The 64,406-nt window shown below is 47.0% G+C and overlaps 9 protein-coding genes and 2 non-coding genes across 15 annotated transcripts; 3 read left to right on the top strand and 8 right to left on the bottom strand.

Annotated features, from left to right (window-relative positions):
- Positions 1–16,138: 16,138 nt before the first annotated feature.
- LOC100824968 lies at positions 16,139–20,356 on the bottom strand. Its single transcript, XM_003563318.4, has 4 exons — positions 19,885–20,356; positions 17,434–17,508; positions 17,200–17,340; positions 16,139–17,028 (listed from the first exon to the last, which is right to left on the bottom strand). Exons 1-4 carry the CDS (start codon positions 20,071–20,073, stop codon positions 16,657–16,659), a joined length of 777 nt encoding a protein of 258 aa, XP_003563366.2. The 5' UTR covers positions 20,074–20,356; the 3' UTR covers positions 16,139–16,656.
- Positions 20,357–26,191: 5,835 nt separating this feature from the next.
- Positions 26,192–32,124, bottom strand: LOC104585439. Of its 3 annotated transcripts, none has more exons than XM_024456605.1 (3): positions 30,991–32,124; positions 27,115–29,479; positions 26,192–26,962 (listed from the first exon to the last, which is right to left on the bottom strand). In XM_024456605.1, the coding sequence occupies exons 2-3, from the start codon at positions 29,353–29,355 to the stop codon at positions 26,567–26,569; spliced, it is 2,637 nt and encodes an 878-aa protein (XP_024312373.1). In that variant the 5' UTR covers positions 29,356–29,479; positions 30,991–32,124; the 3' UTR covers positions 26,192–26,566. The 3 variants fall into 3 exon arrangements, with proteins under 3 accessions (XP_024312373.1, XP_010240475.1, XP_010240483.1); XM_010242173.3 differs by having other exon boundaries at positions 31,021–32,124; XM_010242181.3 differs by having other exon boundaries at positions 31,510–32,124.
- Positions 32,125–33,649: 1,525 nt separating this feature from the next.
- LOC100823442 (thioredoxin O, mitochondrial) lies at positions 33,650–36,453 on the bottom strand. Of its 2 annotated transcripts, XM_003563313.3 has the most exons (7): positions 36,231–36,452; positions 36,086–36,151; positions 35,902–35,952; positions 35,745–35,824; positions 34,890–34,934; positions 34,340–34,434; positions 33,650–33,974 (listed from the first exon to the last, which is right to left on the bottom strand). In XM_003563313.3, exons 1-7 carry the CDS (start codon positions 36,412–36,414, stop codon positions 33,965–33,967), a joined length of 531 nt encoding a protein of 176 aa, XP_003563361.1. In that variant the 5' UTR covers positions 36,415–36,452; the 3' UTR covers positions 33,650–33,964. The 2 variants fall into 2 exon arrangements, with proteins under 2 accessions (XP_003563361.1, XP_024312385.1); XM_024456617.1 differs by lacking the exon at positions 33,650–33,974 and having other exon boundaries at positions 34,336–34,434; positions 36,231–36,453.
- A 389-nt stretch (positions 36,454–36,842) lies between these two features.
- Positions 36,843–39,707, bottom strand: LOC100846789 (probable mediator of RNA polymerase II transcription subunit 36b). The gene is made up of 7 exons (XM_003563304.4): positions 39,689–39,707; positions 39,300–39,595; positions 38,976–39,071; positions 38,790–38,867; positions 38,533–38,709; positions 37,310–37,378; positions 36,843–37,218 (listed from the first exon to the last, which is right to left on the bottom strand). The coding sequence occupies exons 1-7, from the start codon at positions 39,705–39,707 to the stop codon at positions 37,045–37,047; spliced, it is 909 nt and encodes a 302-aa protein (XP_003563352.1). The 3' UTR covers positions 36,843–37,044.
- Positions 38,022–38,096, bottom strand: LOC112270280. The gene has a single exon (XR_002962675.1). It is a non-coding gene; the product is annotated as a small nucleolar RNA snoR60 (small nucleolar RNA).
- Positions 38,334–38,408, bottom strand: LOC112270279. The gene has a single exon (XR_002962674.1). It is a non-coding gene; the product is annotated as a small nucleolar RNA snoR60 (small nucleolar RNA).
- A 399-nt stretch (positions 39,708–40,106) lies between the features above and the next one.
- Positions 40,107–41,855, bottom strand: LOC100838047. The gene has a single exon (XM_003560373.4). It carries the CDS (start codon positions 41,773–41,775, stop codon positions 40,267–40,269), a length of 1,509 nt encoding a protein of 502 aa, XP_003560421.1. The 5' UTR covers positions 41,776–41,855; the 3' UTR covers positions 40,107–40,266.
- Positions 41,856–46,752: 4,897 nt separating this feature from the next.
- Positions 46,753–53,532, top strand: LOC100843747 (cation-transporting ATPase HMA5). The gene is made up of 9 exons (XM_003563294.4): positions 46,753–47,125; positions 48,916–49,530; positions 50,176–50,605; positions 50,695–51,020; positions 51,571–51,629; positions 51,705–52,047; positions 52,290–52,490; positions 52,618–52,875; positions 52,990–53,532. Exons 1-9 carry the CDS (start codon positions 46,796–46,798, stop codon positions 53,464–53,466), a joined length of 3,039 nt encoding a protein of 1,012 aa, XP_003563342.1. The 5' UTR covers positions 46,753–46,795; the 3' UTR covers positions 53,467–53,532.
- A 102-nt stretch (positions 53,533–53,634) lies between these two features.
- LOC100837740 lies at positions 53,635–54,071 on the top strand (the record flags this gene model as incomplete). Its single annotated transcript, XM_024457491.1, has 1 exon — positions 53,635–54,071. A coding segment is annotated over one exon (414 nt), but the record flags the coding sequence as incomplete, so codon positions are not given.
- An 82-nt stretch (positions 54,072–54,153) lies between these two features.
- LOC112269791 lies at positions 54,154–54,932 on the top strand. Its single transcript, XM_024456955.1, has one exon. The coding sequence runs from the start codon at positions 54,182–54,184 to the stop codon at positions 54,608–54,610; it is 429 nt and encodes a 142-aa protein (XP_024312723.1). The 5' UTR covers positions 54,154–54,181; the 3' UTR covers positions 54,611–54,932.
- A 1,877-nt stretch (positions 54,933–56,809) lies between these two features.
- On the bottom strand, positions 56,810–58,475 carry LOC100828972 (F-box protein At5g07610). Of its 2 annotated transcripts, none has more exons than XM_010242149.3 (2): positions 58,325–58,475; positions 56,810–58,245 (listed from the first exon to the last, which is right to left on the bottom strand). In XM_010242149.3, the coding sequence occupies exon 2, from the start codon at positions 58,225–58,227 to the stop codon at positions 57,076–57,078; it is 1,152 nt and encodes a 383-aa protein (XP_010240451.1). In that variant the 5' UTR covers positions 58,228–58,245; positions 58,325–58,475; the 3' UTR covers positions 56,810–57,075. The 2 variants fall into 2 exon arrangements, with proteins under 2 accessions (XP_010240451.1, XP_003563379.1); XM_003563331.4 differs by having other exon boundaries at positions 58,332–58,475.
- Between the last annotated feature and the right edge of the window lie 5,931 nt (positions 58,476–64,406).

The raw sequence follows: 64,406 nt of genomic DNA, 5'->3' as shown, positions 1-64,406 counted from the left end.
GCACATATAAATGACACACACATGTCATTTATTTCATGTTCTTAAATAATACAACAATACACATATATATCTGTATGGTTCAAAATGTTTAAAGCGTATAAAGAATTACGCGGGACATTATGCGAGCACCATCCTAAAATGTCTGATGGGTTAGGAACGAAGCACCAAACAGGTTGGAGCCCTCATAGGCCCAAGCACAATGAGGGGGTACTAAGTGGAGACATTGTGCTGATCCACATCATATGAATTATTTAGACTATTAGATCTTATATTTAATGAGAAGGTATGCTGATGGGCTAAAAACGAAACACCAAAGAGGTTTGGGGCCCATATAGGCCTAATACGCTACATAAACCAAACAAAAAAATTATGGTGCCATTAGACGATAATTAAGTTACGACATGAAAATTTTGTTTATGACAGGTGGGGCCCAAGCGTTTTATCCTTGCCACGTCATCATCCTAGATAGGCAAACGGGTTTACAAGAAAAAAAAACCGATGGGATTGTAAGGTCTGGGTTCAAAAATCAGGGATTAAGAAGATGTTGTTGTTTTCAGACTCCGTCTACGAGTTTGAGGTTTGAAATAGACTTTTCTCTTCTATGTAAGTGTAGAATTTTAAGTCCAAACTCAATTGCATTTGGTAGTAGCGAAAAAAAAACAAATTCAGCATGAATAGTGGCCCTTCACTCTTTGACACTATTCATTTGTATATTTCTCATTTTAACTCCTTCCAAACACATTCAATTTTCAACTTTGAATTTTGCACGTTTGTAGAGCATCACATGCCCGACATATGGTATTTATTATTATTATTTTATAATTTTCATATATGATTTTATGGAGTTTCCACAGAAGAGGGGTTTTCACCAGATACACCGCCTCTAAAATAAATGCTCCCTCCGGTCCAAATTTATTGTCACAGCTTTGATAAAAAAAAATTGGTCTATCTACGTATGTATCTAGACGTGTTTCAGTTTGTAGGTTCGATCATTTGAAAAAAAATTGTGACACTTAATTTGGATGAGAGGGAACACAACAATGGTAATCGCTATGAATTAAAACTTTAAGAAAATATAAAGATGGTTTCCGGGACACCGTGCTGCTAGTTACTCCACAAATATTAGCACGGTTCAGTTGCCAAAAGAAGATGCAACATTTTAATACTATATCATATCCCTAGGGCCGGGTTTAGAGAATACAACGTGGTGCAATGTTGTGGCTGCTGCTTTTTTTTTAAGAGGTTGCGGCTGCTGCTGTGCTGCAAATATAGGTGTCAGTGGGCTCGTTTTGATAGCAGCGAAGTGGCCTGGCCCACGCAGGCAGCAGCCGCAGATAGATGTTGTTGTTGGGCCACAACCCACAACGGTACGTATAGTAGTCCTCGATAGAAACTGCGTGTACAGTGCAATTGTGCCAAGCCCTGAGCATGATAAGGAAGATGGTTAATCTCATGATACGTACGTGTATTGTCCTTCCATTCTTTGTCCATGCCTTGTATATCTAGCAACCAGCATGGTCAGGCAAGTAGGCAACGTTCATATGCATGCTCGTTTAGCGATCGAATCGCATTTGGATTTGGCTCGACGGCACACAGATATGGATGCTCGTGCATACACGCACCGGCCGGGACCATGCATGCATGTCTTAAAACTGCTCCAGGATCGTAGCTGGTCATGGTGGCATACGGTTCGTGGTCCATCACCCTGAACCGAATCGAATCGATGGATCGCGCGCCTCTTTCACCCTTCACGTGCGCCCGCTCTGGCTCGCTAGCTTAATTAGCCTGGCTCGACCGTACGTCCCCAGTCAAACATATGTTTGACCGTCCATGGCAGAGCGAAGATTATCACGTGGAGAGAAAAAGATTGACCGGGCCCCTGCTGTTGCACCTACAGCCCACTCCTACCTCCGGAATGACAAATCGATGGTCGTAGCCCTCGTTAAGTTAAGCATGCAGCATGGCGCCGTTATCTCTTCTCGATCCACCATCCATCATAATTCACAAGCCAGTAGTACGTTCGGTTCTGTTCAACACACACGCCCCAGCACTGCATGCATGCCGGTACTACTATAGTATACACTTATGCTGCTATACACGTTTCAATTCATACACGTACGTACGCATTGTACACTGTACGTCGTCTCTACGCTCGATAGGTATACGTACGATAACATTCATGCATGTCAATAACTAACCGGCGGGGCCGTGCCGTGAAAAGACTTGACATGCATGCCCCAAACAGTGGGTGTCACGGTCACGGCGGAGGCCATGTCCATGGACACTGTTTGCCGAGCCATGCCATGCCATGTATAGAGCTAATTAGCTAGCTCTAGCCGGTGCGTGGCTACTACTGGGTAGCAGAGCTAGCAGGAGTGCGCGTCTTGTCTTGCTTCTCTGCTCCGCCGATGGATCGATCTCGGCATGTTGCAGGCGCAGCAGGAGCAGCGGCTGATGGGCTACAAGAGCCTACACATGGCCGGGCTTAATTTCAAGCATCAATATGCATGATGCGAATGAAGGATGTGGCATGTGTGTGTGTGTGTGCAGAGATCGCACCATCCTCGTCGAGTCTCGTCAGCCGTCACTCCAGTAGTGTCTCGTTAATATCGAATCCTTGACTAGGTGTTTCTTAGAGTTTTATATCCTTGACTATTTTTTGTGCTTTCTAGTGGAGTACTCTTTCACCGCATGGTTACTTGCTGCATCTAGAAATGTTTTTTTTCTCCGTTTTGCTGCCGTTCAGTCGCCTGAGAGATGATTCACGGAGGCATCGATTTCGGATGAACAGTCGCACAATTGGTTAGCGATCTGCTTGCGTTGACCTACTACTCAGTACTCCTTCTGCTTCTAAATTGTTGTCGAAATATTACATGTATTTGGACGTTTTTTTAGAATAGATACATCCATATTTAGGCAAACTTAGATAAGAATTTAGAATCGGATGGAGTATTTACATTCGTCGCTCCTGGACTGGGCTGGCCGTCCCGTTGGTTTGTACCGGGCTGCCAAACGAAGTGGGTGCTCGTGGACCTGATTTTATTAGTTTTGTGGGCTGATAGATTAGATTGGGAGTATGTTTTCTTGTGCTTTTGGACTTTTTATTTGTTCTTTTTATCTGTTCACACTTGCCGAACATGGGCTGTGTGGTATTGTGTAATTTGAAGCCCTCTAATTTTAGGTGTCAAATTTTTTTTGCTGGATTTCGCAACAACAAAAAATTACTGGCAGCTTTGGTTTTTGTAGTTTTAAATTTATGTACTCCTTCCAGCTGGAATTACTTGTCTTAGATTTAGTGCAAAGTTGTATTAAATCAACGACAAATAATTCCGCCCGGAGGAAGTACGTATATTTTTGGGCGCGGGCTAGTTGGGATCGTTTTCCCCCCGGCCGTTGGACTATTTGATTTTTGTGTTTTAAGTTGTCGGAGCGGGGGTGGTTTTGAACCTCTTTGTTTCTTTTCGTGGTTTTTCGAGTTTTTCGTCTCGTCCCATGTATGCGATGGTTTGATATTTGCTATTTTTGTTTTTTTGGGTCCGAGTGCAATTTTTTGTTTGAATTTTGATCTATCTCTAGGTTGTAATTACAAGTGTTTTTTATGCTTGTGTGCGAATTTGGATTTTGAAATGTATAATTGGATATCACACCTTCGGATGGATAAAATTGCACATGTTTTTTGTGGGTAAATTTGGATTTTGAAATGTACAATTGGATATTGCAGCTTCGGACGGCTAAAATTGCACGTGAAATTTTGTGTGCAATTGAAAGAGATCGGACTGCGTACGTCGACTGAGAAATTTTGTTTCTCAGTCACAGCCACTACCAAAGAATAACTATCAAATCTTAAAAATTGCACCTGAAATTTTAGGTGTAGTTTTAAAAATTGCAAGCGAAATCTTGCACGTGAAATTTTGTGCGCAAATTTGAAAATTGCATGTGAAATTGTATCTGCAAAATTATAGGCATGGATTGTTTACCGTATGTATTCAATTGTCCTGCATGCACACGATGGCTCGCGTATGTATTCAATCTCATGCATATACAAATGTTGTACTGAGATTTTCTTAATCTCAGTCGCCTGACACTTTTTTTTGCTAGCTTGCTGATTGCCTGCCGCCTATGTCGAAATACAAAATTTATTTTTTAAGAAACAAAAACAAAAGAGTACATAGCTACTCTTACATGTTACTACATGCTTGCATAAATATATTTCATTAACTACGTATCCTCCTGTGCATGCATCCATGCATGCATGCAATGCATGGTTTATAGCAATATAAAAATGAGTTCCATGCGTCCCAAAGATGGTCGAACTGAGAAAAGCAGCTGCTAGCTGGGACAGGAATATGTTCGACCGGATGGTATACAAACGGAGGGAATTATACATGGACGACAGGGAGTTGTGCAGTTTGGTCCATGTACCCAGGTTCCCCACAGATAAGGTCAATAAGTTTTTTATTTGTGTTTCCACTTAACAAGAGGCATGCGTATTAATCGTTATACATGCATGTACAGGAGTTAAGTATGGAATAATCGGTTTGCAATGCAATGCACGGCTCCGGTTTCATAGGACAGGGCAGCATGACAAAGAGCATATGGAGGGCCCTGTCCAGTTATCCCCATACCCGGCCATAACAGAACAGAACCCCGTTGCAGTAGTGTACAACTACAACTGCCCCTTCTTGGCTAGCCAGTTTCCCTTTCTTTTCTCTCTCGGACAAACAAAAAACAAAGAGGAGCACGACATGATGGCTTTTGTTTAATTTTGTCCTTGCGTATATGCCCCTCGTCCAGCTCTCGATCCGATCTTCACTCTAGCCTGGTCCTGAGCGGCTACCTGAGTAGCTTAACTAGCTGTCTAGCTATTTCAGCTGCTGCATGCCTCTCGCCGGGTCATCTCATGCGTGTCACTTCAGGTTTCGAACATAGCGTGGCATGGCCAGTTGCATGCCAGAGAAAAGGTTCGATCAACGCCATCCAATAAGCATCTCAGCGTGAGCCATCAGGTATATAGTGTCTGTGTCAGTTCGTTAATAGGAGCTGATCAGGATATATGGATGAGGTAGCAGCAGCAGCAACAGTCTCTAGATGCGTAGTTCCAGGTCTGTGCCACTCCTTCCTGCCTGCTAGCTATTTAGTGAAATGGAAGCGTGATATTGTAACAATTGATTCTTTAGCTACTTAGTGAAATGGAAATACTTCAGTAAAAGGAATTTTTGCACCTGAATTTGGGAGCAATAATTTTTTTTTTGAAACGGAGTTTGGGAGCAATAATCAGCGTGACAAAAAGGAGAGCTATTTCCCCCTACTTTCTTACTGCAAATCTATGATTTACCCGTAATTAAGTTTCTGAAGGATAAATTAAACTTTCTGCACCAGGTAATTTTCTTTCTTCTTTTGAGCTCGATCGTCAGTGCGGCAGTGGGCCAACAATGACACAGCACATGGGCTACAGTTACACACACAAACAGGTTCATGTTCGTACGGGGTACGGCGCACATTAAAATATCAGGTACGGACACAGAAAGCTGAAATTTTTGCTCACCTAACCCCTTGCAAAGTTTAATCGATAAAAATGGCTTTCGGACCGAATGACAAAACTGGTCCGGCCCCAAAAGGCAACCTTTTATCAATTGAGTTGGCGGAAATATCTTTTTACCAATTGAGTTGCCGGAAAACAACTTTTGTCAATTGTGTTGGCGGAAGGCGTGAGTTGGCTGCTCGGGCCACATGGTCCACAAAGTGTAAATGAAGGTTTTTCATAAGTCAAAAAAGTGCTTTCTGCCATCTCAATTGATAAGAAGTGCTTTCTGCCATCTCAATTGTCAATATGTGCTTTTCACCGTTTCAATTGGCAACAAGTGCATTCCGTCAAACCATTTTTGACATTTCACTTAAAAGGAGGCCATTTTGATCAATAAAAATGACTAGGGAGCTAGAGGAACAAAAACTTCCAGAAAGCTCTGGTGTCTGGCCCAACTGTTTTCCTCTCCATCGTCGTCAGAGATTCGGAGTACCGGTGACTAGCTGGTTTTGGAACATGACCAATCTTAAACGCTTTCTGTTGAGAGCTACTAGCTCGATCGTAATTGAAACGGTTTAGAAACAGTGCTGCGGTACACATGGCACATAGCACCATCTTGTCGTATATATGCTCGACGAACTATATACGTACTCGGCCGATTTCTTTTTCTTTTGCTCGAACAAGTAAGCTTTTTTATTTTGGACACCAGGTCGGGACCCCATCGATCGCTAATCATGGGAACTGTATCACAGTCCCGTTGATAAGATGTTCGTTTAGGGGACTATTGATCCGGGACGCTTTTGTCCGGTTGACCCAAAAAACCACCTTTAATTAATTAATTCCCCTGTGGGTCGATCATTGGATCAACTCTAGTGTGTTAGTGCACTATGTACATTCACTGTTTGATAAGGGACGCAAATAAAAGATGGCGGCAACTAACTAAACTGTACTAACGCTTTATAACTAAAAAGTAATGCAATGCATGGCCCGAGCTGTCCGATGAGCTAGCACATCAAATCAAATCACCGAGCTATTTAATCCGCATCAAGTTCTCCATCTTCTTCTTTTTGTATACAGCGACTGCTCCGAACGAAAGCCTGATCAAGCGTGACAAGACAGGCAGAGAGGGAAGCAAATAAGATCGATCATACACAGGGAAGCTAGGATGATTAATTTTGTTGGTTAATTTTGCTGTTTGCAGACGCTAGGATGATTAATTAGGTTCTTATTTCAGCCTGCCCGGACGTCCCATCGTTGGGCGTGTGCATGGTTCACGAACGTACAGGGGAGGCACCGCAAGCCAAAATTGGTCGATAGGTTACACGCAGCGCCGTTCATTTCGGCTTTGGGCCACGCCGACATGACCCGGCCGCCGCTTCCTGAGCTAGTAAGCTAGTAGACCTTGTTTTTCACACCGTTGTTCGATGGGACATTAAGATTGATAAAACTTCAGTGCTGTGTTTTTATTTCAGGGAGATAGCGCGGCCTTTGGGAGCCGATCGAGTAGGCGAATAAACCACAGTTCTTCCAAAATACTCCTATTTGTGGCTGAGAAAACGATCTCTTTATGCTGCACTTACTGTCTCTTCACGCAAACAAGATAAAAATATTATTCCGTTTTTTCCCACAAAAATACAATATTGAATAACACGACTCATATTTCACCTCAGTTTGCGTACTCTCCTTCATACTCCATTTCAGTAGCTTTCAGTACCTCCCGTCTCATTACGATGTCAAATCATACTACTCTAAGTAAATGTTAACAACAATCAGGGAAGCTCAATAATTTTGGACGGTTCTAGAGGGAGAACTTCTCTCGCGACCAGGTAGGCGACTAGGGCTTCCACGCCGCCGGCGCCAGCGTCCACTTCCCCGACGAAGGACACTCCGGCCCCGTCGGCCACCTCCCTTCCTTCCGCGCTTCCTCCCTGCCTCCGTTTCTCCCGCTCCGTTCTCCCCTCTCGGCTCCCCGTGCTCTCAGTGCGCGATGGAGGCCACCCCGACGGCGAGCCCTCGCCCCTCCACCATGGAGCGGCGCTGGAGGGAGGTGAGCCCGTCTTCGGACAACAGCGACTCCGGCCGGTCGTACTGTGAGGTGCTGCGCAGTGGAAGCCCGCCGGTCGGGAACTCGGTGGAGAGGCAGGTGGAGCGCGCGCCACCTGTTCGACAAATTGCTTCTGTGGAGGTGCAGCCAGCGACGGCGCTGACTGGTGTGGATTCGGTCGAGGCGGGCGGTGCCTGGAACCGCGTGGGCAAGAAGAAGAAGAGGCGTCGCCCCCTGGCGATGTCGGTCCGGCAGGAGTTGCCGCAGGAGCTCTTCGGGCGATGCTTCAACTGCTTGGGGGAGGATCATGTAGCGGCCCTTTGCCCGAACCCCACGGTGTGCCTTCGCTGCAAGGGGGAGGGGCATGTCGCCCGCCTCTGTCCGGAGCGTCGCAGCTCCTCAGGCTCGCCATCAGCGAGACGGGTCAGGGGACACCCGTCGCCCGCTGGGGAGCATTCCTTGATACCTGGTGGCCGTCGGCCTGGCTCGGCCCTGTTGGCGCGACTCGGGCCGGCGGTGAGGCTGTCACAGGCGGCGGCGGCAAGGACGGCCGCGGTTGCTCCTTCTCGGCATGTGGCGCGTTCTTCGGCTGCGGGCCTGCGGCCGGCAGCACCTGTGCCGGCGGTCACCGCGGTGGTTCCGACGCGGGAGGCAGGGGGGGCGCCCGTGGCAGAGGTGGCTGGGGCAACCGCCGGGGTCTCGGCGCGGACGCGGCCTCCGGCACCCGCTGTCCAGTCGCAGGATGTCGTGGCGCCGGCGGCTGTCCTGCCCCAGACGTTGCCTTCCTCAATTGCGCTGCCCTGGGGTGCGGCGTCGGCGCGTCCGAGGCTGGAGACCTGCATCGTCCAGCAACCCGCGCCATTGACGATGAGGAGGGGACTTTGCAGTGGAGCCCTGTGGTTTGGGTCATCGGCAACCGGCCTCGCGTCTCACTCTCTTCTGTCTCTTCGGTCATCGGCAACCGTTTCCCGGCGCTGGAGGGCTCGTTCTCCACCCACCGCTTCTGGCCGGATGATTTTCTGGTGGTTTTCTGGTCCCGTGAGGGCCGGGATGCGGTGCTGGACGCAGAGGTGATTGGAGGCCGTGGCTTCAATCTCAGCTTCGCGCCATGGAACAGGCTTCGTCAGGCGGTGGGACGATCGCAGCTGTTTCGGGTTCACCTTGAACTTGAAGGCATTCCGCCCCATACTTGGAGCGTGGAAGCTGTTGCCTCTGTGTTGGGGTCGGCATGTTCGATTGAGAGGTTGGGGACGGACACTGTGAACCGGGTGGATATGGGTCGGTTTCGGGTCTTCGCGTGGACGGTGAATCCGAACATTATCCCAAAGGAGAAACTCTACCAGGTCGTCGAGCCGCCGGCACGGGTGGAGGAAGATGAGGATGACGACTTGAGGGTGCCTCCGGAGCAGATGGTTCCGCAGGTGGTGGACCTGCTCGAGTACAACGTCCTCATTCACTTGCTTCTAGTGGAGGAGGTGGGGGAGTCGACGGACCGCTCGTCGCACGGCGATTGGGCGTCGGACGACGACTGCGATGGTGGTGCTCCGGGGTACTACCCGGGGATGGGTCGGGAGGCGCGTCGGCCGTGGTAGAACTCTTTTGAGTGCTCGCGCGGGCGTGTCGACAGTGACGATGTCGACGACCACCTGGAGCCACGCGTGGATGCTGGCCGCAGGGTGCAGGTGGGGGCAAACATGGTGGTCGGCCGGTCCCGCCTCTCGAAGACGGCACCGGCGTTTGTTCCGCGGCGGGCCTCTCCTCTGGAGACGGAGGCCTGCTTTCTTCTCCCGGAGCGTGGGGATGTGGAGGCCGGGGGGGATTGGGACCTGATGCACCTTGAGGCGTCCCTTTCTCCTCTTTCGGCGGTGATTGACGTCGGTCTGGAGGGGTCCTCCTCCCCTGCTGGGGACGCCGGGCTGGAGGGATCTTCCTCCCCTGCGGTGGACGCAGGACCCGAGGGGTCCTCTTCACCGGCTGCGAGCTCGGCCTGGAGGCTGGAGAGGTCGGCAGGGTGCTGGACCTTAGATGAGACGGAGTTCTCTTCTCCGCGGGTGGTGGGCACGCTTTCTCCGCCTCGATCTGCTCAGCCGAGCTAGAGCATGTTCGAGGTCAGCGTGTCGCCAGCGCCGGCAACACCGGGAGAGGATTCGCGGTTGGTGGAGGATGGGCAGGCGGTTGAGCTCTTTCGAACTGCCGTCTGACGCTCGAAGACTCAGATACTGCCCAGGCCTCCGGCGAGACGTGCGAGGCGACGGGTGACGACGTCGTCATCTCGTCGGCGTAGCCGCCGGCTTGCGGCCAAGTGCGCGCCGTCGGCTGGTGTTAAGAGGCAGCAACATGTGTTAATTCGGCGTCTTGGGCTGGCACGGGAGGGGGAGCACATTGGCGATGAGGTCCTGCAAGCCTACCTGCGCCTCTTCGAGCAGCCCCTGAGCTCAAAGCACCTGGGGGCCATCATGGCACTTTTCGGATGGGAGTTCCAGGCCCTTCCTCTGGAGGAGGGTGAAAGGGTGGTGGCTGCGAGCGGATAGCTCGCGAGGAGCCGTTTTGGGCCTTAGGCCGGTGGTGGGTGGGCTTGTATATGGCTTCTACGACTTTGAATTTACTGGTGTGGAATGTACGTGGCTTAAACTCTAGAGCTAAGCGTACGGCGGTTCGCCAAGTGGTGGCCTCGTCGGGGGCCAATGTTGTAGGGATTCAGGAATCAAAATTAAACATGGTTACTCGTTACATGGTGGAGAAGTGTTTGGGTCCAGGGTTTGATTCTTTTTTCTTTCTCCCGGCGGATGGCACTTGTGGAGGGATTGTTGTGGCTTGGAAGAGTGGTGAGGTCACTATTTCGAACCCACACCTCTCCCAGAATGCGGTCACGGCTTTTGTCCAAGATGGACAGAGGCCGGGTTGGTGGTTCATGGTGGTCTAAGGGCCGCAGAGTGATGAGGACAAGGTGCTCTTCTTGCAAGAGCTTAGGGATATTCGTGATCTTCATGCCGGGCCGTGGATCTTGGCTGGGGACTTCAATCTTATTGTCGACCCTAGTGACAAGAATAACTCTCTCATCAATCGTCGGATGATGGGCCGGTTTAGATGGGTGGTGTTGAGGGATCTTGACCTCAAGGAGCTTTACTTGAATGGCCGGAGGTTCATGTGGTCGAATGAGAGGGAGCATGCGACCTTGGAGAAATTGGACAGGGTCTTCGCCTCCGTGGATTGCGAGTCTAGCTACCCGGACTCCTTCCTCTCTGCTCTTAGCACTGCGACTTCGGATCACAGCCCACTACTCCTCTCGTTGGAGGCCCAATTGTTGAGGGGCCGTAGATTCATCTTCGAGAGCTCTTGGCCCAAAATGGATGGATTCATGGATGTGGTTCAGGAGGCTTGGAATGCTGGGCCGGCGATTGGCAACCCCTTCAAGAGGGTGGATGCGAGACCACGGGCGGTGGCAAAACGGGTCCAAAGTTGGAGCGATCGTTTCGTGGGGAATACGGAACTACAGATCCTTGGCACGAAGGTCATTTTCCGCTTCAATGTGGCGATGGAGAGCCGTTCACCGTCTACGAAGGAGAGGGCGTTGAGACAGGCCTTCAAGAAGAAGCTCCTTGGCCTAGCTTCTTTGGAGAGGACGATGGCGAGGCAGAGGTCGCTGCTGCATTGGTTGAAGGAGGGGGATGCCTGTACTAGATTTTTTTTCACCTACAGGCTAGCCACCGCCGGAGAAAGAACTTCATTTCGCAGCTTCTAGTGGATGGGGTGGTGGTGTCGAACCAGGAGGCCAAAGCGATGGCGGTGGATGAGTTTTTCTCCTCCCTTCTTGGTGCCGCCCCGCACCGTGGTTTCACGCTGGACCTCGAGGCTCTTGGTGTTCCCAGCTGTGATCTAACAGGCCTCGAGGCCGACTTTACGGAGGAAGAGATTTGGGCCGTGGCAAGTCCATGGAGCCCGACAAGGCGTCGGGGCTAGATGGCTTCTCTGGGCGCTTCTATGTGGTCTGCTGGGATATTATCAAGCAGGATGTGGTCGATGTGTTTCGGGCTATGGCTAGGCTCAATGTCGGGGGGATGGAGGCCATTAACAGGGCGTTCATCACCCTCCTTCCGAAGCGGCCAGATGCGAAGGAGGTTCGGGATTTTCGTCCGGTGAGCCTCATTCATAGCATGGCGAAGCTGTTCGCCAAGGTGGTGGTGACGAGGGTGGCGGCCCACCTGCCGCGCTTGGTGGGCCCTCATCAGAGCGCTTTCGTTAAGGGCAGGTGCCTGCATGATAACTTCATGCTGGTCCAAGGCACGGCGAGGCGGCTGCACAGTGCAAGGATTGATGCCGTCTTTCTCAAGCTTGACATCACGAAGGCGTTCGACACTGTGGATTGGGGGTTCCTCCTTGAGACTCTTGAGAGGAGGGGCTTTGGACCTCGGTTCAGGTCATGGATCTATGGGCTTCTCTCGACGGCCACCACTCGAGTGCTCATGAATGGGATCCCCTGCGAGCCTATTGATCATAGGCGTGGACTTCGGTAGGGGGACCCCCTGTCGTCGATGTTGTTCATCCTGGTGATGGACATCCTCCACGGCTTTTTCGAGAAGCCGGCGGCGGAGGGTGTGCTCTCCCGTTTGGCGGAGCGTGGGTTTCGCCATCGTACCTCCATCTTTGCGGATGATGTGGTCACCTTCCTGCGACCCACTCGGAAGGACCGTTTGGCCTGCTCAGCCATCATTAGTGACTTCGGCATGGCGTTGGGGCTACGCACGAACTTTTCTAAGTGCTCGGCTCACCTCATTCGTTGTTCCCAGGAACAAGGTGAGCTTGTTGCCTCCTTGCTCCATTGCGAAGTGGGCAGCTTTCCTTGCACATACGTGGGGCTTCCGCTTGGGGTCCGCAAGGTCACAGCTAACCAGTTGAGCTCCATGGTGGACAAGGTGGGGAGTAAGGTGACGGCGTGGAAGGCTCCTCTTCTTTGGAAGTGTGGCCGAATGGTGCTCGTGAAATCAACCTTGGCGGCCATTCCGGTCTATTCGATGATGTCCTTGGATCTTCCCGGGAAGGTTTTGAAGGGCGTGGAAAAGCTTTGTAGGGGTTTCTTGTGGAAGGGTCATAAGGAGGCACACGGTGGGCATTGCCTTGTTGCTTGGGACAAGGTATGCAAGCCGAAGGAGTTAGGTGGATTGGGAATTCCCAATCTCGGCTATCTCAATGCCGCATTGAGGGTTAGGTGGCTGTGGTTGGACAAGGTGGATGATTCGAAACCTTGGAAGGAGTTCGCCGTCACGACCACGGGGCTGGTCAATGACATCTTCGAGGCGGCAACTTCTTCCTGGGTGGGTGAAGGCCGTGGGACCCTCTTCTGGACCGATAGGTGGCTCGATGGTTGCCGGATCCGGGACGAGTTTCCGTCTCTGGCGGCTGTGGTGCGCCCCCGAATGTTACGCACGAGGACCGTTCGCGATGGTGTTCATGGCGCTTGGCTCATGGATGTAGGGCCGGATCTGGGGGAGGAAGCGATCAGCGAGTTCCTTGTTCTCTGGACTCGGCTTCAGGGGTTTCATTTGGAGGAGAATGTGGAGGATTCCCTGGTGTGGAACTGGTCGAAGGATGGGGTCTATTCGGCGAGGTCCGCATACCGGAATCTGTTCGCGGGCAAAACGGTGGAGCCCCTGGCGAGGCAGATCTGGGGCTCTCGGGCGCCGGGCAAGTGCAAATTCTTTGCCTGGCTGGCGGCAAATGACCAATGTTGGACGGCGGATTGGCTTGAAAGGCGAGGGCTTCCCCACCTTCCCCACCCCTCGCGTTGCCCCCTCTGCGATTAGGAGCCGGAGACCTTGACCCACCTTCTGTTGGGGTACGTTTTCACCCGACAGGGGTGGGAGGTGGTGCCTGTCGCGTGGAACCGGGAGGCGTGGACGCCGAGGGCGGATGTGGACATCCGGGCTTGGTGGGCTGGCATCACCGGGCCGCATGGTGTGGCCAAGGACTTGAGGACGGCGGTCACGTTGGTGTTTTGGACTATTTGACGACACCGCAATGACGTGGTCTTGAACGGGGGCTTCTCCGGAGGTCCGCAGGGTGGTCGCGTGCATTCGGGAGGAGGTGGTGTGTTGGGAGAATGCCGGGCTTCTCAGAGGAGGGGTTGCGTTCTCGGCCGCTTTGGCGAGTGGATGTCACGTAGTTTCTCTTGTTGTCTTAGCCACTCCGTGGCGTTATAACCGCTCCGCGGTGTTGTAATTGGCACTCTGTCCAACTCCTTATTTAATTGATGATGCGCCCGCTGGGTCAAATTCTTGAAAAAAAACAACCAATTCCAATCATGAGATTTGTGCAAGATTGATGTAAATATACATGATTAGAAAATCTTCAATGGATGGCTATAATTTTTGACCGAGAAATAACTATTTGTAACACTCTTCTCGTTTTTTCCGTGCGCGATCCAAATTGATATCGGAGGAGTTTTTACTACTAGAAGAAAATAAATTACGTAAAATTCATTGTTAGAACTAGTAGCTTGTAAAAAATCTACTGTGGTTACAATTACAGTGCCACTTCGATTGTATATTCGATCGTACGTACGAGTCGATTTGATCACGGCTCCCCTGTCGATGAAGTACGTTTATTGTCTAGCTATCTCGAAGCTAGCCATTGGTCTCCCACCTTCACGTGAAGAACACCAACTTGTCACTGCGTTCTCGGGCCACGAGCTGGCCGGCCGGCTTCATGTCCATCCAAGCCAGCTAGCTATACCAGATGCTATCTAGTCGCAGCCCTCGCAGGGCAAGCATGCATGCAGTGCAGAGAGTGCCAACTTGCGGGTCAAAGAAAACCATTGTCAAATACCCCGTGTACATATGAGGCATGGAACAACCTATAAACAAAGTGTTTAAGCTACTGCTAGTACCGTAAATCAGGTCGTCTCAGTCGTGATGTCCCAATGAATTTTGGTACGGCCGGAAGCAGTGTAAAGATGGATTTATAGCTAGAGCTTTGTGTTTCTTCTCTTTAAGCTCGGATGCTCACGTACGGGGTTTGTTCTTCCCATGCATGCATGGTTAATTAGTTGATGGAAGAGAGCAGGATGGATCTGAGGAGGAAGCCGACACTTCTCTAGTCCCCAAAAAAATCAATGCTTTCGGCCACACGCAAAAAGGTGGCAGAACGAACAGCTGGCAACCTCGCCTTGGAGGCTGCTGCCGAATATATAAACGTACATACGTACGCTGGCTCACAGGCAGCTCGAATTATTCGAGTTACGGCCAGAGTCACAATTGTAGCCGACATGACGGAGGCAAAGCCGGCATTGTTATATATGCCGGCATCGTAAAGTCAAACTGACACTAAGTCGGCATCCCGGACGTATGTCGGCATGACGATTTTGTCTTATGAATTTGCAGGATAAGGAGGAGCACCTTGATCTCGGCTCGCCGAGATCTCTCAACGGTCTTATTCTGACCACGCGATGCAAAGTAAAGCAGAGCCATCATCATCTCAGAAAATCAGTCAGTGCCTGCGTACCGGCGTCAGGCAACTGTAGAGAGGAATCACCGAAAAAGAATCTCTGACGGAAACCGGCAGAGGATAGCGGTATTTTCTGCCAGGTGACAGGGAGAAGTAAAGTTGTCTTGTCCCCTGCGGTGCTACCGGGAGGGAATCAAGCCGTGTGCCGACGAAGCCCAAGAAAGATGGTGTTAGACTTGGCCCACATGTCAGTGTGACATGGGCGGCTTATAAATAGAACCTTACCCCTCTGTAAGAAAAGAGGACGGTGCACTTAGACAACTAGGGTTTCTCCTTCTTCCTCAAGAATACAGCTCAACGAGCGCCATTGTTAAACTTGCCTATCTCGGCTAATACAACAAAGTAGGAGTAGAAATCTTACCTCGGCAAGAGGGCTCTGAACCTGAATAGATCCGTGTGTGCTTGTGTGATTTGTGCGTGTTTCCCTTCTCGTCCTCTCTCCTCCGGTTCCTCCTTTGTCCATCGGCCCCAAATTAAGCCACCATATGGCATCTGCCGTGACACCATCACGACAAGTTACTATCATGAATTCATGAGTCGATTTGTTAGCTACGGCCATAGTCCTACAGTGCATAATTAAGCCGAGATTACGAAGTTATGAGCTTGCCATGCATAGGATCGATCGAACATCTCTTCTTGAGGGGCCTGTTTGGTTTTGAGCCAACTCTAGCCATGCCAAAATATTGGCAACTAATTAAAATTTGGTGATTGTTTGCTTTGTTGCCAAAAATTTAGTTGCCAATGACCTTCTAGCCATCCTTCTCACAGATATTTGCCAAATCTTTGACCATGTGTCGGTTCAAAAGTTGTTGACCAAATAATTGGCAAGCCAAATTTTGCCAAAATTTGACAGGGCTGCATTGTTGATAAACCAAACATGCCCGAGATCTGTCTGCAGCTGGCCCCGTCCATGCCGGTCAAACCGTAATCATGCAAATGCAAATATAAGGGGGACACGCATGCATGCATGGGCGGGCGGGAGCAAAGCACTCTCTACCTCTATGATCTCTACCTGCATGGATGATTAATTAATTCACAATGGACGTGCATGCAAATGCAAATAACCCAAGTACATAATCATCGTTATACACATCACAAAAATTCACAACACTGTTTATATATATAAGGGGGACGAGCGATATATATAGTCATGGAAGTGCCTGCCTGCGATCGAGCAACCTACCTATAACCCCGTTACATCAAGTACAAAATTGGTAAGCCAGGCCAGCAGCCAAACAACCTGTTGGGACCCTTGCATGCAACGATCAGTGGACCCACAAAGCAGTCTGTGCCTAAGCTACCTAGTGTTGTAACAGGGGGGGAGTTGCAAGAGCTAGCAAGCTAATCTCTCTCTCTCTCTAGATCTCCTCTCAAGTCTCGTCAAAACACTGCCCTAACGATGGCCCTGGGAGCTAGGAAATGGGCCATCAACCAACCAACACCTTCTCTCCTTCTCTCTCTACACGGCTAATCAAAGGATTACAATTAAGACAGCACTCTACTAGCTTAGCGGTAATGAACAACATAGCAACACATAGTATATAGGGGGGGAGTTCGATCTGTACTAGGATTTCATGCATGGATTTGATCAGGCGAAGGGAGACCTATGGGGCTCGCCCTTCCTCCTGTTGTTGAGCGAGAGGACGATCTTAGGGAAGAACCCCCCTCCTCCTCCCCCGCCTTTCTTCTTCTTCGGGGCGCCGCTGCCGGTGCTGGAGCCACTGCCACCACCATTGATCCCGTAATGGTGGTACTGGTGATGGTGCATCGCCAGGGTGTCCTCAAGGATGGAGTTCGGGGTGACTTGCCCGCCATTGTCAACATGAAGGTACGCTGATGAGCCGCTGCCACCGCCACCGACTCTGAGGTCCTCGAAGCGCGGGAAGCATGCCACGTCCGGCTCGCCGGACATGTACAGGATGTTTGACAGATCGCCTCCCTGCATCATCACATGATCCACCTGCATGCATGCATCAGTCATGATTCATGAATTAACCGTGCATGTTTTTTCTTAGCAAGAAGAACTCGATCATCGATCGTCGTCTCATGCATGACAACCATCAATTAATCATCATATAGGATTTGCATGCATGTAGAAATAGGAGTAGCAGTTAAAAGAAGAGTGCTATACTTTGCAAGAGAGGCAGCAGAAGTGGAAGGGCTCCTGGAGGATCCTGTCACAGGTCAAGCAGATGTTGCCGGAGCCCTTGAAGGGCCTGGACTGCGGCCTCGGCTTCAGAAAGATCACCTTCGCACTGTTGATCGTGTAGGGCTGCATGCATGCATGCATGCATTCGCATAAGTTCACATATAGACACCAAAAGCGATTAGATTTACTCCATGCATGCATGTTACTAATTTTTACCTGAACGAATGAGCAGTCGATGAGCTTCTCCAGATCGTCCAGGCGCACCACGTCGTTGTACACATACCTCCGCACCTACAAAAGTCAATTACAATAATCTATCACCTCTTCTAAGAATTTACTTTACTACCACGAAAGTGTAAATCTGTGACGAGAGGTAAAAAAGAAGAAGAAGAGAAAGCAATGTGATGAGGCAATAATAATGCATGCCCCCTCCCTTCCTACCGTGTGGACGCTAAAGGGCAGGTGAGTCAGCAGTAATAATTGGCTGGCTTTGACCGGCGGCTCGTCGTTATCCCCATCGTGGGAGACCAAGGGAAAGAGGGTGCACACTCACACTCCATCGTGCCTAGCAGGAAGGCCCAGCAATCTCAGAACCCCCTGACCCATGGCCAATTGACCAGATCGCCCCTGTACTCAGCACCCGTCTACGCGAAGTACCCGAGGGCAGGAAGGTAAAAAAGGGCAAAACCAGCAGATGCCACTGCCAGCTGCCTGGACCGAGGTAAAAAAAAGAAAAACTGTGACCGTCCGTCACTGTGTGCTGAATGAATGAACAGCGTCGTCACCAAGGTGAATTTGGACGGTAGCCAAAGCACGCAGGACTTGCACAAAGGGGAGCCTCGGCCAACAGTGTGGATCGAGGCCGGCCTTGTTTGGAAACAGGGCAGGCTCTTTTACCATGCACACTTATGGTAAAAAGAAGAAAAGAAGAAAAGAAAAAAAACTGTTGCCCCCTCTGGCCTCTCTGTCTCTGATGCCACGCTTGACAGCGGCTGGCTGGCTGGGCAGGGCTAGCCAGTAGCCAGTGCCCAGTAGCCACAGAACAATGAGAGATGAAGTGGATTGGATGGACGGACGGATGGCCAACGGAACGATCCATTTATTCGCCAACCGGCCGGGCGCCTGCGTCTCGTTGCATTGCAGTGCAGGCAGGGGGTCAGCATTCACTGAGCAGGGGACGGAGGTTGGGAGTGATTTGCTTTGGGTTTGCTTGGTTTTGCTATGCATGGCAAAACAATCCGGATAACCCTGCCCATTTGCGGCAACGAATTGGGCTGGAATTTGCGCTGGTTCTGCAGTTGCAGAAGGGGAAGAAATGATGATGATGATGATCGCTTGGTGATGACTGATGAATGAATGCTGATGGCATCAGGGGCGTACTACAGTGAAATCACTATTACCACCGTTAAAAATGGAGGCCAGAGCGCTCTCTCGCTTGTGAGAGAAATCGAGGGAGAACGGGAAGCTGAGAAGATGAGCCTAGCTAGCCTAGATAGCCTAGAGAGAGGCCGATGAGATGAGTAACTTTTCTTGCAGGTGGTGGGCGAGTGGGAGAGGGTGCATGCAGGGGCAGCCGTGGTTGAATTCACGGCCAGAGCCAGGACCCTTTAATTATAAGACTATGCTCGTTTCGGGGGTGCGGCCAAGGCGCGGTGAAAATCTGTCCAAATTTCTTTTCTACTTCCTCCAACTGTAACTGACTTCACTGTTTTCTTTTTTTTTCCTCGTTTCTCACGTACACTCCTCTCTCTGATCTGATAGACCAAACGAGAAAATGTGGAGTAGAAGAGTATGGGTAGAATTGACAAGCACAAGAGGGGAATTGGGAGAGGTAAAAAAGATCTGGGCGAAGCTATTAGCTGCAGTAATTGGGGTGGAACACGGAAGGTTTAATTAAGGAGGACGGAGGGGCACGGCACAAAGCACAAGGAAGCAAGGGCCTGGAGAAACGACAAGCGGAAGCCGAAAGACGTGCACGGGGACCGAGGACACACAGCCACAACGCTTGGGAACTCTCACACGCCGCGATTAGGCCCAACCAATTAACCAAGCCTGTAATTAGCGTATTACTATGCATGATGCTTTATTACTTCTGGAAATCGCCCCTATAGATAAGAAGCACACGCTCAGCTCCTTCTCTCTGGTCAGCAAGGGAATGGGAGTGTATAATCAAGCACGAGGAAGATGTAGTGACGATGGAGTATTTCTAGCTGTAGTTCAGCAGCTACTGCTTCAAAATTGTTTTAGTACGAGACAACGACAGACCAGAAAAGGCTACTAATTGATTCTTAGATAGGCCAAGTACTACGTATACAAAGCCATCCCTTCACACCAACAAGCATGCATGTAAAGGAGAATTACTTGCAAGCTAGGTTGAACCGAACCGAACGGAACTGAAGTAGCAAATCAAGAACAGAAAACTAATTAAGCATGCACACAACAATCAACTACTTCTCCCCAACATGTTGTAAGCCGAAAGGATATGGCTGTCGTCTCAGAGCACAATTAACTGCTCCTCTGGCGCCCAGCAAGCAAGAGACCCAGGAATCAATCAAGAGGTCGAATTTGCCGGTGTTTGTTGGCTGGCGCATGCGTGCGTGCATTTAATTGAAAGCTAGCTAGGGAGAGGAATGAAGAAGAATTGAATTTGATGGCGTTACTGGTTACCTGGAGGAGCGGAGGGTGGTGGCGGTGCGCGGGTGCGCAGTGCGGGCAGATGCTGGTGCGGCAGGCGAGGCAGAAGATGTTCTTCTCGTTCTTCTTCCGGCTCTCGTGCGCCTCGCAACCCACGAAGAAGCTCTCCTCCACCAGCCCCCCCACCCATCCTGGCCGATTATTCATCATCCCCATCTCCATCCTTCAATTCGATCTCCCTGATGATGGATCCCTTCTCGCCGGCCAATTCTCGATCTCTCGAGCTACAATTCTCGATCTTTCTCTCTCGCCAAAGCGTATGTGCGCTTGTATGTATGTACGCAAGCTATATTGGTGGCTTAATTTGTAGAGGATGATGTTTAGTGGAGTGAGCAGTCTATGGCGTCTATATAGAGAGAGAGTGAAGGAGAAGGCTAAGCTAAAGCGGATGATGGGCGTCAAGGGAAGGGAAGGGGGGGGACACATGACATGGGGGTTGGGTGGTCAAAGGAAGGAACACCTGGGGATCACGGTCCAAGTGTCGGGGACCGGCCCTGCGAATCCCCCACCCATCCGGGGGCTTCTCGCAGATTTTACCGGGTAACACTAACAACGCGCGGCCCACAGAAACTGGGTTGGGTTGTGAGTTTTGCCGGACTGCGAGGGTCGTGGATGCAAAATTGTGTTTGCTTCCTGGGATTTAGGATTAGATTACCATTTGATCTGAGCTCTGACAGATTATTACTACTAGTACTCCAGTACTACTCCACTCGATCACCATTTGGGGACTGGGATGGTAACAAGAGGTCCATGTCAGATCGGATCATACATGCGCCGCGTCGGGGCTGAAATTAATTGGAGAATTCTGCTAGTACCACGCTCGACTGATTAAAGAAAGAATTCTGCTAGACTGAATTGTTGTTGGCTAGGGATGCGGTTTCTACACCGCTCGTGCTGTTTTCAGTTCACAGTTTGATTCTTTTTGAGTGACACATCCGAGCGGGGAACAATTTTGCTGCTAATTTGCACAGGTGATTAACTAGGGATGGGATGGGATAGTGCATTTTCTTCGCCGTTTTGGTTGCTGCTGTTTTCAGTTATAGTTGTTTTTTGAGTGACATCCAGATGTAGGACAATTTTTTTGTACCAAGAGAGGAAAAAAAAACGGCAACAGCAGAAGCTAGTAAGCTTATTCATACAGTTCAGGTTTCTCGGGGACAGATTCGCTCCAGTTATGTTTGAAAAGGAAAAAAAAAAACTTGCTGTATTTTGGCAATTGAGTTGATGGTGCTCGTCTCTCGGACAGCAAGTAGCTAGCAACTGCACGCAAAGCCTGATTCAACGAGAATAGCCATATCCACTCTCTTTTTTTCTCTCAAAACAAATCCCCTGCCCAACCTGGTATAGCGGACAAGACTTGCCTCGATCTGGAATTAAATCCGGGGCACTAATCGGGTAATTCGGCATGTGAATATGTGATTCTTCCGCCTGCCCACGCAAAACGATTAAGCCATCTCCCTGCCGCTACAGCACTGTCGTTTCAGGTAAATTCCCTCTCTAGCTGAGTTTTACTGACGTTTAGGATGGATCAGCGAGAAGAGTAATACTAGATCGATTTGCCAAAATGCTGCCGGGTTTGGTGTCGAGAGGGCGGGTGGTAGCTAGGAGGAGAGTGGAGTGTACTGGCGTCACTGCCTTTACGGTTGCTGCTGACTGCTTTTTTCAGCTCTCTTGTTTTTATGTGGCCGTCCCACAAAATTTTGGACGTCTTTTTTGCATTTTCCTGGTTGCTTGGACTGTAGCGGCGCCTCTAGCCTAGCCTAGCCTAACCTAGGGTAGTGCACTAGCTAGGCTAGCTAGCTCTAGCTTTGCCCCGTACGTGCCACAGTACCAATGCCACTACGTTTTTACAGCTGTGTGCCCATTCGGTTCGGCCATTCCTCGATCCACGGAAGCAGAAAGGAAAAATGTACTCCTTACGTTTTTACAGAGAAACGTGGTTCGCCAACACAAAGAAGATTTCAATTTAGTTTGGGTCAATCATCGATCTCAGGATTTCATGTACCGAACGCTGCCTGTTTATATACGTAAGCAGCTGCATGCAAGCTAGCGACAATGGACGTTCCCGTTGCTTGGAGAGGCGGGGAACTCATATGCATATGGACGATCGAGAAGGAAGGAATCGAAGAAGTGAATTCGACGGGAATTCGAGTCGATGCATGGGCACTGTGCGCGAGAAACGGAGGAGGCCCTTGTCGAAGACGAGAGTACCTTTGCTAGCTGCTCCAACGGCGCCAATGCATGCATGATTAAATTGTCCTGGGGAGCCGAAGGAACCGAACGACACGCTAGCAGGGCATGCCACACATTGCAACGGCATCGAAGACACACCTGATGGACGACGACCTAACGTACGTACGACGCTGTTGGACTGGATATCAGTAATCCCCACAATGATTAATCTGTACCCCGTCCAAATCCAACAACCGGTGACACGCCACGCATGCACGTTTTCGCACTGCATGCACGCATGCATGCAGTACTAGCTACTAGAGCACAGCGTATAGTGCATTGCATGCATGAGATCCACCAAGCAAAGCAGGCACCTGGGCCGATTGATGGTCTCGATCCACAAGCCAGACGGATCCATCCATACATTGATCCATCGAGTAGTCCTAGTACGATCGACGCATGTGATGTATCGACGGATGGACGGACGATGGCCAATAAGTGCGACCTAGCTAGGTATAGCAACTGCATGCATATATACTGATAGTCTGAAAAGCATGTGACCGGGGGGGTGATGTTTTATGGCGCCCCTTGTCCTGGAGCCCCGTTTCGTGGCAAGGCCTGGCTAGGGCCGCTATAGGGGTCACCATTTCGGGCTTACATACACGTGATGGGGCACGTACTTGGCTATGTAGCCCTTTAACCTCATCCAGATTTCGAGTCAAAAAAGAGAAAAACGCCCATGTGAATTCAATTCCATCGATCCATACGTGGGAAGAACAGAATTGGTCGAATTATTGTTGTGCCATGTGATGTGAGGGTCGGAGCTCACATGAGCTTTTTCATGCATGCTAGGCAAGGATGATATATAGGGCTTATTGGAGTAATGTACCTCTCCCACCTGGCTTGCTGAATTGCATTGCTTGACTACATGAGGTGGTTAATTGAAGACCAAGAATGATCCATCCATCCATCCCTTGGACCGTGCACAACACATGGGATCGTACGTACTTGGACGTGATCCGCGAGCACATTCGTTACCGATCGAGGTAATTCGATAGGATCGATGGATGGATGTTGCTGAGATATATTTTCCCACTTTGTTTCAAGAAAGCATTTGGACCTCGCAACGTCAACATCACAACAATAGATAGATGGATGAGATCGGTAACCTGGAATGCATTGAGTTGAATTTGAGAAGGGAGATTGTCCAAACGAATTCAAAGAGGGCAGGCCCTACAACATGCAGCATGCATGCATTGCATTGGTGTGCCTTTGTCGTGGCCTAGTCAATTACCTGGGGAATGGATAGAGGGCCGGGGTCCATGTGCATTTTGGCGACTATTGCCTTTATATGCTTACCCTTGAGAGTACTACGGGGCTTGGCCTTGGTAGATAGATATGCCCGCTCTATGTATGACAATCGCCATCATGCTTTAATTTGTACGTCCAAGCGTGACTATACCTGTCATTTTTAACAAGATCACGTGTTTTAGAAACGAGTGTGCGTGGTGATGTAAAAACAGAGAGTTGGGCCAAAGACCCTTGCCGGCCAGGCCTGATGCACTGTTACGCTACGTCGGAGCTCCCGAACCCCGCAGGCGCAGGGTGGCCCGGTCGAGCTCCTTGTAATAAGGCGGCTGATGGCATGTATGCCATGCTACCAAAGCTGGTGAAAATATTCTGAAAACAAGCACGCCTTTTTTTGATCCAAAGGTTAAAGTTTTGAATTTTAAATATTTTCAATCGTCTATGGAATTTTCTTAGGTGGGCAATCCTTATACTCCCTCCGTCCAACAAAGGATATCTCAAGTTTGCCAAAATTTGAATATATCTAGACATAACTTAGTGTATAGATGTATTCAATTTGAATTTTTTTGAATTTAGTCAAAGTTGAGACATTCTTTTTTGGACGGAGGGAGTAATAGTTTTGCTCGAAAATACGTGATTTTGCTATAAGCAGTAGCACTACCGAGACCGTGACGAGTTTTTTTTTCCATACGATCTATTGATCGGGTTCCATTATTAAGAATAACGGAACAACCCAGGTTCACAAACAAAACACACATAGTTCGCACATACTTGTTGCCGACCGCAATCTCAAGAACACACGCCAGGTCAAGCTACAAATTAAAGCAACAACTGAAAAGGAACGATAACAGACGACTTCAGTGAACATCCCACGGCTTGAGTTTTAGAATAACTGGCAGCAACCATTTTTGCCTCACACATCCTGCAACAGGGCTTCGTCCTCTCCGCAGAACACCTGGCTTCTTAGTTGACATCAGCATTCGTCTTGTCCAATAGCCTGGGCACATCCATCCTCGCCTGCATGGGGTGGTGTCGCAGCGCTTCCTCCTGAAGACCTCCGGCTCCGTGTCGCAGCATCTTCCCATCGCCACCCAGCTGGAGCCCTGCCCAATATTTCATGAAGGCGCAAGCATAACAAATTATTTCAGCAGGCGACCAGATCAATTTATGTTCAAAGCAAGCACGATTGCGTAATTTTCAAATAGCCCAACAAATCGCAGCACAAGACCAACTACTTGGAGATTCCTATTCAGATTAGTGTAAGAATCAATCCACCGAAAGTACGGTGAGAAACAAGTGGGACGGCTATTCACTCCCAAAGCTAACCCTACAATGCTACAGGTATAGCGAGCTGCAACACAGTGAAAAAAATAAGTGATTTATAGTCTCATGTTCAGAGAAAAAGCGACAAGTAATAACCCCATGCCAGTTTCTACGACTCATATTATCTTTTGTAACAATCGCGTTATGCCAGATAAGTCACAGCCAGATTTTAATCTTCAAAGGTATCTTAGCAGACCGTGACGAGGTGAACACGCTTTTACCGAGGTTGAAATTACGTGGTCATTCGAAGGTTCGCGTATCCGGATTCTCTCTTCTTCTGCGCGAGTCACTTGCCGGAGCAGCACGCCAGCACCGGCGTTGATTTTAACGGAGAACGCGAATGCCGACCCTTCCGGCCGCGCGCGCAGATGGTTGTTGTCGGTGTCACAAGAAGAAGATTGTTGGTCTCCAGTCTCTGAGATAAGAAGAAGAAAGCTTTTGACACAAGCTCAGCGCAGCGCAGCGAAGTGGAAGAAGAGGAGTCGAGGCGTTGCTGGACCGAGACCGACAAGAGAAGAAGGCAACAACAGTCGGGCAGTCGGCGGCAGCCCCTGTACGTGGCCAGCACGTGACCCCTTATCGTCCGTACGCCGGCGGGTCCCATGCTCGCAGTCCATCCAGATCCCGGCAGGGCCCGCATTGTCAGCAGGACGGCCGGCCGGCCGGGCATCGTTGCCAAGATGAAGTAGGAGTAGTATTTTCACCATGGCCGTCACACACACACTGCACAGTCTCTTCGGTTCAGGGTCGACGTTGGGCCGGGACCGTATGTGGTTCACGTGGCCGGCGTTCACTGTCACTTGGACGGGAGACACGCATCCCGTTGCCAAACCCTCGGGGGACAGCCCTCCAGCGGGTGCCTGCGTGCAGTCCTGACTGCTGCCATCAGTCTCTCTCAATCACCGCCCTGGCTTGGCTCCAATCCATCATCATGCTGCATCTGGCCATAGCCGGCCGGCCGGCGCCAGTGGGCAACTGGAGCTATCTACGCCTGCGCATCCATGTGTGTTCTGGCAGCAGAGCAGAGTCGACAAGCGGGCGAATTGGCAAGTGCGAGACCACCACCGCACCACCTTGCCCGGACCCCTCTCCTCCCCTCTGCCTCGTATTGTCTCCATCTGGGCTGCGCAGAGATCAAGATTCGACAACGGACCGGATTCGGTCAATGGATTTGGCAGTGGTACATACTAGGATGGTTTCGACTTTCGAGAAACCAAAGAGGAGAGCTTTTAACCGTCATTGCGATAACACGTGGACTGGGATTAGATGATAACCTACTCAACTCGCAGTATTTGCCAAGATCAAGTAGTAGTACTTTCAAGTTTGATTCATTGATTCAGTGCCACGCTTTGCCACACCTCAACTTGAGATTGCACATGATCATGTACGAAGACGGTCATTCCTGAAAGTTTCAGTTCGACCACCAAAGACTGGAGTGGCACCCGAATGGACGGATTCACATATTGCAGACAGTGGATTACTCAACAACAACAACAACAACAAAAGCGTGCACACAAGGTGTGCTCTCAGGTGCACAAATCCAGATAACCATGTTCTGCACAAAGAGTAGAACGAAATGTCTGAACAAATCAAGTTAGCCTCGACTACATGAATTACAACAAAAGCATCGATAGGAATCAGAAAACATCACAACATGACGTCTTCACTTCAAGCAAAGCAGAAATATGCGTGTTACACACAGACAGAAGCTAGAGTAAAATGCTTCGTGGTTACCTGCAGGCTGCAGCGCATGGCAGCACGCCCTTCATGTATCAGTGGATGGATTCGGACCCAGCAACGAACAGGATGGCCACTCATTCATGCCTAGCGGCCATGCTGAACGAGTACCACATCAGCCTCCGATCAGCTCTTTTGCTCTGGCCACCAGAGCCGGCAGCCCTTCTGAAACCACCCCGGAGCTGCCGAAGAACACCATGTACTTCTCCACGCCAGACAGCGTTTCCATCATTCTGCCACCCCTGAAGATGACTGCGTAGGGAGGGCAGAGTTTCAGGATGGATACTGTGAGCCCGAACAGCAGCCTTCTCGTATTTGGAGACTCATCAGGACTCGGCTTCTTGCGAGCGTCGAGTTCACGCACCAGTTTCCTGACTAATGTCTCACCATCTCGATACAAGTCGAGAACACGGGCGACGCGTTCAGCTGGACAGGCACTGCATATCTGTGAAGCCAGGCCGATTAGGGCCTCCATCTGCTTCCCCTCAGCATCCACAATTCTTCCCAAGACCTGTATATAATTATACGGCCGCACAAATACATGTGAGATAAGAAATACGAAATGATAGTACTGTATGCACCAGAAAGTAATTATTGCAAAAATTAGATGCAAAACATCTGTTCCCAAGAATTCGTAAGGAGTTGTAAGTTCAGAAAACTCACCACTGTTAAGGTTGACAACAGGTGACTGTCACCTGGATCTTGTAGGAGCAGCACTTGCCTGGAGTTTTCGCACAGACTCTGAAGCAGACTCGCCGCTTGGTATATGTGCTCGCCACGCTGAAGCTTGTTCGCAAGATCCTTGAGAAGCTCCTGATTGGGTTCGTGCAACATAGCAGAACAGTTGTCAGGGCTCTCCATTGCCAGCATTGCAAGTGCTTCCCCTGCATCTCCTCGCAGTGGTTTCTCGGATTCATCTTCCCCAATAAATTCTTGTACCAACTTGTCAATGATATCTTTGATTTTCCCAATCTTCTCCCTTGTTTTCTTCTCCATGGCGAGCTCGGCAATGATATTCATCGTCAGCTTCCTTTGTTCTAGGTTGCTCGATGAATTGCCCTCCAAGATCTCGGCGAGGTTGCCAAGTAGGAAAGGATTCTCAAAGAGCTCTTCCCGGAGTGCTATGCCCATTTTTCCCTTGACGCTCGCAAGCTTGGCAATTAATGTCAACGAAGAAGTGGCATTCTTTAGTCGTTGCTGTTCTGTTGAGCCAGTAGTGCAGCTTATGAACCCTATGATCATTGGAAGGAGGATTTCTGTTGCTCTGCTGATTTCTTCGCAGTTGTGGAGATCATGAGCAAGCCCTTCAAGGATTTGCATTCCCAGTGCAGGGAGCGAGTCCTTATCTATCTTGTCCTCATGTGGGATGGATCGCAGTCTCCCGACGTGCCGCAAGAATCTGCGTATCCCTTCCTTCAGAAAATTGAAGATTTTGCAAAAAAGAGAGCACCTTTGACTGTTGCGTTCTGCCTGGTTTGAGGAGGCTTGCATTGCTGGTGCCCCTCCCTCAATGTCCAGCGGTAAAGAACTGTTACCTTCCACTGTTGGAGAACCTGAACCATGGCTTTGCTGATCAGCATTCCCTCCCTCAGTGTCTCGCGGTAAAGAACTGTTACTGTTCACTGTTGGAGATCCTGAACCATGGCTTTGCTGATCAGCGTTCCCTCCCACAATATCTCGCGGTGAAGAACTGTTACCGTTCACTGTTGGAGATCCTGAACCATGGCTTTGCTGATCAGTATCCCCTCCGTTGCCGTCCATTACCTGGGACGAAATGTCTTGTATCACCGGTTGATCTTGGGCTTCAAGAAGTGAAGACACCATCTGCATGGTGTCACTGATACTGACGATCCGTAGATATGGAGCAAGATGAGCGGCGACCTTTGCGGCGAGTAGCCTGATATCTTCATCTTTCGGGAGTGTCCAGCCCAACATGCTGATCAACGTGGTCACTGCCTTGTTGGAGGTAGTGATTCGTGAGACAAGCTCTTTGTTTTGGAGATCTGTGATGGAGCTGGAGGCCTTGAGCCGCTGCAGAAAAGAGTCCAAGATTCGGACGGCAGCGCGCTTCTTGCCCCATGAAACGGCGTCAGAGTTCAGGGAGTTCAGAGCAAAGGTAACAAGGTCCATCTTTGAAACATCAAACACACTTTCTTGCAAGAAGGTGTCATAGGCTTTTTCATAATAGAGATCGACGGATTTCATCCCCAAATTATCTACAAGTCCACAAGCAAGGGCCAGTGATCTCCGAAGCAAGAAGGAAAATGACTCCAGTATGCACGCCATCATATTTAGTGTCCCTTGGCACAACACCATTATGTACAAGACCTTCACCGCCAGCTTGATGTTTTTGTTCTTGGTGTCTTGAACTTCAATCTTGTTATAGAAAAGCCACCAACACGAGAGCATGATGCGTGCCAGAGCCAGTGGAATTTGTAAGTTGCCTAGCACAAATGGACCTAGCAGTACCAGGAAGTTCATAATCCCAAACTGTTGTAATAGTATCAAAACTGTTGCAACGAAAAGTATGACAAGGAATAGTTGTGCCGCTACTTTAATCTCTTTGTGAAGTGGACAAGCATTACCCGGTGATCCGAACCTCGTTAAAATATAGATCATGGTCCATTGAGGAATAAGTGTGTAACCCATCCAGTTAAGCCAGTAATCTAATTCTGCATAGTGCATTGCAACCCCACTTAGTAGGAGTGCAGCTACGGGACTAAGTTGCAACAGTATGTGGCTTTCCTTCCTGCTGATGTATCCAACAAATATGTAAAACCCCAACATGCGTACTATCACCAGTGACACCACTAAAACAAGGACACGAGAACCTGGAACCTGGAACCCCAGCATGCCATTTGGAATGATATCACGTGACAGCAACATCCACAGGCATACCGTCATTATCACTGAGTTCACAAAATATAGAGATCCGCTGTTATTGCCTATGGCCACCCTTTTGAGCTTGATGCCTCCTGTAGTCTTGAATAACAACCGGTCATCCGAGCTGCTTTGCCGGCTAAACGCCCTGTACATGCCCAATATATAAACAAGTGAGCTGTTGGTTGATGATGTAGACATTTTTATCAACAAGATAATACACTAACTATTAGGAATAAATTTCATAGAACTACAAATTTTGTGGCAATGGTATCACAAAACCACATGCGTGTCTAATTTTCCCACAAACCACGACTTCTGAGACATCGCTTTTCAAATAACCAAAAAAAAATTGGTTTAAGTGTTTGACGGTGTTTCCAATATGGCGGCTATGCACGATGCAGCAGGTGGCAGAGGTGAAGTGCCTGACGCGGATCATCCTGGTGTGGTCGTCAGGGATAGTCTATGTCATTGTGCTTACACTGCTCGGAAACTACGTCGGGCTCCCGGCGACGCAGACCAACCGTTGGTTCATCACCTCATCGGACTTCCAGATCCCACATGGCTCCTTCATCTTCTTCCAGATGCTCGCCCTAACATTCTCAATCCCACTCTACGGCCGCCTCCTTGTCTCGTCCATCTACTGCCTCACCAACCGCAGCAGCGGTATAACCCTACTCCAGCGCATCGGCATCGGCCTTGCCCTCTCCGTCGCCACCATGCTCGTCTCAACCGCAGGAACGTTCCAAGGTCGTCATCCTCGTCCGTCTCCGACGATGATGCCATGGTGCTGGTTGGTGCCTTAACTGCCGACGGGGTTGTCGGAGGCATTCAGCACCATCGGACAGGTCGAGTTCTGCTACAACCAGTTCCCGAAGAACATGCACAGCGTCACTGGCATGCTCTTCTTCCTGCTTCCACCATTGCCAGCTACACCAGCGGGCTCATGGTGACGATGGTTTGTCAGGCCACCTGCGTCAGCAGGCAGGACTGACTATCGCAGGACGTGGACCCTGCTTACTGCGGGCATGACCGCTGTAAACCTCATCTACTCCATCACCTGCGCAAGGTGGTACAGGTTCAACAAGTCCCAACATGCCGCCAACGCCGGAGACGACGACCGTCACGGCGGAAACGAACTGACCGATGGGGCCGCCTTGCACCTAATGAGCTGCGGGAAAAGTTTTACTCAAAAGTGGTGGTTCTGTGCAATAAAAAACAAAGCTGTGGGTTTTTCCATCCCATGCCCCCAAAAATGGTTGTTTTAGTCAATTTGTTTACTCTAAAGAAATATTCCTCAAGAAAAATTGGGAAAGCAAGCATGCAGCACAGACGAATCTAGCCGTGGGTAACTTTAAGTTTCTCAACTGTTAACTGAGGTTCAAAGGTCACAGTACGAACTAAGAGCATATCCAATGGGCTACCCCAAATTTTGTCCGGAAATGCCCATTTTTCGTACGTCTGGGGAGCTACTGGACATGTGTCCACCCGGTGTCCGCCCCCATCACCCAATGCTGTACACCAAACGGACATCTACATGTCCGAGATTGACATTTTTTGCATTTTCTGTTATTTGCACACATGCATACTTTGTTTGAATTTTAAAAAACATACAAACGAATTACATGTCTTGGTACCGAATTTGAGATTTAATTTTACCTAGAAACCTTGTTGAGGACAAAGATGGACCTTGTGGGCGGTGGAGCTCAGCGCGGTGTAGAAGCCGGCAAGCGTCAAGAATGGCATGCGACGGCAAGGTCGAGGTGGTGGATCCGTCAAGCTGTGCGTTGAGAGGCCCTAAGCGAGGCAAGCAGTGGCCGGGATGCTCCAGAAAGAAGTTTTCTGAACTGAAAACTAGCCTGCTTTGCTAGTTAACTGAACTTCAGTTTTCTGAACTAAATCTCTTTCTCCGAACTGAAGCTTAAACTTGCACTATTTGAAAATGTGTAACTTAATTAAGCCAAAAACTACAGCATCCATTATATATATCATATGGACTAAGAACATATGACTAAGAAATTTCAGTCAAATTTCTCACCATTAGGAGGAACGAAAGCAAAACAAAATGGATATAGTAGAAGCTAAACCTGAAGGCAGTGCAGCGAACAAATTTAAGTACTGATTAGTAGCAGCAAGCAGATTAGTAAAGAAGGGGAGATTCCCTAGTAGAAGCTAAACCTGAAGAAGAAAGAATTGGAGCTCCATAGATGGATTGCTTTATCAATAAAATGGTACTCTAGCAATCCGGCGGCGGCGGCAGGGGCTCGGGCTCGGACGGCGCCTCCTCAGCAGCAAGGTCATCTCCTACCACGGTGGCGGCAAGGGCTCGGACGGCGCCGGCGGGGGTCCTTCTTCAAACTCCTCGCGGCACCCGCGTGGACAGCAGCAGAGGCGCGCCGTCCATGGCGGCTAGGGCGCGGGGAGGCGAAGGGAGGCCGCGGGGCAGCCTCGGCGCCCGCCGTCCATGGCGCCTGGGGCGCGAGGAGGAGACGGGTGGTGGCAGGAGTCGGCCTCCCCTTGCCGTCCATGGCTGCTAGACATGGGGATGCACTGCGACTTTTTTTTTAGCCTCAACTGCGATACAAGCTGTGCAATCGGTTCAGAGGCTAACACACGCACGCACACCACAACTCACACACCGGTTAACCATCTTCGGCAGGACGCTAAACGGGGTACCTCTCGTTTTAGGAACTAGAGCCCAAAAAAAAATCTCTTCAACACTTGGGTTCCTAAATTAGGGAGGCCCCTTAGATGAAGCCATCTAGCCCCCGTTCCTGGAGGCTCCTATTCCACTTTTGCATTCTTTCTCCTCCTTCCGCCCGTCTTCTTTCTCTCTGACCGCCTGTGCCGTCGGTTGAAGTCGCCGGTCTGCGCGCTGCTCCCGGCCGCCGCCGTCCTGCACCGCGCCGTCGCGCCTCAAGCTCCGTAGCGCCGCCGCTCGCCCGAGCCTTGCCCGCCGCCGCCCTGCACTGCGCCGTCGCGCTCGCCCTGGCCGCCGCTGCATCCCCGCCGCCGGCCTTCGATCTGCCTCCGCGCTCTGCTCCTGGACGCCGCTGCCGCCCTGCACTGCACCGTCGCCTCCGCCGCCCACGGCCGCGCCTGTCGGTCTCTGCGTGCGGGGAAGAAGGGCACCGTGTTGTCCCCGCCGTCCCGCGATCGTGCCCCCCGCCACTGCCGCCACCAGTGGCATCGCCGATTAGGCCGCTGCTCTGCGAGCTCGTGGGGAAGAGTCTGAGAAGAAAGGAAAAAAGAAAAAGAAAACATATAGCGGCTGTGGGACAGGGGCACTGCTGAAGATCTTTGTTTTTTTTTACCTAAAATTTGAGGGAGTCTCTGAAGGCTGTTTAGGGGCCTTGTTTTAGGGGTTTTGTTGAAGATGCTGACTTCCGATGTCGAGAACTTCGGGAACGGCGGGCACGTCGTCTTCTCATGTGGCTCGCGGAGGTAAGACTGATGCACCTGCGAAATTTATTTGGGGACAAAGCCCTATGAGACGTCCAAATATTCGTTCCCTCTAGGAATTGAACACGGGACGGGTTGTAACTAGGTACTGCCAGCCAACCACTGAGCTAGCTGCTCGTTCTCGATTGACTGCGAGTTGGGAAGGAGGTGCCGGGGGATTCGGTTTCACACGGAGAAGTGAGCGTGGGAAAAAATGAGGCCAATGCCGGACAAAGCCAGGATATCAGACACTCTCGCTTGCCTCAAATTTGAGAGAGGTTTGAAAATTGGTCCGACAAAATGTCCGTTTAGGATAGTTCATTGGGTTGTTTTTCTGGACAACATGTCCATTTCGAACAAAATGGACATCGGGTGCGTTTGGGTAGCCCATTCAAAATGCTCTAACAGTGTTCAGAAAAAAAAAAAAGAGAACCCGTTGCCACGGACGGAAACGAGTAAAGATTTCCAGAAAAATGGAAGGGTACCTGAAAGATTCCAGGAAGACTATGGCAGTGGCGACCCAGAAATCATCGCCAAGGTGCTCTGAGAACCCGCCGAGCACAACAACGGTTGCCCAGATGAATGCAAGGGTGCCGAGGGCGTTGCCCAACCTCTCTAGCAAAGCTACGAAGCGGACAAAGACGCTCGTCCATTTTTGAGCCTTCATCATCTCTATTCCCGAGCTCCAGCCACTATAACGAGGCAAACCCCTTCGTGCTGGTTTTACAGGACGGACCGATGAGGGTGCAGGCCATGGCGGAGCTTTTCTAGGCCAAAGTGGGCTGGCAATCCCCTTATTTGTGCAACAATTAAGAGAATTAGAGCGAGGTTTGGTACTTAGTTTATGTCCTATCTTTTGTGCTTAACCACAGGGACATACAGTCGGGACAATTACCACAATTCGTGCAAGTCGAGTTCAACCAACATAGTGGGTGTAACCCCAGAATAGACACATTTCCGTAGATCCAGCTAAAATAACCTGCAGACAGTGTACAAAACCTCTGCTCAAAAGAGCACAAATTCAGATGACGATGTTCTTCAGCTACAGTACAAAGAAATATCTGAACAAGGTCGCAAAACAGAAGTTTCCATGTCAAATACGTCGATATTATCAGAAGCATTACAAAGTCTTGACTTCACGCGAAGAACTGTAACCTGTTCCCCCACCAGATCAACTTCTTATATATAACTTCTACTGTTGCCTGTACAAGTACATTGTATAATGTCAAGAGAACTGCAATGCAAGTGTAATTTGTCCACAACATTGCAATATCTAAATATGTAAGTGCTGGCACATATTAAGTTTTAAAAAAGTTACCCCATATGTTGATGCATATGTTTACATTTTACAATGGACCCGTCCCATGTGTTATCATGCAGCTAACTGACAAGTGACAACCCAGGTTTTGTTTGCAGTTTAACATGGTTTTAATTATCTTGGACATGTTTGCTTTGTTTTCAGCTACTTCAATGCAGAAAAGATAATTCAAACGACAGTGTACTGTACGTGTAATAAAAACCAGGGGGAGAAGAATAGATGATAACAATTAACAACGCAGTATCTTACTTGTGAAGACTTTCCATGGCAACTTCAAGTTTTTTCACATCAGCACCAACTACTTCACTTGTCTTCTCACCTTTGTGATAGAAATGGAATGTTGGCTGTGCAAGATCCAGTATGAGTCAAATACTTGCAATACTAACTAAGGTTAAAGGTTGGCAAAAAACCATGTTTTTATAAAAACACAACTACACAAGCATGCTGGTCAAACGATGCTACTATAACCATGGCTGCCTTTCAAATGAAACGAACAAACACACATGGAAGCATACCATGATTGAAACATAGTATATGATCTGATCTCTAGCCACGAAAACATATCCAAATGCATCATTTACTGTGAAATCGAATGGAATTGGCCCTACTATTTAGTACTCCCTCCGTCCAGTATTAAGTGTCGCAACTTTGTCTAGATACGCATGTACCTACACACTAAAATGCGTTTAGATACATGCGTATCTAGACAAAGTTGCGTCACTTGACACCGGACGGAGGGAGTGTATCATAAGAGTGAGAATAAAATGTCATGAACTACAGTTTAAGATATGCAACTTACCACAGAGAATATTTTTAGATCACTTAGCTTATTTCCAAATCCGTCCTGCAATACCAAAACAAGAAGAAAAGGCGAGTGAGAGAGCAGTTATACTGTTTGAAACGCATTTCATATTGCCTGTGCTAACAGTTGTCTTGGCATTTCCTCAGTAGGATATTTCAGTTAACAGAGTGATCAAAACCACCGCGAAGCATGTGTCCCTTTACATATAATCTTGAGTTTTGGATATTTTCTACTGAAAGTCCAATGCAGCTACACAGCAACTCGTAAGTCAAGATGGCCTACTCCAAACAAATGAGTGCCTCCATCCATGGAAACAAGCAATACTTCAGTGTGGAATGTTCTATACAAGCTAATTTTGCCCTAGTGAGACTACAAGGGCCTTATATCCGCAATATCCATGTTACCTGGGGTAAACGATGACCTAGAAATTCATAGAACTAAGAGCAGACAAGTTCCAAAGCAACTTCCACAACAATCATGATAAATGTGTGATCACAAACTTGAATCTTTGTAATGCTACACAAACTTGAATCTTTGTAATGCTAGAAAGCTGACAAACCATGTGGATTCAACCCAAGCAAGCACAGCTTCAAAATTTATTTTAACTGGCATGGTTTAGCAGCCTAGCAACAAGAAACAATTACTGGTCGTAGCACAATTTCACACTGTTGTACCTGAACAAATCGTCTAATTAACACAAGGAACATAATACGATGATCTTTGGTAAACAGAAGGTTACGACTAAGGACAAACGCACTGGAGCAAATCCACCAATCAATCTAAACAGTGCATAATTGAAGGGAATTTGTTAGCAGATCACCATCCCAGCAAAATTTAAATCCGGACACTTACCATGTCGATGTCGACTTTGTACACAGGGATCTTGGGGTACTGGTTGCTCAGCTTGGCAATCACAGGTGCCATCGCCCTACCTGCAAACGCGAAAACAACGGAGTTGTAGCACTCTGGGCACTAAAATCCCAAGGCATGGCACGAGACTGGCACTTACAAGGGCCGCACCAGACCGCCGTGTAGTAGAACACGGCCGGGAGCTTCTCATCTGCGAAAGCGAGAGCGACCACGTGAACAAAAAAAAGAAGGAACGAACGAACACACACCCTACTACCAAACGTGTCTGAGAACCAATCAGCGAAGCTTGAACGAGCGAGAAGGGAGGGGGGTCGGCGTCGCACCTTGCACCTTGGAGTGGATGCTGGCGAAGGAGTCCGCCGAGCCGACGACCACCATGCTTGATTCGCCTGCGAGAACGGAGAAACGGTCGGGTTCAGGAACCACGCGGCGGGGAGAAATCGGGGGAAGGGAGGCGTGCGAACGTACCTGCAGAGGAGGAGAAGGGGCGGCAGAGGGCGGGAAACAGAGGTGGCAGCCTCGTCGTCGGGGAGGAGAAGGAAGGGCGGGGCGCGGCGGGGCTAGGGTTTATGGCGACGGGGAGAGGGTGCTGGCGCTTGGGGGCGGTGACGAAGGGGAAGAGGCGAGGTAGACGGCAAAGTCGGCGAGCCATAGTGCGTTGCGGACTTGCGGTACAAAACGATTTGCCACTCTCTCTGGCCTCTGTATAGCTCTTGGTCTTGGACTCTTGGTACGTTAAGCCCACTACGATATTATGGGCCAGAGGCGACTCATGGGCTCTTGGTTGACATCATGTCCTGTTAAAAAAAAGTAAACAACTCGGTCTTAAAAAAAACAAGTGCTACAGTCAAAGGGTCTGATACTTAAATTACTATTGTTATTAACTGAAATCCCAGTGAGATTTGATTTTTCACAACAATAGCAATTTATAGACGTTGCTTGGAATTAATATTTACTAGTAAAAGGAGAATGGAAGATAGCAAATCGACGCTGGCTGCAATCATATCGGGCATACAGACAGGTTCAAGCGCATGACCTGATCTCAACATTCGTTCTCAAAGGCATGTTAAGGACAAAAGGTAGCGGTGTGATGGATAATACTACTGCCAAAAGTAAACATTTCCAAGCAAGACATGGCAACATCATTCAACTTACTGTTCAAATGCAGATTAACATAACCAAGTAACTGCATGTAGAACCAGCATTTTTTGATAATCCCCATAACACGGACAATACTACCAATAAACCAGAATACTATCGTAGATCACAACATTTCTTCTACTTAGGTCGGCTTTTGTTTCTTGGGCATCCTGTAACCACCCACGACGCAGGCATGGTCACGCTCGAAGGGCTCCAGGGTCACCTGCTCCGAGGGCTTGAACTGATCGGCCTTCAGCTTCTCCACTTCACTGGCGAACACGGCCTCAGCAGGCATGGTGGAGTCAATACAGTTCGCCTGACCAGAGAAATGGAATGTCAAATCAATACCAACTTGGAATTGCCCATAATGCCGTGCAGTAGTTTTTAGATATGGAATTAGCAATTACCTTGATTGAAATGACAAAGTGACCACCATTCTTCAAGAAGTATGAAGCATTAAGGGCTAAGATCCTAGCCTGCAGGACATGGGATAGTGTGATATATGGTTTAAAAATGATTAACATTCTACGAATATTCAGACTGGCCATCTTAGTAAATACCAAAGTACCAAACGCATGCAGCGAAGGCATGTTTGTTGTTCAAGCTGAAATGTGAATACTAAAAACAAAAGAATGAACCAGTACAGAACATTTTTGCAAATAAAGGACAAAAATAAGGGATTCATTGAACAGATGAAAATGTAGCCCACCACACAACTTCGAACATTGATACAAAACACTGGAATGATGACAATGCCACAAAAAAGAAAGCAAACTGAGTTACAGACTCGGATGACTCACAATAGGAGATAACATAATTCTGAGTGTGTACAGATGCTGTGCATGCCACACACAATATTAAACCAAAAGATAAGGAACAGATTTACACCAACAAGGTTAAAACACCAGACAAAATCAAAAGAAAAAACAACAGTGCACAAATCAACCTTCCAAATTGAAGGTTATATTATACACAGGAGATAAACAAGCAAATAACTGCAAGCCATCAAAATGGAAATCAACTGCTAATTAAGGAATTCTAGTACAGTGAAATTCAAGAAAATTGAACGTATTGAGACCAAAAAAAATAGGCAAAACAAATGGCATTTTTGGGCATAAGAGCATCAGAGACTCGATTTTGCATCATACATTATGATGTCCTGAAGGGGAATCCGAGTTAGTTCATCATCAGTTAAGCTCCAATGCAGCCACAGAGAAACAGGGAAGAAATGCAATCTGACAAACCATAACAGTGAACCAAAATAAAATAAAAACAGAGCAAAGAGCTGCTCGGCTAAAATTATATACATCCAGAGACAAGGCAAACTGCTGCAAACCATTACAATGGGGTCAACTGATGTATAACTATGGCCAAACTAAGATGAACAAATGGAGAAAGACAAATAGTAAATGAATTAGTAACAGGCATAAATGCATCAGAGACTCGATTTTGCATCATCCATTTTGATGTCCTGAAGGGGAATCCGAGTAAGCTCATCGTTTGCTAGGCCACAAAATAACCACAACATGATTAAACCATAAAACTGAATATTATATACCACAACAGGTCCACCATAAGCAAGTAATTATTACGGACAGCTTCGATGATACAGTTTCCATGATAAGTATACCTGGTCAGGCTGCGCAACATCTGAGAAGATAACATCAACCATGCCGACCAACATCCTGTACTTTGCAGGGTGCCTAGCATCCTCAATGATGGGAATGACATTGGTCCTCTTCTTGGCCATATTAACGAGATCCCTGCCACTCCGGTGCGAGAACTCCACTGCATAAACCAACCCAGTCTGCAAGGTACAAGACTTCAGTAAGATAACTCACACAAATGGAAACTAATGACCATTGATTAGTGTCTATGATATCTCACCGGTCCAACAATATCAGAAACATGAGACACTGTTGTTCCTGAGGCAGCACCAAGATACAGCACACGAGTACCAGGAGCCTGAAATAAGAAAAACAAGGTCAGTGTCAGCTACAAATAACATAATGGCTAATTTACACAGCAAGGTTTCGAACACAAAAATACAAAGAGAATGCACAACAAACTTACAATCCAGATGTTGTCAACACCGCCAAGCACCGCAGCAGCCAGCTTTGATCTGAAGGGGTTCCACACCCTGTACTCAACCTTGGTCCCGTCCTCATTCTGTAATACGAGAGCAGAAATGAACATACTTCGACATGTACAATGAACACAACACAGCAGCAAATCTAACAACAGAAGTAAACCTTATTGGATGATATGCTATGGACAAACAATTCCACGGTAGCTAAGCTGATTTAACCTATTCGCATCAGACTCAGTCCCCGAGTAGCACATAAATGGGCACCACATGGAGCATATAAGAGTGAAGCAAGAGCAGTATGTACGGACCTGGACGGAGACGCGCTTCTCGCCGTAGACGGACTCTCCGGGGACCATGTTCTTGGTGCAGAGCGCGTCCTCCTTGGCCTTGGCGATGAAGACGCCGTCGTGCTTGTGCGGCACCACGACCACCTTGCTCCCGCCCTTCATGCCCGGTCCTCCTCTTCCCCCACGGCCGCCCCTCGGCGTTCTGCCTCCCCGGCCCCTACCCCCGCGGCCGCCGCCGTCGCTTCTCCCGCCGAACCCCCTCCCCCCGCGGCCGCCGCCATCGCTTCTCCCGCCGAAACCCCTCCCGCCGCGTCCTCCTGCGTGAAGCGAAACATCCTCGCCGGTGAGATTGAAACGAGTATATGCAGAAGATGAAGAGGAAGGCACAGGCTAGGGTGCCGGGAGATTACCTCGTGCCGGTGCCCTCATGGTTTCGAGTAGTGCTTGTAGTAGCCGCCGCCGAGGAGGAAGACGAGAAGGGAGGCTAGGGTTTTTCTGGGGGTTAATACACGCCGCCGCGGGAGGAGAGGATTTTTATAGAGGGGAAGACTAGGCTCGTGTTTAAAAGCGGCCCGTTACTGGGGAGAATGATGAAGCGGGCGGAACAACTGACGATGGCCTTTAGGCCCAATATGGCTGGCCCGTTTTGTGGGAAGGATGGTGAAGTGGACCGAGCAATACAGGGCTAGCCTCATTGCAGAGTACAGTACTTTTTTCCGTTTTAAAACGTTCTAGTTTGTCCCAAGTCAAGCTTGTTAAAGTTTTTCCCCGCAAAAAAAAAAGCTTGTTAAAGTTTCATGAGGTTCAACATCTACAATTCTAAGTTAGTCTTGTTAATATTTTCATACTAGTATATTTTAGCACCATTGCATCCGTAGGAAGCAGAACTATGAGATACAGCATGATAATAAAGTGATACGTTCACATCATGGATGCAGGATGGCCTCTAATTTGTGGCCTACAAAGGCATACATTTTATTTATTTTTTCTACAACGGCGTACTCAATCTGCGGCATCTCTTCCTCGGCGGGGCAGAGTGCTCAGCCTTCCGCGCGACACACGTGGCAGAAATAACGGTGTACGGAGGCAACCGTGATTCCCAAACCAGTTCAAACTCCATCGGCAGAGCAACAGATCCTGCGATAATATCTCCAAATCCCAACTTAGGCAGCAGCTCACCTGATCCTCCTGAAGAAGAATCACCATCAACCCTTTCAGCAATCAGCAGCATAACCCGAACCGAGCCATTATCAGACAAGGACGACGAAAACTCGGTGATATCCACAACGCCACCTCTCTGCAGAAGCGCCGTCGGGCGCTCACCGAAGGATGTCAGATTAGCTTCCATGACAGTCTTGTACAGCTTCAGGACACGGGTCCAGAACTGCACACTCAGGTTGCCTCTCAGCATGTTTGAATACACGTTCAGATGCACGAGCGAACCCTGCATCATCGTCGCCAGCTCCTTCCCTATCAGCGCCAGCCGCGGGTGCTCCCCCGGGTCGGCGCTCCCGAAGGCCAGCACCTTGAAGAGATAACTGTACTCCTCTTGCGAGAAGCCGTTAATCCGGATCGGGCTATTATTGACTGTTCCGAATCTTGCTGCTTTCTCGAGTCTACTGATGATCACGATCTTGCTTCCTGCAGAGGTGAGAGTCGTGAGTATAGAACGGAACTCGTGCCATTCTTTATCGTCGATGTCCGATCGAAGCTCGACGACAACCAGAGTTCTCACGGGCGGGGAAGTGAATTTGGTGCTGTCGAATTCTCGGATCTCGCTTCCGTTGACATGTAAAATGGAAGAGAAGCGGCCGCGGATGCGATCGTCGCAGCAGACGCTGGAGATTAGAGTCTTCTTGCCTACCCTGCAGCCGCCGATGACAGGCAGCACGGCCATTATTGGAACCGCTCCCAAATTAACATCATCCTGTAGCATCAAGATGTTTATGATCTGCTGCCTCTCGACCTGGCGGCCAAACATGAAGCCGTCAACGAACAGGTAGCGGCTATACGGGCTGCGAGGCATCCGGTCGAAGCCTGCCAGGAGAGTGACGAACTCGGCCATGTTCGCTGCCGCCGCTTCCAGATTTTCCAGTGCACTCTGCACATCCTTGCTGCTGCTGCTAACAACTGTAATGCTACTGCTGCTATTGAAACGGCGGGTGACAATGGGGAAATATTCCATGGTGTGAGAGCCACTGACCTGATCCGACTGATCTGTAATTCTGATCTGTTCTAAGGGGCTGTAGGTGTCCAGGGCCTCGTATCCTTGGTACATGGCTTCCATGAGCAACTTGAGCTGCACAAGCATCTTTGAATTCGTGATGTGTCGTGCCTCGGCCTCCTCCACGACGGTGTGGACTCTGAGGAGGAGGCCACGGAGCGATTCCAGGTTCTTCTTGTTCTTGAGGCATGCCTGGTTCCTGTATTTGCTGATCAGGAAAGACACGAACCTGCTGGTTAGCTCGCTTGCTACTGCGGAGAGAGCAGTGTCCATGGTTGCTGTCGGCTATAGCTAGCTCTGTTTGTTGTTTCTTGGCAAGGGATTTCTTGCTGTGCGTATGAAAGAGTGCGTGTTAACCTGGAATGATATTGACACGGTCGCAAATAGGATCATAATAATTCGCATAATACTCCAATTGTCAGGAACATGACGTCTGAGGCATGAGACGTGGAGAGCATGCAGTTTACACGGGAGCGACAGCTCGACAGTTTTGGTCTTCGGGAGCAATGGCAGTCGGAAGCATCTTTGCCTGCGTGTCATTGGGTGGTGACTTGTGAGACCGTGAGAGGAAAGACCCAACAAGTTTCTTGACTTAAATTTGTTGTACGGATGTATCTATTTTTAAAAAGCGTTTAAATACATGTAATATTTCAACAACGATTTAGAATCGGAAAGAGTACTGCTACTGTAGAAGGAAAGCTCCTCCACGCGCAAGCAATGGCCGTGAGCCTGTCCCAGATGGGCCGGCCACTGGCAGTCTGGCACCATCTATTTATTTAGCATAAAGAAATGAAAAAAAAAACAAGAAAAAGAAGGAAAAAAAATCTTCAAAGCGTAGCTGGGCCGGTCCAGCTAGAGGCCCTCTTGAGTCGCCAGCAGCGATGGCTGCCCAATCAAAAGGCACTAGCTCGCAGCCCATCAACAGAACAGTTATCAACATGGCATAGCCCACTGGACGCCGTCATGACCTCTTTAATGGTTTTAATTTTGGTTCGAGTTCAAGGGAAAACCAAACTAACAAGGCAAGAAAAGGGAACCTAAGTTTTGGCATCGCAAGCCGAATGAAATAGAAACCTCGCAAATGTTCACGCCGTCTGATCAAAATTCTCTAAAAATTTGAGGGTGAGTTTGGTTAAAGTTTCGAAACTAGTTCGTTTTTTTTTGGGGAACTAGTTCGCTTTTAGTTCAAGGGGGTGGACGCTAGAAAGTGAGGATTGGCCACCTCACAGGAGAAAAGGAAAAAAAAAGTAAAGTGAGAATTGGATGTCCTTTTCTTAAGACTCGAATTGGATCTCTAAAATAACTAGGCCTTCCTTTTTCTACTGAAGGAAAATCACATTGATATGCATTTCTATGCATGATGACTGCCATCCCATGACAAGGTTTGTATACTTTCTGTAAAGTTAGCAATCTTGGCTCTTGAGTAGCAGTGTTGGGTGGTTGGCCAGATGACCTAACAGGACGATAGAATAGCAAGGAAGAACCTGATCATGACCCAGAATGTGAAATTAAGTTGCAAGAAAGACGAGGACCTACCAGGCTATCCAACTTTGTTCCTGAAAGGTTAGAAGAGAATGAATTAGAGGGGAAGTTTCCATGATGGCTGACAGGGACACCAAATCTGAATATATTTAGTGGTACATCCGAGTCATGGGCTACTAACCAGCACTCTAGCACTACTAATGCCTGAACAAGACAGAAAAAAGAAGAGAGTACCATGCACATATATGTTATTGCTTGTTGTTTTAATCCTTAATTTGCGATTTCCTTTTGTTTTTCCATCAAACTATCAAAATCATTACATCTATAAACTAAGTAGGCGGCAGTCCAAGTGTTGATTTGCTGGTTTTCTGTTGGCATGTGACACTATTATACACTGCTGCCTTCCATTTGTTCGACAGCGCCTCTTGTTGTTCAGTCATGTCTCCACACCTTGCTTCGGAGATGGAGATAGTTTGATCATGCATCGGTGTAACTTCTGCAGCAAGATCACCAAAGTACTGATGTAGTACAATGACATGCACCCACGTACCTAAAATCTGATAGATCAGTGTGCAAGAAGCCAATGATCAGTAATAAGTATTCGCTCCGATTCATAAAAAGTGTCGTCCACTTGACACCAAATTTGTACTTCATACAAAATGGGCGACATTTTTTATGAATCGGAGCGAGTAAGATAAGAAAATTTACTTGGATTGTATGCATGGACGTCTGAATGAATGGATGTAAAACAGTACAAGTGCGTGAACAGAACAGAGATGCAAGAATTGTTAGTTTGTGACCCGAGTTCACAGAGCTCTCAAATGGATCCAACTCAAGGTTGACAAAAGAAATCCTGCATAAAATCCACTACTCCGTACAATTCCTCCGATTCTAAATTTTTGTCGTAATTTTGATACAAATTTGAACTAAAACCACGATAAAAATTTAGGAAGTACCATTTTTCAAAAGCAAGGAAATGAACCTTCTTTTGACCTTAGGGTCCCTCACTGTCGGAATTCAGTTTTCACCCCGGAAATGATAGTCTTGAGAATGCTTCCCGTTTATCCTAGGACTTTTTCCCATCACGGGCCGCCAGAAGACAACGCCCTCGCCTTGCCGGCTACCTACCTAACTACCTGAATTACTGGGCAGTCAGGGCAGAGTTATGTAATCTGTAATCCTCAAGAACTCCATGAATTGTCGTACAAGGTGGTAGCTGTTGGCCACCGCTGAGTGCTGCTGACCAGATCACCATTGTACTACACTTGTACTACTGCAAAATTACCAACGTACTACAACGACTCGAGAGGTCATCCTCCAAATCAAGCAAAGGTATAAACAGTCTGCATTCGTCAGTACTGTGCCGGCCGGTGGCCTGTGTGTGTTTGGGCAGCAACAAAACAAAAAGTTGGGGCTTTGAAGGGAAACTCTACCAACCCTCTGTGAACAGATCGGGCATGGACATGCCAATTGGCGATGCCGTCCGTCCCGGGGAAAGAAACTTTGCCTTTGGTTGTGGGGGGGTTCAGCTCTCGCCTTTCAGCATCAGGCTGCTATATATTCTTTGACATAAAACCAACTCTGAAGCTGCTTTGGTTCGTTAACTAGGCCTGTGTCTTGAGATCGGAAATTAAGGGGTAGAGGCGTAGAGCTGAAAGATGATTAATCCATTTAATGAAGCTCAGTGACCCTGTCTGGTACTGCTGCTGCTGCTGCTACTAACACCCGTGTAGTCGCGCGTTTGGGGAACAAATTAACCAAGACTCCGGCTTTTGTTAGTGTTTGGAGGGAGAAGGAAAAAAAATTCGTTTCATCGAGTCTGTATATATGTTCCACGAAGGATAATGGTACAGACAAGCAGCTGGTCGGGCTTCCGCAGAGCCATCGCTTTGAGCCAAAAGCCGCCGCCTTTGTATTTGGGGCCTTTTCCGGCCGGATGGATGGAAGAACGATGGGGTCGTCGTGCGCGCTGAGGAAGCCTGCAATTGCGAGCGGCGAAAGCTAAGATAGATAGCTAGTGAGGTGCGACGCAGCATGCAACAGAGTTAATTTTGGGTGAAAGGTACCGTACCTGCCTGTCTGTCTGTCCCGTTTCCACTTGCCGTGTTGGCCGAACCGACACGCATCGATCTCCTTTCAGAAAAAAAGAAAGAAGACATGGATGGATCGATCGGACATGGAGGAATGGGCTTTATCGTTTTCAGATTCAATCATGCATTCCATACCCTGTTTTTTTACTTCTTTTTTCCGGGGTAGGATTTTGTGAGCAAGCTTGGTAGTCCCGAGCAGAAAGCGCGCGTACGTGATCGAGAGACCAGGGCCAGGCGGACCAGTCAGTTACTGCCGTCGATTCTAAATTCTCGTCTCAATTCAAATATGGATGTATCTAATCTTAAAAAACGTTTAGATACATGTAATATTTCGACAATAATTTAGAATCGGAGGTGTTGGGAACGGGGCAATTCTTCCATCGCCCAAAGTCTCTCGTGTCGGAGGCGCCGGGTCAATGTCTGGGCCGTCTTGTATACATATAAACGGACGGGACGCCGGGGGTGGACCTGGTTGGTTAATTCGGCTGCCGTGTCCTCGTCGACCGTCTCTAGCTTGTCTTCGCTTGCACACCACACCAGGAAGGAGGAACCAAGGTAATGAAACACACGTCTCGGGTCCACGCCGGAGCTCAAGCTTAATTACAGCCCTGCTTACATCACGTCTAAAACGTGCTCTGGCTCTAATTCGCGCGTCTGCCAGGTTGTGTATGTACGATCTCAAGATCAGATCGGAAGCACACCCATGCTGCCGTGCTGCTGATCCGCCCGGGGAAAATAAACTATCAACCTGGTCAGCGGCAACGATGTTGTATATACCAGTACTTAATTAAGTAACACTGTGGTACAAATAGCCGAAGATCCCCGCTACTAGTGGTTTGGATTGTTAGCAGTTTCTATGGGCCCCTCGTGGTCATGGCGCGGGAATCAAAATCTTAGCTGACCAAACCCAGCGTGCGTAACCTCCCGTTTAACCAATTCCGAGAGACTTTTCTTAACTACCTAATCCAACCAAAGGCTTTGCTCAAAGAGAGAAAAAGACCGAATTGAAGCGCACCTTCTGTATTCGATGTATGGACCATCTTGAGATTATTAAAAACCATGCACCACGGGCGATGAACACTTATATACGGAGTACTCCATTTTCTAAATCTACGATGAGAATACATGGTTATGGAATACGTTGCTATAAATCTTGTTTTAACGAACCAGGATATACGCGTTCGAGAGGAAAAGTATATGTAGCTCAATAATAGGATTGTTCACATTTCACTGCATGCAAAAATGCGACATTGTATACATGAGTTTTGCACTCGAGACCTCTCATGGTTCTCAAATTTAACTGTAAATCCCTTGCGTGTTTCAACCGGAAGATGTCTACCTGATTTGGTAGTCTTTCCCATTACATAAGCAGTTATGCAACAATCTTGGACTTCCGTATTGACGTGTCCACGTCGTCAACACGTGAAAACCAAGTCAAAGGGAGAACTGCGATCCTTCGAGGATCACATGGCAAATTTGGCCACTTGCATTACCACGCACGCTCCCATCTAACACACCCACCGGGGAAAAAAAACATTACTGTATAATACTGCAGAAAATACGTTATAATTTATACAAACACCCCTACATTGGTAAATCAACTCGTTTTGCTCCTTCCTTTTACCTTTCCCCCCAGTTTATAACCAACCCCCGCCTCCGCTCCTTCGCTCGGTCTCCTCTTCTCTTCTCTCCCACGAAACATTTCGCCTGCTCTGACAGCCATGGCCCACCTGCAGCTCTCGGCGGTCGCCGGTGGCGGCGGCCGTGCGGCGGCGGCGGGAGGGGGCGGCGACGACATGGAGGACGTGGCGCTGCTCGGCTCGTACGACGAGGAGATGGGGGCGCCGCCGGCGGGAGGCGGCGCCGGGGAGGAGGAGGAGGAGGAGGAGGAGGAGGAGGAGGAGGCGCAGGTGCGGGTGACGGGCATGACGTGCTCGGCGTGCACGAGCGCCGTCGAGGCCGCCGTCTCCGCCCGCCGGGGCGTGCGGCGCGTCGCCGTGTCGCTGCTCCAGAACCGCGCCCGCGTCGTCTTCGACCCCGCGCAACTCAAGGTGAGGTGGCGTGATGTGTGATCCTGGCGTATTTGCGCTCCTCGAAGCGAGTTTTGTGCGTTTATGGATAATTTCGAGCTCGTCGATGCATTGGGGTCGTAAAATTTTCTGCGGATGAATCGATGGTTGGGCTGGTTATAGAATAGTAAAATTTCAATCGCGTCTTTTCGTCAGGAGGCTTTTGATTTTCGAAAAAAAAGGCCTGGGGGGAGTTGGTGGCCTTGCCACTGGCACCACGAAGTTTGCTTTTAGTTCATGTGATTATGTAAATTGGGTACGAGCTTGCATTTTTCCTGTGGGTAATTGTGTAGTTGCGCGTCGGAACTGTAACTTTTCGACGTGGTTTCAGTTGGTTGGTGAAATGTGGCGCTGCACAGACCAAACTGTAAGATTGGTCAACCACCAATTGGTTAATGATTTGAGCCTCTCTTGCTTTCGGGGTTGGGTGAGCTGTAACTTTGTTGGAAGCTCGTGATCGCTAGTGGACCGTGGATTGTGGGATTCGGGAGCCCAAGGCTGGCACTACACTAGCTTTTGATTGGTTGGTGAGCTAGAGAGCTAGCTGTTGAATCATATTCTCGGGAAAGGAGGCGCTGAGCTGAGGGTTTGACATTATACGGCTCAAAGCAGCACGTTATGCAAATTCATGTTGTAAGATTGAATTGTGTGACAAAACTGTAGCTTGCTTGCTGCAGGATCTTTTTTACCATGCACTTTCTGGAAAATTGAACTGAGATGATAAATTCTATTTGCTGCATATGTTGCATAGAACTTTGAACTTGTTTTGAAACACCTTTAAAGAATACGACCACAGCTTCCTAATCATTCATGTGTTTTGCTTTTTTCTTCTTCTTTTCTTTCCATGACCATTTCCTTTCTTTTTTGGCTGGGATTTTGTGGTTTAGCTTCAGAGTATGAAACTTATCATTATCTTACAGTTACGTTAGGAGGTGGGCTGGGCGAAGTCTTTAATTTCTTTTGTTATTGACAGGAACTCTCAAAAAGGTTGTTTTGGCAACTAATAATAGCTATCCAGTTGTAGAACTAACAAAATTGTTATGCATTATTAGTTTTTTATTCTTGGACTAATGCTCCTGTCTTAGGATTTAGATTCTTGAAGATAAGCGAACTGGGAGCCAAAACGTTAGCTGATTAAAATGTAATTTCCTATCCAGTCCAATTAGGTACAGTAGATTGCTCATTGTCAATTTCATTTCGTACATCTCAATTGGAAAAATACATTTAGGATTTGATATGTCTGTTGGAAATTAGAAGCCATTTATGCCAGTGAACTTAGTATTCATCTCAAAAATAGAATGGATACTTTATCTGTTCAAAAACGTACAACCCTTTAAGGAGACTTAAGACTATGATAGTTACATACCTGCTAGGCTCATATTATGTGTTTTGAATGCTATTACATCACCAAAATGGCTAGAAATATAAGGAAAATGTGTATGTGTGTGCCTGGTACCACATGTACTCTGATGAGATCCTGTTAATCCACACCAACTTAATAACATGCATTTATTGTGTAGCAAATATCAATTTCAAATGATTAAATATTAACCAGAAAAGTGCAAGCACCCATACAAGCTGTCTGATCCCTCTTTTTTTCTTTCTTTCTAGAAAGGTTTAACTCCAGTTTGTGTACTAATCCTCATATGATAAGTTCCTCTCCAGTTTAGTTAACTGGTTTTTTAGTGAAATATGTTCGTTAGCAACTACATCTATTGGCATATTCGGGTCACTTTGTTGACTGCAATTGTATTTTGGATTTGTTTATGCAGGTAGAGGATATAATAGAAGCTATAGAAGATGCTGGATTTGAAGCTGAAATGCTCCCAGATTCTGCAGTTTCTCAACCTAAGACACACAAGACATTGTCAGCACAATTTAGGATAGGAGGAATGACATGTGCTAATTGTGTAAACTCGGTTGAGGGTATCTTAAAAAAACTGCCAGGTATAAAAGGAGCAGTCGTTGCCTTGGCAACGTCATTAGGCGAAGTTGAGTATGTTCCTTCTGCCATTAGCAAGGATGAAATTGTTCAAGCTATCGAGGATGCTGGTTTTGAAGCTGCATTCTTACAGAGTAGCGAGCAAGATAAGATTTTCCTTGGCCTGACTGGCTTGCACACTGAGAGCGATGTAGATATACTACATGACATCCTTAAGAAGATGGCTGGTCTGCGACAGTTTAGTGTAAATACCGCCCTCTCAGAAGTTGAGATCGTATTCGATCCAGAAGCTGTTAGTCTGAGAGCAATTGTGGATACTATTGAAATGGGAAGCAATGGGAGATTGCAAGCGCATGTGCAGAATCCTTATACTCAAGGGGCTTCAAACGATGCACAGGAGGCCTCCAAAATGCTCCATCTTCTCCGCTTTAGCTTACTCCTAAGTGTAAGTTTTGATGTTTCCTTCTCTCTCTCACCCAATATAGCGTGCAGTTTCTGCAAAGATTTAATTAGAGTACCTATTTTCTAATGATAGTACCGTTGGCATAGTTGATAGCTGCGTCTTGGTAGACAACTTACAGGACAATAGGCCATATACAATGTTTCAGCAACAGGTAGCATAGAATCAGGTATGGTCGAGAAATGACACTTTGAACAGACCCAAGGTAGCAATTTAGTTATATAGGAAAATATGACCTTACATATTATTGTCATCTTGTGTCATCTGTTTCAGTGGGTTTTGTCTGCATATTTAATGGTCCTTTTGCTTACACGTGAAACCCACCAAGACAAGATGACATAGGAGAGCAGTGTTGTTCTGTTTCAAGCAAGTAACAAATCCGGACATGGACATCTGACATGATATTCACATCAAATTTCACAGTTGACTAAATAGCAGGGCTATTGTAGAGAGGAGATAAAATGTTGAGTTGTCTACTTTATAAAAGAACTTTCCATGAATAAATGTAGGGATTTGGTCCTTTTCCCCCCGAGAAACCGATATGTGGTCTTTTTGCCTAGTAAAACACTTTGAACTCTTGCTATGCTGCTGCCTGCTTACTGAGTCAATCCAATTGTCTCCTCACAACAGATTCCTGTATTCTTTATACGTATGGTCTGCCCAAGTATACCTTTCATCAGTACACTACTGCTCATGCACTGTGGACCATTTCTTATGGGGGATCTGGTGAACTGGATATTGGTAAGCGTTGTACAGTTTGTCGTCGGCAAGCGATTCTATATTGCGGCTTACAGGGCCTTGAGACATGGTTCTACAAATATGGATGTGTTAGTTGTTCTTGGCACCACCGCGTCGTATGTATACTCCGTTTGCGCACTCCTATATGGAGCATTTACTGGATTTCGACCTCCCATATATTTTGAGACAAGTGCAATGATAATTACGTTTGTGTTATTCGGGAAGTATCTTGAGGTTCTTGCAAAGGGGAAGACATCAGATGCTATTAAGAAGCTTGTCGAACTTGTCCCTGCTACTGCTCTTTTGCTTCTGAAAGACAAAGGTAAGTTGTACAGTTTATCCTGTAACATATTTTTGAAATGCATTTTTGTTATAATTATATGCAAACTGACATTACTATTTGAAATCCAGAAGGAAAATATGTTGGCGAGAGAGAGATTGATGCGCTGTTGGTCCAACCTGGTGATGTCTTGAAAGTGTTACCTGGTTCAAAGGTTCCTTCTGATGGGATTGTTGTTTGGGGGACAAGCCATATCAATGAAAGTATGATAACTGGTGAATCTGCACCCGTCCCCAAAGAAGCATCAAGTGTAGTAATTGGAGGAACAATCAACTTACACGGAATCCTTCATATACAAGCAACTAAAGTAGGATCAGGGACAGTTTTGAGTCAGATAATTTCTCTGGTTGAAACTGCTCAAATGTCCAAAGCCCCCATTCAGAAATTTGCTGATTATGTGAGTACACTTCTTTTTGTGTGTGATATTCATCGTTTGCTGTCTCACTATATATGAAATATCTCTGTGAACCATGTACTTTGCCTAATACAATTTTATATCCCAAAACATTGTTTGTGATATAGTTGTTGTTTCCCGCATTTGATAGGATGTATATGCACATTGTTTATATGCCCATTTCTTGTATTTAAATGCCCTCTACCGGACAATAGTTTAACCTTTTCACATCATCTGAATTACGTGTTCATTTTACAAGTTGCTTTTTACATCTCTTATTATTTGAATTAACATACATATTAGCAGAAGACCAGCTCACATCTGAAATGTCGTTGTGTCTGCCAAAAGCCCAAAAGCATTGCATCTGAATTACGTGTTCATTTTACAAGTTGCTTTTTACATCTCTTATTATTTGAATTAACATATTACATATTAGCAGAAGACCAGCTCACATCTGAAATGTCGTTGTGTCTGCCAAAAGCCCAAAAGCATTGCAACATATTCTTGATGACTATTTCGATGAATGCTGACATTACCACTGCTGCTATTTCAGGTGGCTAGCATTTTTGTTCCTATCGTCATAACCTTGTCCGTTCTAACATTCTCTGTGTGGTGAGTTCAATAAATACTGTACAAAAATTTTAGTAGTGTTAGTTCAAGTTTCTCACTTGTGGATTTCCTGCTTAGGTTCTTCTGTGGATGGTTGGGAGCATATCCACATTCATGGTTTGATGGAACCAGCAATTGCTTTGTTTTCTCCCTCATGTTTGCCATATCTGTTGTGGTGATTGCTTGCCCTTGTGCTCTTGGTCTGGCAACACCAACTGCTGTAATGGTGGCAACTGGAATCGGGGCTAATCATGGAGTACTTGTAAAAGGTGGAGATGCGTTGGAGAGGGCTCAAAATGTAAATTACGTGATTTTTGATAAAACAGGAACACTAACTCAAGGAAAGGCTGTTGTAACAACTGCAAAGATTTTCTCGGGAATGGACCTTGGAGATTTCCTCACACTAGTAGCATCTGCAGAGGTGAGGTGATCTTGATCATAAATTAGTCTTGTGGTTCATATCACGGTGTTTAAATAATAGCATTTGTTTTTCTCTGTTTAGTTGCCATATCACTATACGATTCATATCAGTATGTGGTAAAAACATGTTGTGGTTTGCTTCTTGTTCAGGATCTTAGTTACTCTCTGACTGCATATCCATGTATGGCAAGTGAAATAATTCTCTAAGTTGGATTTCATGAATTTTTGTTTGTTTGTACACAGGCAAGCAGTGAGCATCCTCTTGCAAAAGCTGTTTTGGACTATGCATTTCATTTCCATTTCTTTGGCAAGCTCCCTTCATCTAAGGATGGCATTGAGCAAAGAAAAGAAGAGATATTATCCCGATGGTTGCTTGAAGTTGAAGATTTCGCCGCAGTGCCTGGCAAAGGAGTTCAATGTTTGATCAACGAGAAGAAAGTTTTGGTGAGTCATGAGCTACCATTATCCTTACCTGACCCTTTTTTCACATAGCTGAGAATAGTGTTTAACTCATGCATTGCTAAATGTTTCTGAGAAAACTGCTAATTGTCTGGAATAAATGATCTGGCAGATTGGAAACCGCACCTTGATGAGTGAAAACGGGGTAAGCGTTCCTCCGGAAGCGGAAAGTTTCTTGGTAGACCTGGAAATGAATGCAAAAACAGGCATTCTGGTGGCATATGACCGTACTTTTGTGGGGCTCATGGGGATAACTGATCCCCTGAAAAGAGAGGCCGCTGTAGTTGTGGAAGGACTAAAAAAGATGGGTGTTCATCCGGTGATGCTCACCGGTGACAACTGGAGAACTGCACAAGCTGTTGCGAAAGAGGTTCGTCTCCATTTGCTCCTAAATTCTAATCATTTACAAACTCCATTCTTTACTTTACGGAGGTACGGATTTGTAGGGGTATCCTAACCTTTCTGAGTTATTGTCATTTGCCAGGTAGGCATCGAGGATGTGAGAGCTGAGGTCATGCCTGCTGGAAAAGCCGACGTTGTTCGCTCACTCCAAAAGGATGGGAGTATAGTTGCCATGGTTGGGGACGGCATCAACGACTCCCCGGCTCTAGCAGCAGCCGATGTTGGGATGGCCATCGGAGGCGGCACGGACATCGCCATCGAGGCCGCAGACTATGTGCTTGTGAGGAACAATCTGGAAGATGTCATCACGGCGATCGATCTGTCCCGGAAGACGTTCAACCGGATCCGCTGGAACTATTTCTTCGCGATGGCGTACAACGTCGTCGCCATACCAGTTGCCGCCGGAGCACTGTTCCCGTTCACTGGGCTCCAGATGCCGCCGTGGCTGGCCGGTGCCTGCATGGCATTCTCGTCTGTAAGTGTTGTGTGTTCCTCGCTGTTGTTGAGAAGATACAGAAAACCAAGGCTCACTACCTTGTTGCAGATAACTGTAGAGTGATTGTTAATACTGTAAGCCCTTTTCCCCATTTTTAGAGAAATGAAATGAAATGTCGTCTTCTATAAACTGTGGACAGCAAATGCATGTTCTGCATTCGTCGTAATTAGTGTTTAAGATGGAGATCTCGCATCCAATGCTTCCCCTTCTTTCCGTGTTTAACGGAATTATTTGATCTACTTGCTGCCAAAACAAACGCACCTTGTCGCAACCACCGTCGGCGACTATGGCATCTCCCTCGACGTCGTCGACCTAAGGACCGCGGAGATCCAGCGTGCCCCGCCGGGCCCCTACCCGGGAACGATCGAAGCCTCCTGCGACGGCCTCTTCATTGTCGGCAGGCACATCGGCAACCCCACGACGCGCCAGTGGGCGCCTCTGCCCCGGCATGTCAACAATCTTGTCGGCCTCTTCCGGCACCAGCCTTCTGGGGAGTACCGCGTGCTCTACTGGAGGACAGTCTTCGACGCACCTTTGCCTCTTGATCTTTCCGACATGGTGACGCTCTGTCCAATCGAGTACTTCATCCTCGCCGTTGGCTCCGATAAGCCGAGGCCGGTCAAGTGCTCGCTAACACCTGCGTAACATGAGCTGGTAGGCGGCATGGGGCCGTCCATCTTTGGCGCGCCGGTCCTTCTCCATAGCTGCCTGCACGTGCACTGGAGGGGGAGGAGGAGGGGGCTGGGTCCATGGTACCACAAGATCCTGGTGTTCGACAATGGACACGGTGGCGGAGTCGTTCCGGCAAATGCGCCCACCGGCTGTGAACCCGCGCCATGAGATGCAGTTGCTTGACATGGGTGGCACACTCGCTGCGACCTCCGCCACCTACCGCATGACGGAGCTGAGAATCTTTATGCTGCAGGACCACCAGCAGCAGCAGGACGTCTGGGTGTTCCAGTATCGGATCAAGCTGCCGTCGATGGATATTAGGCGTTTCCAGGAGAACGGGGATTGGTGGGCGAAGGTCGTGTCCAAGGACGGAGATGTTCTTGTCAGCTGCTTTGGCCGCCTGTTGCATTGTGACAGAAATGGGAAATTGGTGGCTGACTCCAAGTATGATGATGATTTGCCGGTCGTCATTCCTCACAGGCTCAAAGAAAGCCTTATCCAGCATCCGTTTCTCCAAAAGACCAAGGAAAACTGATTCGTATCATCAGGTTCTGGATATCCCCACAAATGAGGAACTCGTGTCTGACTGTCAAACTCTGATCTCCAAGACCAATGCTCTGCTGCCTGACCGATCAGACATCGCTTCGATAGTCCAAGACACCAAGCTGAAGGCTTGTTCTTTTGGGTCTATTTCCATTTCTCATGTTTATCGAGTCTGTAATATTCCGCGGTTCATGAAGCTAACGTTGTGTGGATAGGCGAGGTGCCAGATTGTATTCGCCATCTTGTTTGTAACGAACTTGTTGTTTCTGCTCAATGAAGTGCTGGCTTGCTCTAAAAAAACAAGCTGTGTCTGATCCCTCTATTTTTTTTTCCTAGAAAGGTTTAACTCCAGTTTGTGTACTAATCCTCATATGCCAAGTTCCTCTCCAGTTTAGTTAACTGGTACCGTGAAATATGTTCACTAGCAACATCTGTTGGCATATTTGGGTCACTTTGTTGACTGCAATTTAATTTTGGATTTGTTTATGCGGGTAGAGGATACAATAGGAGCTATAGAAGATGCTGGATTTGAAACTGAAATCCTCCCAGATTTTGCAGTCTCTCAACCTAAGTCACACAAGATATTGTCGGCACAATTTAGGATAGGAGGAATGACATGTGCTAATTGTGTAAACTCGGTTGAGGCTATCTTAAGAAACTACCTGGTATAAAAGGAGCAGTCGTTACCTTGGCAAGGCAACATGCCAACATCATTAGGCGAAGTTGAGTATGTTCCTTCTGCCATTAGCAAGGATGAAAATTTAAAGGCTATTGAGATGCTGGTTTGAAGCTGCATTCTTACAGAGTAGCGAGCATGATAAGATTTTGCTGGGCCTGAGGCTTGCACACAGAGAGCGATGTACGAATAGTCTGCGACAGTTTGGTGTAAATGCTGTCCTCTCAGAAGTTGAGATTGTATTGGATCCAGAAGCTGTTAATCTGAGATCAACTCTGGATAGTATTTTGTTCGAAAAAGAAAACTGTGGATAGTATTGAAATGGGGAGCAACGGGAGATTGAAAGCGCATGTGCAGAATCCGTATACTCAAGGGGCTTCTAACGATGCACACGACAACTCCAAAATGCTCCATCTTCTCCGCTCTAGCTTAGTCCTAAGTGTATGTTCTGATGTTTGCTTCTCTCTTTCTCACCCAAGATAGCATACAATTTCCACAAAGGTTTTATTAGAATACATTTCCCAATTTCTTCGAGTGTAGTTATTTAAATTGCTAATGTACTTTCTCATGCAGAGTGTTCTGATGATTATCATGCAGCTCAAATTTAGATATCCTATTTGCAGTTGGGGGAAGTAGAACCGTTAATCTAAGGACATAGTCCTAGCAAACTATGGCTTGTCTGCTAATGATATAATGTGCGAGATTAGTTTCCTCTACTGCTAGACATGTGTCTGTTCATGGTGAAACACTTGAATGAAACACTGTCATTTCATTTGGTGCTAATTAGTTGTGGCCTGCTTTAAATAGTAAATTTCGGTAGCAGAACATCAGCAAGCTGTGCTTGGATCTTAATGTTCATTTATTTGTTACAAAAAGTATGACCGAGAAGACTGGAAGTCAATTTTAGGAGAGATTCTGTAGTTCTATACTTGCCATATGTATCTTGCAATGTTACATCTTACATGGTTACTGTCCCCCATGTTCAATTTTTTTTTTCTGAAGAAGCCAGATTGAAGCCTTATTTACTGTGACAGACTGGGATGTGTAGCTTCATATCAATAATCTATATACAACTATTGGTGCTCAACATACACAAAGAACAAAAGGCATGTTTCCTTTGTACTCTTCACATTCAGTACCCAAGACGGTAAATGAATCAGAAATGCTTTTAGTTTCTGCAGTTATTTCTCATTACACTATTAAAGATGCTCTTCACCCGCAGTTTGTGTTTTGTTTAGTCCCAAGGATCACAATATCAAGCAAATCACAAACACACACCAAATATTTTTGTGCATTTATTTCTGTATATTTATTTACTTGATACAAAACAGTGCCCCTCCATTTCTTCTCCAAGCTGTAACCCAGAAGAGTAGGACTTTGTCGCCTTTTCCTTTTTCTTTTCCCTTCTTGGCTTCTCTAGGCCACCTTATTTTAACTCCTTAATTAATGAGATGAGACAAAGCTTTTGCCTCCGTTTCAAAAATCAAAAGTGCAGATAACAAGTGCAAACATATATAACTTAGTCACAAAAGGTTGAATTAACTGAATCACTGTCATTGATGACGTAATGTCAAGTTACAGGATCTCCGTGGTATAATTAAAGTTACTGACAAAATAAAAGTAGGCATGCATCAAAGGCACAAACAAAAGTATCACGAAATGAAATACCTAAGTTGCTGCTCCATGGTTTAATTTTGTCACAGCTCAAGATCCAAGAATTGGAAAGGCATCAGTGTCACCTCAAGAAACAGATATTGGCATTTACCCTGGGAGAAGCATATCTACTCATGATCAGACAATGACTCTGACTCTCTGAACAAGGGGATATATGGAATGTATGGATTACGTGACCCGTAGAAAGGTTCTTTGAGTTTGTGGATAATGTGAACTTCCCCATGATCTATGTCATATGACACTAGCATAATCTCACCATTCAAAACATAGAAAATCAAGCTGCATTCTGGATGGATTGCAACCACAGTATAGTCCCATGTATTCATAACATCCTTTGATCCAGAAAGCTGGGAACTGCTAATGTTGTACTTGAAGAGCCATTCATCACCGCAAGAGTTATTAAGAATCCAGACTGATAGTGACGCATCTGTTCCCTTAACATTTAGATAATGCAAGTGACCCTGAGACTTGCCAATAAAAGCACAACTCCTGGCAAAAGAGCATTTGTAACCCATGGTTTCCAACAGGGGAATAGTCTTCCATGACTTGCCCTCTGTGTCCAATGCAACTATCGTCGATGCACAGGAGATGAAATGCATCATGCCATTGAGAAAGACACTTGGTTCATACACCATAATACCATAGGCCCAGCCACTTTCCTTGTAACTCCAAGCTTGTGCTTCGGACGAGTACACATCTACTCCAGTGATAAACCTGTTCTGATCTCGGAGAACGGAAAACACGTGGAAATGAGGGGAGACGGCGGGATCAAAACCCACACGAATGACGAACATTTGGCTGTCCTGGTCAGACTGTGGCAAGATCAGCCATTTCTCGGTAGCAGGATTGCACACCACATAGTGGAACTCATTCGAGGGAGAATCCTTCCAACAGATGCACAGGAGGAGGCCATTGCAGCAGTCTTTCGGAATAATGCTCCTATAGTAGCCGGGCAAGAAGGACAATGAGGGGTCATGAACATGTCTCTCTTCCTCCCCCAACCCAGAGATTATACTGTTGAAATAAGGAGCTGATATAGCTTTGCCGTCGCCGTCGGGCCCGACGGCGTAGCGGAAGAAGCCCGATAGGGTTTGGGGGAGCTTCCTGCGGTTTGCGCGGTCGGTGATGAGGCGGCGCCAGTGCGGGGAGACGCACTTGAAACGGCAGATCGATTTGGCCGGCAGACGCGAGAGGATCTCCACGATGAGGTCGTCGGTGAGGTCCGCGGCCGGGCTGCTCGTCTTCTTGATGCGATCCATCCGTCGAGGCAGAGTAATCTTTGGAAGGAATGAGAAATTTTTACAGATCTATGGAAGGAAGAAGGGAGGAGCAGGAACATACTGGAATCAGGCGTACCACTTACGGGCTCCCGGTGCGGCGGCTGCAATCGCCGGCGCCGGAAGTGCGGCGTGTAGCAGAGAATAGGGGACGGAAACCGGCGGACCGTGGGTTCACAAGAAAACAACCGGTCTACTACAGTATAGTATACGTTCTAAAAAAAAACTACATCATCATAAATTCTTGACTCAAATTTGCACAAATATGGAGGTATCTATTCTTAAAAACGTCTAGATACATGTAATTTTGACAACAATTTAGGATCGGAGGGAGTAGTACTGACGATCCAAAGAAATTTGATATAAAAATAATAATTTAACTATCAATTAAGCTGTCAGTTAATTCGGGAAGGAGGGAGTACATAAATTAGATAATACCGCTATTTTCTCGTGATATTTTCTCAATAAATACTAGACGTGGTCTCTAGTTCTAGAGAGTTTTACCCATACTTATTATCCTCGTGATATTTAAATATTAGTTGTGTTTCAGTGGTACTATTTGTGTGCATATTCTCACTTTAATTATCAAAACGATAACATGTACTCACTCTGATCCTAAATTCTTGACAAAAATTTGTCACAAATATGAATGTATCTATTCTTAAAGGTATCTGGATACATGTAATATTTCGACAACAATTTAGGATCGGAGGGAGTATTTAATTGTTCGTTGCAAATCTACATGTATATTACCAACTCTTTTTCACAAAGTTGATGTATTAGATTTCGTTAAGACAAAATGGCCAAAAATTACTTTATTAATATGTGTTTTTAAGACATAAAATTTATATTGATATATTCGTTTGAAAAAGTCTTCCTCGTAAATGTGGTTTTCTATCATATAGTTACATATTAATAAAATTATTATTGATCAATATCTTGTCTTGACGAAGCCAAATAAGACAACCTTGCCGAAAAGGAGAAAGTACTCCCTCCGATCCTAAATTGTTGTCAAAATATTACATGTATATAGACGTTTTTTAAGAATAGATACATCCATATTTGAGCAAATTTGAGTCAAGCATTTAGAATCAGAGGGAGTACTGTATAAGAAGAGAAATTAAATGATTTTGTCATTTTATATAGTATGATGTACAATTCAAATTTTGCACAGATTTTTATACGTAATCTTACACATTATGGTACAAATATCTCAAACAATGGTCAATTTTTAAATGCACTCCCTTCTATTATGTACTCCCTCCGTGATTCTTATACAAATCCAAGTCAATTAATTTGAGACGAAGGAGTATATGTTTTAATTTCTCTTAAATCAAACTTATAGAAATTTTTTATCAACATCTATAATACCAAATAAATACATTATAAAAGGATAATTCGTGGTTGCCCTATTAGTATTGGTTTGTTACTGCAGATATATGTTACTTTTTTTCGGTAAGATTGATCAAATTTTAATTGGGACGATGAGGAGGATCTCCGGGGCACACCTCACCAGAGCGACATAATATTCCTCATTTTGCTTAACACGGCGCACTGTGGTCTGAGGAATACTAATTCAGAAAGCACCATGCGTGACAAGATTGCCAAGTTGGACCAAGTTATTGTTGAGTCAGTTGCTCACGTTCTGAGATTTCGTCCTGATACTGAAAAGTATATGCAACCATATGCATACTCTTCTTTCACTGAATATGACAGCTTAGCGTTTTTGAAAAATCTGTGTTCCTGTCGCTTTAAATTCCAAGCCCGAAAGTCATGGTTTCTGTGATAACTGGTACCAAATCTCTGAATGTTATGAACCACTTGTTAGGTTCTTCGAGAAAGAAAGGTGGATGGCCCATTTTAGCAAACTAGATGATGCCCCGCACGTTGTTGCGAAATTTTTTAGTTAACATAAAGTATTCAAAATTGAAAACATATAATAAAATTGTACATGTTCATTTAGTGGGGATAGCTCGATGAAAGTAACATGCATGCATGTGCAAAAGTATGAGTTTTTCACTAAATAGGTGTGAACAAATTAATTATGTGATGATGTGGCATGCTTGCATGTTTAGAAAAATCAAATAGTGGGTTACTTCTATTTAGATATAGAAGATTATCGCAGTATACAACAGGGGGCATTCCTACACTAAGACGAACACAGATCCATGTCAAAGACACCAATGGACACGCTTCAGCTCCCCTGCATCCAAATAGCCATAGCCTTGCTCTTGTTCACTCAAGCCAAGAGCACCATAGATATATCTGCTCATACAAACCATACCAACGACAGCTGTACTGCCGGCGAGAGGTCTGCCCTTCTGGCCTTCCTGGCAGGCCTATATCAACAACCCCTGCAAACCTCCTTTCATCATGGAAGGGTGACAACTGCTGCCGATGGAAGGGCGTCTACTGCGGCAACAAAACTGGACGTGTCGTCAAGCTTGATCTCCGTGGCAATGATTGGGAAGTTGCCCATTCCATACCGGCGATGAGTTTACAGGTGATAGGAGGCAACATAAGCCCCTCGTTGCTTGGTTTACCACATCTACGGTACCTTGACCTCAGCAGCAACAGGTTCGACAAGGTACATATACCGGAGTTCATTGGTTCTCTCCAGAAGTTGAGGTATCTCGACCTATCGCTGTCACACTTTATTGGAAGGATACCACCGCAGCTGGGTAATCTCTCCAACTTACGATACTTAAGTCTCAAGACCGTTGCATACCCGAGTTCATTGGTTCGACAAGGCACATACTCATGGGATATCACCTGGTTGTCAAGGTTAACTTCCCTGGAGCACCTTGACATGTCATATGTGAACCTTAGTACAATTGTTCACTGGCTTCCGCTGGTGAGCACGCTTCCATCTCTGAAAGTTCTTCATCTTTCCAGTTGCGCGCTTCAAAGTAGCCCTGATTCACTTGAGCATTCAAATCTGACATCTCTTGAAACTCTTGACATTTCGGATAACAACTTTCATACACGTAGCACACCCAACTGGTTTTGGGATTTAACTAGCCTCAAGTATCTAGATATCTCAACTAATGGTTTCCATGGCCCGTTCCCGGACGAGATAGGCAATATGACTTCCATCGTGAAACTTGATTTATCTGATAATAACCTTGTGGGCATGATACCATCCAACATGGCAAACATATGTAATTTGGAGAGATTTGATTCTGGTTACAACAATATTAACGGGAGTATAACAGAACTCTTCGAGCGATTACCTAGTTGTTCATGGCATAAATTACGAGAGTTATTTCTATTTAGCAGCAATCTGACGGGAAGCCTGCCAACCACACTAGAACCATTGAGCAACCTGCGCTTGTTGTATCTCGTTGATAACAAACTCACTGGTCATGTACCACTGTGGATAGGAGAGCTCACAAAGCTAGAATACTTGTTCCTTAACTCCAACAATCTGGTTGGAGTCGTGCATGAAGGCCATTTATCACAGCTAGAAAGTTTACGAGCGCTGGGATTGTCAGACAACTCCATTGCCATGACAGTGAGTCCAGCATGGGTTCCTCCTTTCAACCTAGAAGAGATTGAACTTCGATCCTGCCAGCTAGGGCCTAAATTTCCAATATGGCTTAAACGGCAAACACAAGTATTCAGTCTGGATATATCAAACACAAGCATAGCAGAGATGGTACCGGATTGGTTCTGGATAACAGCTTCCTCCGTGTCGTTTCTCAACGTACAAAATAATCAGATTACAGGAGTCCTCCCATCAACAATGGAATTTATGAATGGAATAGCAATGGATTTCAGTTCGAACCATCTCAGTGGCCCAATACCTAAGCTTCCCGTCAATTTAACCACCCTAGATGTCAGTCGGAACAACTTAGTTGGGCCACTTCCATTAGACTTTGGAGCTCCAGGGCTTGAAATACTTGTTCTATTTGACAACATGATATCTGGCGCCATTCCACCTTCTTTGTGCAAATTGCAATCATTGCTGTTATGAACGCGACAAGCAAGAACGAAAAACGAAAAAAAAATCACAGCACAAAGACACACGGATTTAACGTGAAAAATCCTCTCAAACAACAAGAGGGAAAAACCACGGGCGTCAGCCAGCGAAACTTCACTATATGAGAGTGTTTACAACGCCAGGGAGATTTCACGAACTCAACTCGTGCGAACTCTACCCAAAACGGCGGCATATAAGGGGTATATATAGCAGGAATATTAGGGTAAGTCAGATCCGTAACGGTCACATCGTAAGTTCCGGTTGGAGGCCGAAAGTTTCGCATATTCTTGAATATCCGGAAGTTCCGCAGCAAGTTCCGCAATTTCTCGAAAAGTAACAGAGAGCACTCGGAGGTTTGGCCGGAAGTTGGGCCGGAACTTCCGGCCCCTGGAATTTGGATCAGAATCCAACAAACTCCACCTTGAGACAAATTTCTCCTTATAGCAAATTCCTCCTTGTAGCATGAACATCAACAACTCCTGAAACAAACAAAGAACACTTTCGGCGCCAACAGCCACTAGGGGCTAAACAGTTATACCAACTAAGCTCGAGCATAGCTCAACCTTAGCAATAGGAACAAGCTTTGTCATCATATCAGCATGATTATCATGAGTGCTGATCTTGCATACCTTCAATTTACCTTGTGCAACAACGTCGCGAACAAAATGATACTTGACATCAATGTGCTTGGTTCTCTCATGGAGCATCTGATCCTTAGTAAGGTAAATAGCACTTTGACTGTCACAAAACAGGTTAATGTAAGAAACATCTTGACAAAAGTCAGCATATAAACCCTTCAACCAAATAGATTCTTTGCAAACTCCAGCAATAGCCATATATTCTGCTTTGGTTGTAGATTGAGCAACAACTGGTTGCAGTGTTGCCTTCCAACTCACAGCACATCCATCTACCGTGAACACATAACCTGTGCGGGATCTCTTCTTATCCAAATTGGCAGCAAAATCTGAATCCACATAGCCAGCGAGTCCCTCGTCAGTCTTGCCAAACTTTAAGCAAGCATTGGATGTGCCACGAGGTACCTGAAAATCCACTGAACATTTTTTCAATGTTCTTTACCGGGATTAATCATGTAACGACTGACCAAACTCATAGCATATGATAAATCAGGACGTGAACAAACCATGGCATACATCAAGGAACCAACATCACTAGAACAGAGAACTCGTGACATATACTCAATATCTTCATCAGAAGTAGGACATTGCAACGCTGACAACTTGAAATGAGAAGCAATAGGAGTACTAACACCGTTTGATCATGCATATTAAAACGGTGAAGTACTTTCTCAATGTAACTTTGCTGACTAAGAAATAGCAACCTAGATTTTCTGTCCCTTTTAATTTCCATACCTAGATTTTCTTAGCAGCACCAAGATCCTTAATCTCAAATTCACTACTTAGTTGTGCCTTCAAAGTAGTGATTACTTTCATGCTCTTGGCAGCAATTAACATATCATCAACATATAACAGCAAGTATATAGGTGATCCATCAACAAATTTAACGTATGCACAACTGTCATACTGAGATCTACTAAAACCACCACTGCAACACAAATGTCTTGTAGAGACATTTTCATTGAGGCAATATACTCTTTGTCTCTACCTAGAGACAATTTTGAGACATAGTTTCATGTAGAGGCAGTATATGAGGCGCTATGGATAATGTCTTAAATATAGAGACACTAGTTGAGACATTATGGTGTAGAGACATTTTTTGAGGCATTTAATAGATTGTCACAAGACTCATGTAGAGACATGGTTTTGAGATACTTGATGAAATAACCTTACGGTATGGTTAGAGACATTATTTGACACAAATTTTATGTTGTGTAGAGACATTCTTAGCAAGTTTGAGACATGTAGCAGACTACTCATAATAGATTCATTAGAAGTATAAGCAAGAATTGGTATCAGATTGAGATGGTTAGGTGAGTGTGTAGTTTTGCTTAAGGTTTTGAGTTCGAGGATTGGTTTCAACATGATTTTTTTAATGTATATTTTCTAGCACATGAGTATAGAGACACAATTTAATGTCTTTACCAAATGTCGTATTGAATGTAGAGACAATATAGTGTCTCTATGAAATGTCTAAAAAGTATAGAGACACAATGCAATGTCTTTACGAAATGTAGAGACGGTATAGTGTCTCTATGCAATGT

This window comes from Brachypodium distachyon, chromosome 1 (assembly GCF_000005505.3).
Source record: "Brachypodium distachyon strain Bd21 chromosome 1, Brachypodium_distachyon_v3.0, whole genome shotgun sequence".
Lineage (NCBI taxonomy): Eukaryota > Viridiplantae > Streptophyta > Magnoliopsida > Poales > Poaceae > Brachypodium > Brachypodium distachyon.
The sequence above is the reverse complement of the archived record's forward strand: the minus strand, read 5'-3'. Positions and strand labels throughout refer to the sequence as shown.

What these genes read in the sequence shown, in the direction of transcription:
- LOC100824968 (XM_003563318.4), bottom strand. Translation starts at nt 20,073, where the DNA reads ATGGAGATGGGGATGATGAATAATCGGCCAGGATGGGTGGGGGGGCTG. An exon ending in ACCACCCTCCGCTCCTCCAG is followed by an intron (nt 17,509 to 19,884) that starts GTAACCAGTAAC and finishes TGACTTTTGTAG; the next exon opens with GTGCGGAGGTATGTGTACAA. An exon ending in TCTGCTGCCTCTCTTGCAAA is followed by an intron (nt 17,029 to 17,199) that starts GTATAGCACTCT and finishes GCATGCATGCAG; the next exon opens with GTGGATCATGTGATGATGCA.
- LOC104585439 (XM_024456605.1), bottom strand. Translation starts at nt 29,355, where the DNA reads ATGACGGTATGCCTGTGGATGTTGCTGTCACGTGATATCATTCCAAAT. An exon ending in TGTTGTCAACCTTAACAGTG is followed by an intron (nt 26,963 to 27,114) that starts GTGAGTTTTCTG and finishes AATTATATACAG; the next exon opens with GTCTTGGGAAGAATTGTGGA.
- LOC100823442 (XM_003563313.3), bottom strand. Translation starts at nt 36,414, where the DNA reads ATGGCTCGCCGACTTTGCCGTCTACCTCGCCTCTTCCCCTTCGTCACC. An exon ending in ACAAAGTCGACATCGACATG is followed by an intron (nt 34,935 to 35,744) that starts GTAAGTGTCCGG and finishes TTGGTATTGCAG; the next exon opens with GACGGATTTGGAAATAAGCT. An exon ending in ATCTAAAAATATTCTCTGTG is followed by an intron (nt 34,435 to 34,889) that starts GTAAGTTGCATA and finishes GATCTTGCACAG; the next exon opens with CCAACATTCCATTTCTATCA.
- LOC100846789 (XM_003563304.4), bottom strand. An exon ending in TTTCTGATATTGTTGGACCG is followed by an intron (nt 38,710 to 38,789) that starts GTGAGATATCAT and finishes TGTACCTTGCAG; the next exon opens with ACTGGGTTGGTTTATGCAGT. An exon ending in ATGTTGCGCAGCCTGACCAG is followed by an intron (nt 37,379 to 38,532) that starts GTATACTTATCA and finishes CATGTCCTGCAG; the next exon opens with GCTAGGATCTTAGCCCTTAA.
- LOC100838047 (XM_003560373.4), bottom strand. Translation starts at nt 41,775, where the DNA reads ATGGACACTGCTCTCTCCGCAGTAGCAAGCGAGCTAACCAGCAGGTTC.
- LOC100843747 (XM_003563294.4), top strand. Translation starts at nt 46,796, where the DNA reads ATGGCCCACCTGCAGCTCTCGGCGGTCGCCGGTGGCGGCGGCCGTGCG. An exon ending in TCGACCCCGCGCAACTCAAG is followed by an intron (nt 47,126 to 48,915) that starts GTGAGGTGGCGT and finishes TTGTTTATGCAG; the next exon opens with GTAGAGGATATAATAGAAGC. An exon ending in GTTCTAACATTCTCTGTGTG is followed by an intron (nt 51,630 to 51,704) that starts GTGAGTTCAATA and finishes TTTCCTGCTTAG; the next exon opens with GTTCTTCTGTGGATGGTTGG.
- LOC112269791 (XM_024456955.1), top strand. Translation starts at nt 54,182, where the DNA reads ATGGACACGGTGGCGGAGTCGTTCCGGCAAATGCGCCCACCGGCTGTG.
- LOC100828972 (XM_010242149.3), bottom strand. Translation starts at nt 58,227, where the DNA reads ATGGATCGCATCAAGAAGACGAGCAGCCCGGCCGCGGACCTCACCGAC.